We start from the raw sequence: 72,089 nt of genomic DNA, 5'->3' as shown, positions 1-72,089 counted from the left end.
AATCAACAAATAAACGTCACCAGAAGAAATTGTGTTTTCATCTTAAAATTGGCCATTTTAGTTTATTCACTCTTACCGTCATCATCATCCAACTCCCAGAACCCTTCAAAGTCCAAACCCTTATCGCTGTCATCATTGAAATATCTCAGAGCTGCCTGCAGATGCTCTTCTTTGACTTCTGAACTGATGTCCTCATCATCACTGCCTTCAGCATCTTCATCTTCATCATTGGTTTTCTGTTGGTACACATTCCAGCCTTTCTGAAGCCTTTGCAGATGGTTTCTGGGGTTATTTTCCCCCAAGCAGAATCCACCCACTTGCAGACCTCCTCAGATGTCAACTGCTTCATTCATCCTGATGGTGTGAATTCATGAATCCCAGACTGCATCATTCATTCTGTCTCTTCTCACGAAAGTCTTAAACGGTGGTTGACCACTATATCTAGCAGTTGTAGCTTGCAGGTAAGGCCACCAGCTATGACTGCTACATGGGCACCAGTTGAGTTAATATAATTTTGGACTTTTTTTTTTTGTGAGCAGCCGTGGCTTCAGATATTAGTAACAATTCTCCAAAAAAAAAAAAAATCCCCCCTACCTGGCCCTATAACAGTTCTCTACCCATACTTTCATAACTTCACAGTCCATCCATCCGTTGTTACAATGAACAACCACTCTGGTGGACAATTTTTTCACGGGGCATGGTAACTCTCTTGAAAATCACCACTGGCTTTAATTTCATCCCTCTCGCAGTGCAACAAAAGGACTACAGTGAAGCAAGCCATCTTGTGCCCAGTGGTTGTAACGGCCACAGTTTTCGTACCTGAAGCAGCTACAGTTCTGGTGGCCGGAATGTCAGAAGACATTAGAACCTTGTCCGTATTAATTATGTCCATTGCAGAGATACCAAATGCAGAGATTTCTTTGGTGATAAATTTGTGAAAGTTGACCAGTCATCCAAAATTTGCTGGCCTGTAGTGGTTCTCATCCTCATGGAAAGGCCATTCCTTTCGATGAATTTTGAAATATGGGTGAAACCTGCCTTGAAATGTGGAATTCCTGTTTCGTTTGCCAGAAGGTTTGTTTTGATCTGAATTGCAACAGTAGAGACAGCTTGATTGTGTTCCCTTCGAGAAATAATCTACTCTTTCAAGTTGTACTCCAACTCAGACCATTTTGTTTTGGGCCCACAATGTGCTTGTTTTCACGGATTCATTTTCTCCAGCTCCTGATTCTCCTTTCTCCATTCACAAATGGACAACTCTCCAACCTCGAACTCTCGCTTCTGCGTTTAATTCCTGCCATGATCCTAAAGGGTTCTAAGATTTAGATTTATAAACTGAAAAAAATGTGCACAATATGATCGATAACTGGCTGATTGTAGTAAAAAGATTGCAGATTTCAAATGTGAGGCGTACAAGAAGCAAGTGTCCTTTAATATTCTCGAAAGCAAATGACTAAGGTGACTTAAGATCATTGATCAAAGAAAGGTATTGATGCTAATAAGACCTAATTCTCAAAAACCAAACCCACTGCTGCTGAATTGATTCCAACTCATAGTGACCTTGTAGGACAGAGTAGAACTGCTCCATAGTGTTTCCTAGGCTGTAAATCTTTCAGAAAGCAGACTGCCACATCTTTCTCCAGCAGAGTGGCTGATGGGCTCAAACCAATGACCATTCAGTTAGCAGCTGAGCACTTAACCACTGTGCCAACAGGGCTCCTCTAAGACATGATTAGGCTATGAAGTAAACAGACCTAACATGGTTTAATGGTTTCACATAAGATGATCTGATAAGGTTTCCGCATTCAGCTGTTGAGCCAAGAGCTATCACGTATCAGTTTTGCTGTGTTTCCTCTTCTAATTAAAAGCCAGAGTCAGAAGACGACTGTGGTAATTATGTCAATGCAGATTGAATCGAGATTCCTACTGATAGCTACTTGAGGCCATTTATGCCAGTGCAGGCTTTGCTTTGTTTACACTTCTAGTAGATACCATGTGATTTATGGACAGGCTTCAGTAGGTTCAACATTCTGACTGATGACTCAAAAGTGACAGCGATATAATTATCAAATTAATAGAAAGAAATGCACAGTTTCAATTGTTTATTTTCTGATTACCAGGGTACTAGTAAATTCAATCCATGACTTCTTGACCATGGCTTGTACTTTTATTATACAAATATGATCGAAAAATAACATTTTCAGACTATTGAATGAGCGTGGATGAGGCTGAAACTCACTTGTGGAAATGTCATGAGACATGCACAGTATTTGTGTGAGCGCACTATGCCAGAGCTTTTTTGTATATAATTTTGTTATATCTGTTGTGTTTTATGTGTGTGCACATTTATTCACGAGAGTGTGCTATTTGCAAAAATAATACAGTAGAGGAAATTGTATAAACAATAATAAAATCCTGGATTTCCAGTCAGGAAAATGGCTAAGCACATATTTATTAGATAAGACCTAACTTGGTGATGGTTTAAGTCAAAGATCTGGGGGTTTTAGTTCATCCCAAGTTCAATATAAGCCACTATTTGGTATGCTCATCTCTTAAAAAAAAGAGAAAGAAAAGTATTTCTTTCACATATGTTACATCACTTCTGGGCTCCCCATATTAAGAGAATAAGTGATAAGCCCGAACAGGTCCCTCAGACAATAGACAGGAAAAAGAGAGGACTGTAGGGCTGCTAGGGGTCTTCGCCCTGCTGAGAAACTATTATATAGAAGGTAAATAGAACTGAAATATCTTAGGTGTCCTCACCTGAGCCCAAGATTCTGGAACAATCTTCTCCTGAAGGCACTAGAAGACAAGAGAAGGAAGTAAAAAACGGAGCATTTTTTCATTAGTTTGATAACAGTGATGAATGTCTGATTCCTTTCAAAGCCCTACAATGTTCAAATGTTTCCATTTAAGAAAAATGTTTATGAACATTTGAAACATCATGTGAGAGAATTGCCAAAATGTCCTGTTCAGCTTAAATCTAAGGGGACGCTACTACTTGCTAAAAGCTGGAAAGCAATAAGAAAAACTGCAGTTTTATCAGGTTTGTGAAATTTATCCACAAGGTAGATTGTAGTCATGAATAAATTCTGGGAGAACAAGATAGAAAGCTTTGATATGTTATTTTTCACTTATTCAGTCTGGGTTTCTCACGCCCTTTGATAGTTTGCAGTGCAGAAGAAATCCTTGTGAAAATACCCAGGCCTGTGCATCTTTAATGTGGGGGACGTGTTGGATCTGTTTTCTGAGAGTTCATTCAGAAAAGCGTTCCAAGGCTTTAATTGGGAGCATTTGTTTTTGACTTGCAGTCTCAGATGACTTGGAATTTACAGAAACACTTTAATTACTGGCCCCTTTTCTCCATACTTTCTAATGCTTCTCAGCTTGTCCTTCCCAGAGGGAGATTGGTAAGCAGTGTTAAATGATGTCCACAGAGTGCAAAGCTCTGTTCTGCACCAGGCGCACACAGCTTTCCTGTAGTAGACTTCGTGTTCTGTTGGGTTTAAATTGGTGATGAACTCTTGGCCAGCCCTCTTGGAGTGGAGCGCAGATGCTTTCAGCGGGTATGGGGTGGGGTACAGGTGGCAGCCCTTACCCCATCACCCCTCCAGGCAGAGGAGATTGCCAGCGTTGTCAGATTGTAATCTGGAAGTGTCTGTACTTCTTTACCTCCCTCTCCACCTTACCTTCACCAACAATTGAAGAGCTATTCTGCTGTTTTTTGGTCTTCTGTGACGTCCCACTGCCCTTTCTAATGGCACTGCTTCTTCACTGTGCTGATCTTCTCTCTTTTGGTTTTTCAACTTTCCCAGAAAACAGTTGGCTCCAATCAAAAATCTCCTTTTTCTCTGCATTGCAGTTAGAGTGTTATGAAAAACCAGTTCTTCTCTCCTCTGTTTGGTTTTATTAAATCCCTAGCCGCTAGTTCTGGAGGGGGCTTGGGAAGCAGATCTTAAAACAGCTAAAGTTTACTCTGGGTAGTATACAGATATAATGTACCAAATAATTCCAAGACCATTTCCAAAAATAATGTGTTCCAGAAAACCATCTATTGGGCATTTTCAAAAGATGGGAAAACCTGAAAGACTTCTTTATTTCATGAAATACTGTAGTGGAATCTGTACTTAAATTCCATAGATAATACTCTTTCTATATATATATTTACATGATATAAATTTAGTATAAATAGGAGTTTGTCGTAAGCTTTAATTATTTTAATCTGAGTATATAGCCATTAAATTTAAAGTTACAATATTATGAAACAATGAGAAAATTACTCATGTTTATTTATCATATGATTTTGGCAAAAATAACAAAGGCATGGTTTCTCTTCTGGTAGCATTAAAACCACAGGTTACATCCTTTAGTGTAAATATTCGAAAGTTTCTCCTTTAGTGGAAAATTTTGTTGGCTTTAACCCCTTGAAACTTCTTCCTCCTACCACTAATCTGTCTTGATTGTTTGAAAGCTGTGGTCTAATTAAGCCCTTGTATAGGCTTTTTTAAAAAACCGGAAACCCTGGTGGTGTAGCGATTAAGTGCTACGGCTGCCAACCAAAGGGTCGGCAGTTTGAATCCGCCAGGCGCTCCTTGGAAACTCTATGGGGCAGTTCTACTCTGTCCTATAGGGTCGCTATGAGTCGGAATTGACTCGACGGCGCTGGGTTTGGTTTTTGGTTTTATAGGCTAACCATGTGTGATGGTTAAGATTGTGTGTCAGCTTGACTGGGCCATGATTCTCGGTGTTTATATGTGATCACTTCCATGATTGAATCTGCTGTAAGTAGCCCATCTGTTAAAAGGGAGTGTGGCCTGCATCCAAATATAAGGAAATGTTCTGGCTTCTTTGCTCACTCTGGATCCTGCAGCGCCTCCTGTTCATCTGACCTCTGGCTGTTGGGACTGGAGCTTTCAGCTTATCTGCAGATCTTGGAATTTGTCGATCTTCACAGCCTGAGAGCGGGAACCTCACTTTCTGACCTGCCAATCTTGGGTTCGCCAGCCCCTGATACGGACTTGGGATGTTTCAGTCTGTACAATCACATGAGCCATTTCCTTGATACAAATCTCTCTCTATATATATGTTTATAAGCTTTACTGGTTTTGCTTTTCTAGAGAACCCAGCCTAAGACACCATGTCAGGCTTTTACTTAAATTATGGGACAGATGGTTTGAATCACATTGAAAACTAATGCTGCACAAGTCACTGTTGTTTGTAGTTTTATAATACATGATTTGGTAACCCCTTCCTAAGTACATAGGTACTTTATTTGATAATCTGGTGTGTAGATTGTCTTCTATATGCCTTTTCCTCTAATACAGGTATTTCAGATTGAGTATGTACAGTTATCTAGTCATTTCTTTTGGGAATAATTAGAAAGAGGAGCTTAAAATAAAGAATTTGTAGTTAGTGAAAACTGGAGGAAGAGGGATCTTTGTTCGTACTGACAGAAAGCTTAGCGACACTGTCACCTTCTGTCGTGGATTGAATTTTGTCCCCCAGAAAATATGTGTGGACTTGATTAGGCCATGATTCCCAGCATTGTGTGGTTGTCCTCCATTATGTGATTGTAATTTTATGCTAAAGAAGATTAGTGTGGGATTGTAACACCACCCTCAACACAGGTCACCTTCCTGATAAAGGGAGTTTCCCTAGGGTGGGGCCTGCACCACCTTTTATCTCTCAAGAGATGAAAGGGAAGCAAGCAGAGAGTTGCGGACCTCATACCACCAAGAAAGCAGCACCAGGAGCAGAGCGTGTCCTTTGGACCCAGGGTCCCTGCACCTGAGAAGCTCCTTGACCAGAGAAAGATTGAGGACAAGAACCTTCTTCCAGAGCCGACAGAGAGAGAAAGCCTTCCCCTGGAGCTGACACCCTGAATTTGGACTTGTAACCTACTAGCTGTGAGAAAACAAATTTCTCTTTGTTAAGGCCATCCATTTGTGGTATTTATGTTATGGCAACACTAAATAACCAAGACACCTTCAGTGGAAGGTGATATGCCCATTGAACTACAGGGGATTTAGGTAAGATTTCCAAGCTAAGTGTTGAAGGTGCCCCTTTGTTTCTTCTTGCTTCTTACAGTAAAATGCTAGAGGAAAGAGATTAATTCAAGGACAGACCGTTAAAAAGAGACTAGGACTTACTGGTTTGAAAACTCAGCCTTTCCAGAGGCAAAAGATGCTAACATTAAGAAATGGCTTCTAAGGGAAGTTCAAATTCATTAGGAGCTTTCTCAGCACCTAGTACCTTTCTTTCTTACTTGGTTGCAAAATTATATTTGTATGTGTGATTTTTATTTGAAATTAGTGCTGAATTGAACCCAAGTGGAAAAAGTAGTTTTTATTTTTGTCTAAACTGTGGATTGTAAACTGCTTTAGACTAGGTTGTTTCACAGCCCCGTACATCTCAGAGAGCAAAATGTTGATGAAGCTGGAACGGTAGATGGTTCCTTTGGTCATTCTTTAGGTTTTCCCTGTGCCATACAAAAGATATTAAAGGTCTATGATAGTTGTGGGTGGAGTGTTGAATGGCCGGGTGGTATTTTAGAATGAAATTGGTTATCCTTGGTGTAGCTAGTTCTTCTCTAAACATTGAATAGGAACTGTGGTGTCAAATACCAAAAATTCCACTGATTAAATCAATGGAGGATTATTCTTACAGGCAGTAGTGCTCATTTATAAAGACTTAAAACGCGATGAGCATTTATTGCATCATTTTGTATTTGTGTTTATTTTTCCTTAAAATTAATTTTTTTATTGTACTTTAGATGAAGGTTTACAGGGCAAATTAGTTTCTCATTAAACAGTTAATACACATACTGTTTTGTGACATTGGTTGCCAACCCCACAACATGTCAACACTCTCCCCTTCTCGACCTTGGGGTTCCCCGTTACCAGCTTTCCTGTCCCCTCCTGCCCTCTCATCCTTGCCGTTGTGCTAGTGCCCCTTTTAGTCTCATTTTGTTTTATGGTCTGTCTAACCTTTGGCTGAAGGGTGAACCTCAGGAGTGACTTCATTACTGAGATAAAAGGGTATCCGGGGGCCATACTCTTAGGGTTCTCCAGTCTCTGCCAGACCAGTAGTAAGTCTGGTCTCTTTTTTAATGTGAGTTAGAATTTTTTTCAACATTTTTCTCCAGCTCTGTCCTGGACCCTCTATTGTGACCCCTGTCAGAGCAGTTCATGATGGTAGCCAGGCACCATCTAGTTGTGCTGGTCTCAGTCTGGTGGAGGCTGTGGTAGTTGTAGTCCACTAGGCCTTTGGACTAGTCTTCCCCTTGTGTCTTTGGTTTTCTTCATTCAGCATTGCTCCAGATGGGGTGGGGCCAGTGGAGTATCTTAGATGGCCACTCACAAGCTTTTAAGACCCTGGGTACTACTCACCAGTATAAAATTAATTTTTGTTTATTGTGTTTATTAATCTTTCAATAAAATTAATTTCTAAAATCTGTTCTAAATTTAAATAATTATTCTAGAGAATTCTACTTCAAGTATACATATTTTACTAACATGGATGTCTTATAATATTTTCTAATGTTAATTTTGGTTTCTTACTATTGTCCATTTTATCATTTTACTTTTATAATCTCTTGTTACAGTGCCTGTACCAGCCAATGTTAAAATTGAGTCCTATAATATGAGCCCTGTCCTTTATTGGAAGTATGGGGTCATGATGCCTACCCCTGTTTTCACTGTACAGGTAAAGAACTATGGGTAAGTATTACCGTTTTATCCTTGTCATTCTGTTTTTGTTTAGCTCCTTGCACATTCCGTTCTGCTTTCATCATCTGTTCTTTCCAGAAGGCACAACTTCCTGCTTATAGATCTCGGGAAGTGTTAAGGATACAAATTCATTCTCTTCAGAATACTGCATCCTATTTCTTCTTCCTGTCAATACTGAAATAGAGAAGTATCACATACTTCTAAGATTTTAAGACATGACAAATAAAGCTTATAGTTCAGTATAAAAAGTAATGGTGTCCTCTTAGCTCCTTTAATGTAATGTATTTTTGAGGAGAAAGGTAAAAATTTCAGTTTTTTTTTTGATAAGTTTTAGGAGTCTTTGTAGCACTTGATTTTACGATTAACTTAAAATTATCTGTGCTAATAGTTTTTAATGGAATCTAGAGTTGTTTAAGAATAAATTTTTAAAACTTAGGTATGTAATGTGGTTTGTACATGTCTTGTATTTTAAACTGAGCCTCTTTATTGTAGAGGAATTGGTAGTACTTCTAACCAAAAAGCTTCTCCATCCTATTCTAATTCAGCTCTTTCTTTCTGCATTATACTACAAATGAAAAGCAAAGCGCAGACAGAGAAGGTTCAAATTTATATGTTAACGATAGAGGTTACCTTTGTATTTTATTATCCCTCCTCATTTTAGGAATGGAAAATGGATTGATGCCTGTATGAATATTTCTCATCATGAGTGTAATATTTTTAATGAAATTAATGATCCATCAAGTCCTGTTTGGGCCAGAGTTAAAGCTAGGCTTGGACAAAAAGAATCTGCCTATGCAGAGTCAAAAGAATTCATTATGTGCCAACAAGGTGAGTAAAATGTACGCAAGTCTAAATTTTAGGTTTGGAAATACGTACATAGATCTTCTATATATGTTTACTTTTATTTTAACAGTTGCTACAAATTTTTTAAATGCCCAAGAAGCATTTGGAGGGTTAGTGTCTTCCCATTCTCCCAAGTTCCACAAAATAGGGCTGAGAGACAGCCGTTGCTTTGCCCCCTCTAAACTATTATGTTTCCACCCCGTGCAGAGATGGATCCAGTGCTATCCAGCTGAACGCCATCACCCTTTCCCTCCCTGTCTTCTCTGCCATTCACTTCTAAGTTATATTTGTTGAGGACTTCGGTGGCTGGCTCTCATTCTTCTTCTCTACCTTAGGCATCCTACCTTGGAGCTCTCAAACCCTGACTCCTGGGTAAAAGAAACCTCTAGTCACTTGACCCCCCTCTTCTGGTCCTTTAGTCCCTTGCCTTCTAGCTTCACTGCCCTCCTTATTCAGCTTTCATGCTTTGTCACTTAGACCACTGCTCTGATTCTCTTCCTGCTTTTCAGATTGTGCGTACTTGGTCTCTTCTATAGACCCATCCTCTACCTACCTTTTAAATATTTTTGTTCCACAGAGTCCATACCTCTGTCATCTGCTAACCATACTATCTGTATGTCAGGCCGTTTATTCTTCAACAAAGATTTATGAAGGGACTGCTGTGTACTGTGCGCCAGAAAGTATGCTAGGCCTTGAGGAAGCACGGATGATAAAAATGAACCTACCTGTACAACGTATAGAATAAGTCAAACAACAGAAAGAGCAAACAATTGAAAGAAATGAGAAAGTGAGACCATCTACGGGACTACTATCCCAGTCTTTTCAACAAGCCAATGTCATGAATAAAGGGCAGAGGTATAGGAAGGGAGACTATGGTAGATTAGAAGAGATTTTAGAGACGAAACAACCAGATGCACTATATATAACCCCTGAGTGAATCCTGGCTTGAACAAACCAGCTAAGAAAACTAGCTTTGGGACAATTAGGGAAAATATCTTTGCCACAGAAAAAAATGGATCGATGAAGCAAATAGGGTAAAATGTTTACTGTTTATTAAATCTTGGTTTTGATTATATGGTGTCATTATACCATCCCCTCTTCTTACCTGAATGTTTGAAATTTTTCATAGTAAAAATTTTTAAAGGGAAAACAAAAAAAAAAGAGAAAGGAAAAAAAGGGACTTGCCTGGCAGAAAGTACATGCTCAATAAATATGTGAAGAGTGGATTATTGTTCACCAACAGGGTCCCAGACATCACAGACATATAATAAATATTTTTTGGATGGATAAATAGCTAGTTCTGATTTTCACAATAACAATTTAATGATTTAACAAACTTTTTATATAGTCACCACACCAGACACCCATGGGTGTTGGAGATAACAAAATTTCAGTAAAGGCTCAAAGATAGCTAAAATGCTTTTTCTGTAACGTTTTTTAGAAACGAGGTTTCTTAATTCATAGAAGCAAAGATAAAGGAATAAGAAATTCGTACAGCTTTTATCATGTCAAATTTTTTTACCAAGGTTCATGGCCGACTGTTTTTTTCTAGGGCTTGAAATTAAACTCCTAAAGAAGAGTTTAGATTAGCTAAGAGTACTTCTTGTCTGAGATACAGTAAACATTTCCCTATCAAGGACACCTAGAATATCTTCTAGATCTTTGTGGGACGCTTTGAATGTGGTCCTGCCTTAGAACAGCAAGAAAAAAAAAAAAAGTAATTTTGCTAATTTTATGAAATGTACCATAAATACTTACGACAAACACTGGTATAATATCTTATTTTGTTTTGTTTTTCAGGAAAAGTTGGACCCCCTAAACTGGATATCAGTAAAAAGGAAAATGAAATCATTGTTGACATATTTCACCCATTAGTTATTATAAATGGAGAAGAGATGGGACCCATGTATGATTATGAAGATGATTGTTACAATTTCATATACATGGTGCATGTGAGAATTAATGGGAGTGAAGTATGTTTCTATTTCATCTTTTTAAAAATGGAAATTATTCTGTATATAAGTTATTTCTTAATGGAGTGTAATGAAAGTTTATGAATATTCAGGCAAAACTCATAGATTATAGATTTTTGTAAGAAAAAAGATGTGAATTCTATTGTGGGGAATTAGTATTAAGTTAATCATTAACACTTGCCAGATGAATACATTTAAGTCTTTTCTTCGCCAATTTTAGCTACATGGCCCTAGTTCAGCTTTTTAACCTGTATAGGTCCTTTTCTCTGCTGATAAGAAGAGGATCATTTAACCTTTTCTTCCTTATTGATGTTGATGTACAATAATGTGAGGGCATAATTTGAATCTGAATCAGTAAGAGGAGGAGTAGAGGAAATGAGATCAGAAAGGGATGAGTGGGGTGAGGTCAGATATGTAGGGTCCTTAGACCAATGTAAGGACTTTGGCTTTTACTAAGAGTAAAATGGAAGGACCATGGGAGTGGAAAGGACTTTGATCAGAGGAGTGATACAGTCTGACCTTTGTTTTAAGAGGATCAGGCTATGTTAAGAATAAGTCGTGCGTGTGAAGACCAGAGGCAGGAAGCCCAGGTATAAGCCCATGGTGATAGTCTAGGCCGAAGGAGATGGTGGCTCCAACCAGAGTGATAGGAGCCATGAAAAGAGGTCAGGCTGGATATGTTTTGATAGTAGATCCAGCAGTACTTGATGAATTGGCTGTAGGGTGTGAGAGAAAAACGAGGCAGGACTACCTCAACTTTCCTGAGCAACTGGACAGCAGTTCAGTTTCTCCAGTAACTAACTACGAAGACTGCTACCTCAGAAGATATCCAAGTGGAGACAGCAAGTAGGCAGTTGGATAGGGGCCAGGGATATAAATTTGTGAGTCATTGGCTTACATAAATGACATGTAAAGCTGTGAGCCTGGTTGAAACCCTCAGGTATGAAACTTAGAACTGAGCTCCCATTGGCTACTATCTACCTACTCACTCACGCCTAAAACTAGATTTTAAATAACTAGAGTCATCCTAGATTCCCTTTTTTGCACTGTCTTACACATTCTACTACTTAATTTTTTTTCCAGTTTATCATCATGTCTTCTCCATTCCCAACACAGGGCCTTTAATCAAGACTGAATATTTGCTGTTGTTGTTAGGTGTTGTTGAGTCGGTTCCAACTCATAGCAACCTCATGCACAACAGAATGAAACACTGCCCAGTCCTGCGCCACCCTTACAATCGTTATGCTTGACCCCATTGTTGCAGCCACTGTGTCAGCCCACCGCATTGAGGGTCTTCCTCTTTTCCGCTGACCCTCTGCTCTGCCAAGCATGATGTCCTTCTCCAGGGACTGATCTCTCCTGACAACATGTCCAAAGTATGTAAGATGTTGTCTTGCCATCCTTGCTGCTAAGAAGCATTCGGGTTGTACTTCTTCCAACACAGATTTGTTCGTTCTTTTGGCAGTCCATGGTATATTCAGTATTCTTCACCAACACCACAATTCAAAGGCATCAATTCTTAATTCTTACTTATTCATTGTCCAGCTTTCACATGCATATGATGCTATTGAAAATACCATGGCTTGGGTCAGGCGCACCTTAGTCTTCAAGGTGACTTCTTTGCTCTTCAACATTTTAAAGAGGTCCTTTGCAGCAGATTTGCCCAATGCAATGCCTCTTGATTTCTTGACTGCTGTTTCCATGGGCATAGATTTTGGATCCAAGTAAAATGAAATCCTTGACAACTTCAATCTTTTCTCCATTTATCATGATGTTGCTTATTGGTCTAGTTGTAAGGATTTTTATTTTCTTGATGTTGGGGTGTAATCCGTATTGAAGACTGTGGTCCTTGATCTTCAAGTCCTTTTCACTTTCGGCAAGCAAAGTTGGATCCTCTGCATATCACAGGTTGTTAATGACCCCTCCTCCAATCCTGATGCCCATTCTTCTTCAGATAGTCTAGTTTCTAGAATTATTTGCCCAGCATACAGATTGGATAAGTATGGTGAAAGGATACAACCCTGATGCACACCTTTCCTGACTTTAAACCACTGAGTATCCCCTTGTTCTGTCTGAACAGCTGCCTCTTGATCTGTGTACAGGTTCCTCATGAGCACAATTAAGTGTTCCAGAATTCCTGTTCTTTGCAATATTATCCATAATTTGTTATGATCCACACAGTTGAATGCCTTTGCATAGTCAATAAAACACAGGTAAACATCCTTCTGGTATTCTGTGCTTTCAGCCAGGATCCATCTGACGTCAGCAATGATATCCGTGGTTCCACGTTCTCTTCTGAAACCTGCCTGAATTTCTGGCAGTTCCCTGTCGATATACTGCTGCAGCCACTTTCGAATGATCTTCAGCAAAATTTTACTTGTGTGTGATATTAATGATATTGTTCGATACTTTCCATAGTCAGTTGGATCACCTTTCTTGGGAATAGGCAAAAATATGGATCTTTTCCAGTCAGTTGGCTAGGAAGCTGTCTTCCGTATTTCTTGGCATAGACGAGTGAGCGCTTCCAGCGCTGCATCCATTTGTTGAAACAGCCAACTGAAATTCTGTCAAATCCTGGAGCCTTGTTTTTCGCCAGTGCCTTCAGTGCAGCTTGGGCTTCTTCCTTCAGTACCATTGGTTCTTGATCATATGCTACCTCTTGAAATCGTTGAACGTCAGCTAATCCCTTTTCCTATAATGACTCTGTGTATTCCTTCCATCTTCTTTTGATGTTTCCTGTGTTGTTTAATATTTTCCCCGTAGAATCCTTCACTATTGCAACTTGAGGCTTGAAGGCTTGAATTTTTTCTTCAGTTTTTCAGCTTGAGAAACACCGAGCGTGTTCTTCCCTTTTGGTTTTCTATCTCCAGCTTTTTGCACATGTCAGTATAATACTTTACTTTGTCTTCTCGAGCCACCGTTTGATATCTTCTGTTCAGTTCTTTCACTTCATCATTTCTTCCTTTTGCTTTAGCTGCTTGATGTTCGAGAGGAAGTTTCAGAGTCTGCTCTGACATCCAACTTGGTCTTTTCTTTCTTTCCTGTCTTCAATGGCCTCTTGCTTTCTTTATGTATAATGTCCTCGATGTCATTCCACAACTCGTCTGGTCTTCAGTCATTAGTGTTCAACATGTCAAATCTATTCTTCAGATGGTCTCTAAATTTAGGTGTGATATACTCAAGGTCGTATTTTGGCTCTCATGGACTTGCTCTGATTTTCTTCAGTTTCAGCTTGAACTTGGATATGAGCAATTGATCGTCTATTCCACATTCGGGCCCTGGCCTTGTTCTGACTGATGATATTGAGCTTTTCCATCATCTCTTTCCACATATGTAGTCGATTTGATTCCTCTGTGTTCATCTTGCAAGGTCCGTGTGTATAGTTGCCTTGTATGTCGGTGAAAAAAGGTTTTTGCAATGAAGATGTCCTTGGTCTTGCAAAATTCTATCATTTGATCTCCAGCATTGTTTCTATCACCAAGGCCTTATTTTCCAACTACCGATCCTTCTTTGTTTCCAACTTTTGCATTCCAGTCACCAGTAACTATCAATGCATGCTGATTGCATGTTCGATTAATTTCAAACTGCAGAAGCTGATAAAAATCTTCAGTATCTTCGTCTTTGGCCTTAGTGGTTGGTGCATAAATTTGAATAATAGTCATTTTAACTGGTCTTCCTTGTAGGCGTATGGTATTATCCTGTCCCTGACAGCACTGTACTTCAGGATAGATCTTGAAATGTTCTTTTTGACAATGCAACAGCATTCCTCTTCAAGTTGTCATTCCCGGCATAGTAGGCTATATGATTGTCCGATTGAAAATGGCCAACACCAGTCCATTTCAGCTCATTAATGCCTAGGATATCAATGTTTATGCATTCCATTTCATTTTTGATGATTTCTAATTTTCCTAGATTTATACTTTGTACATTCCATGTTCCCATTATTAATGGATGTTTGCAGCTGTTTCTTCTCATTTTGAGTCATGCCACGTCAGCATATGAAGGTCCCGAAAGCTTTACTCCATCCACATCATTAAGGTCAGCTCTACTTTGAGGAGGCAGCTCTTCCCCAGTCATCTTCTGAGTGCCTTCCAACCTGGGAGCCTCATCTTTTGGCACTGTATCAGACAATGTTCTGCTGCTATTCATAAGGTTTTCACTGGCTAACTCTTTTCAGAAGTAGACTCCCAGGTCCTTCTTCCTATCCTGTCTTAGTCTGGAAGCTCAGCTGAAACCTGTCCACCATGGGTGACCCTGCTGGTATCTGAATAGCAGTGGCATAGCTTCCAGCATCACAGCAACGTGCAAGCCCCCACAGTACAACAAACTGACAGACACATGGGGGCCATTTCCTCTAGGTTCTCAAATTTGTTGGAATACAGGTTTTCATAATATTCTGCTATGATCCTTTTCATTTCAGTTGGGTTTGTTGTAATGTCCCTCATTTCTTATTTGAGTTATTTGCTTTCTCTCCTGTTTTTCTTTTGTCAGTTTTGCCCATGGTTTGTCTATTTTGTGGATCTTTTCACAGAACCAACTTTTGGCCTTGTTGATTCTTTCTCTATTTGTTCAAGTTGTAGGGCTGACGTTTTGATTTTGGCCTGTTCTTCTCTCTGACATATGCGTTTATTGCTATAAATTGACCTCTGAGCACTGCCTTTGCTGTGTCACAAAGGTTCGGTGTGGTGTGTTTTCATTCTCATTTGGTTCTAAGAATTTTTTGATTCCCTCTTTGGTTTCTTCTATTACCCAGTTTTAAAAATATATATATATATTTTATTTTATTTATTTATTTTTTTACAAGGTATGATTCATTTCCATGTATTTGGTTTTTTTTTTCCTTGTTCTTCCTGTTCCTGATTTCTACCTTTATGGCATTGTAATCAGAGTGGATGCTTTGTATTACTTCAGTGTTTTGGATTTTTTTTTCAGGGTTGCTTTGTGTCCTAAAAATGTGGTCTGTTCTGGAGAATGTGTGTGTTGGAAAAGAATGTATAATTTGCTGCTGTTGATTGGAGTGTTCTATACATGTTTATGAGGTCAAGGTGGTTGTGGCCTTTAGATATTCTGTATGTTTGCTGAGTCTCTTTCTAGATGTTCTGCCCTTTACTGAGAGTGATGCGTTGAAGTCTCCTGCTATTCTTATGGAGCTATCTGTTTCTTTTTTCATTGCTGTTAGAGTTTGTCTTATGTATTTTGGAGCTCTGTTGTTAGGTGCATAGATATTTATTAAGGTTGTGTTTTCTGGTGAATTGTCTCGTTAATCATTATATAATGTCCTTCCTTGTCTTTTATTGTGGATTTTGTCTTAAAGTCTCTTTTATCTGAGATTCATACTGCTACTCCTGGTCTTTTTTGGTTACTGTTTGCTTGATGTATTTTTTTCCATCCTTTGGTTTTTAATGTATTTATGTCTTTGTGTCTGATGTGTGTCTATTGTAGACAGCATATTGATGGGTTGTGTTTTTTTAATCTTTTCTGCCATTCTCTGTCTTTATGGATGCATTTAAGCCTTTTACATTCAGCATGATTGTCTATGAGTTTAATGCTGTCATATTGTGCTATTTTTTTGTGGTGTTGATGCTTTCTTTGTTACTCTTACTTTCCTGTGCTGAGTTCCCTCTGTTTGTGGATTTTCTTTTCATTTCTTTCCTTACTATATGTTTTATGTTTACTGAGTATGTTTTTCTTCTTTTTTATTTTGACAAGGAGGTTTGTTAACTTTCTCTGTGGTTACCTTGAAATTTACCTTATCTTCATAAGTTTGAAATACTGTTTCATTACTTGATATCACCTTGACCTCCTCTGCATTTGAAATTTCTATACCTATACCATTTAGCCCCCCTTTTATTGTTTTGACGTTGTCATCATTTACAGATTGATGTTTTTGTTTCCCTGATTTAAGTCTTTTAGCTTTGTTTTGTTTTATTATTGAAAGTCCTAGTTGGTATCTGGCTGATGTTGTCCTGTGTTAGGGTCTGATGGTTGTCTGATGTTGTTGGTTCTCTAACCGAAGGACTTCTGTTGATACTTCTTTTAAGTTTGGTTTGGTTGTTATGAATTCCCTTAATACCTGTTTATCTGGAAATGTCCTAATATCGCCATTGTATTTGAGGATCAGTTTTTGCAGGATACGTTGTTCTTGGTTGGCAGTTGTTTTCTTTCAAGGTTTTCTGTATGTCATTTATTGCCTTTTTGCCTGGATAGTTTCTGCTGAGTAATCAGAGCTTAGTCCTATCGTTTCCTCTTTGTGACTTTTCGTCTTTCTTGAGCTGCTGTCAGGATTCTTTCTTTGTCTTTGGTTATGGCAAGTGTGATTATGATTTGTTTGTCTTGGTGACTTTTGTATGGTGTCTGTCCTATATGGGGTTCATTGAGCTGATCGGATGGTCAGCTTTTGGTCTTTCATGATATTTGGGAAGTTTTTTTTTGCCAGCAAATCTTTAACAATCTTTTCTGTATTTTTTGTTTTCTCCCCATTCTGCAACTTCAGTCACATGCAAATTTTTGCTCTTGATTATTTGCCACATTCTTAGCTTTTCTTAATTTTTCTCCATTCTTTTTTCTGATTTTTTCTTAAAGTAGCATCAATGGATTTGTTCTCAATCTCACTGATACTGTCTTCCATTTCAAAATTGCTTCTAAAACCTTCTATTGAATTGTTTATTTCTGAAATTTTGTTTGTCTTTGGATATCTAGTTGCTGTTTTTGTATGATTTCTAATTATTTATTTTGATGTTTTGTTCTTGTATTATTTTCCTGAATTTGTCTCTTGCTTCATCTGTGTTTTCCTTGATTTTGATTATGTTTTCATTGGTTTTGTCTGTGTTTTCCATGATCTTGTCTGTTTTCCTTGATCTCTTTCCTAATCTCATGGACAGCCCTAAATATTAGTTTTTTGAGTTCCGCATCAGGTAGTTCCGATGCCTTCTACCGAAAGGTCATCTGATTCCTTATTTTGGTCACTTGTTGGAGCCCTCATGTGCTGCTTTTTTATGTTTTGATATTGTCTGCTGTCTCTGAGACATTAAAGTATTGGTTTCTTTATTTATTGATTGTTCTCTCTTTTTTTTGTCCTGCTTTTTTTTTGGTTTTAATATGTTGGGGCAGGTGAGCCAAGTATGATCTGCTGCTTGCTCATCTGTCAGCATTATAGCACTCACCACCTTATCTGGGTGGGCAGGGCAGCAGCAGGCAGGCGAGCTCAGTTTGCTGTACACTGTTTTGGTGAAATGGCTGAGAGCAGACTGGCAGGTGATGTCTGCTTCCTGATGTCAGTCCAGCAGTGTGGGAGTTTTCACATCCCCTCTCCAGATTCTCCAGGATGTTGGACTGGGAGTGGTAAGGACTTGCTTACCACTGTTCAGCCGCTGCATACAAGTGGCAGGAGGGGAGGGGTGGTGCAGGCCCATTAAGGTGGTATGACCTGAATGCCGGGAGCACTCTAGCCGTGGTGGTGTGATGGGTTCAGAAGGAAGAGATGGAGGTGGTGTATAGGGCTAGGTGAAAAGGAAAAAGAAAAAAAGGGGCATCACAGTGGGAGCTAGAGGGTGGGGACAGGGCAGACCCAGGGACTGGCAGGCAAGGGGGGAGCTGGCGTACAGGGCTAGGTTGGAGGAAGAAAGGAAAGAACAACAACAACAACAAAAAAAGGCAGTGCACTGGGGACTGGCAGGTGGCCCAGGGTGGACCAGGGGTAGCTGCAGGCTGGTGGCACTCCATCTGCAGGTACACATCAGGGGCCAGTAGGAAGGGAGAGGAGGTGGCGTGTAGGGTAGATTGGAGGGCAAAAGAAAGGGAAGGAAATAAGAGAAGAAACAAGAAAAATTGGCCATGCAGTGAGGGCCAGTGTGTGAGGACAGCGTGGATCTGGGGGCTGGTGGGGAAGGGAAGTGGCATACAGGGCTAGGTGGCAGGGAGAAAGAAAAGAAAGAAAAAACAGGAAAAAAAAAAAGGTAATGTGGCAGGAGCCGGTGGGTGGGGGTGGGACAGACCCTGAGTGGCAGCAAGCCAGTGACTTTCTACCCACAGCTGTGTGGCAGGGCTGGTGGGAAGGAGAGGGAGGTGGTGTACGGAGCTAGGTGGGAGGGAGAAAGAAAAGCAGGAAAAGAAAGAAAAAAGTCATGGCACGGTGGGAGTCAGCACGTGTGGTGGGTAGGACCTGGGACAGCAGCAGGCCAGTGGCTCTCTAGGCGTGGTGGGGGCTGGCGGGAAGGAGAGGGAGGCGGCATATTGGGGCTAGGTGGGAGAAGGAAAAAGAAATGATGGCACAGTGGGGGTCGGCAAGTGGAGGCAGAGCAGACTCAGGGGCCAGTGGGGATGGGAGGTGGCATACAGGGGTAGGTGAAAGAGTGAGAAAAAAATGGAGGCACAGCAGAATCTGGCAGGAAGTGGATGGGTGGCTTATAGGGCTAAGTGGAAGAGAGAAGGACAAGGAAGAAAGAAAGGGAAAAAAAAAAAGTAGAAAAAAGCTGCAGGACATCTGGGTGGGGGACTCATTGTCGACCTCGGCGATGGAGGCTACCAGGATAGGGGGAGTTCTCGTTTCTACGTACCAGAAAGGTGAGGGGTGGAAAAGCCTGTTTCTCTGGTCATCAGGTGCTCTGTCTCCTGTTGGGAGCTCCGTGAAGTTGCCTTCCTGTATTCCCTGTCTGGGGTCATTGTTGGCTGTGTTCCAAAATGGTGATGCTGTGCCATGATAGTTGGCAGGGGACCTTCACTCCGTACTTCTCTTCATTCTCTGTTTTCTATCAGTTTCTTCTTCCATTCAGTGTTTGATCTAGTTCTTTATCCCTTCATTTCATGCTCAAGTTTCCAGGATTGACGTCTGTATCTGTTTTACTTAGTTTTTTGGATCTTTGCTGCAGAGGGGACAGCATGGTGCACCTGTCTAGGGCACCATGTGTTGGCTCTGCCTCTCTTTTCCACCTTTTTCATTTGGCAAATTTCTACTCATTCTTCAGTATTAAACTGGGTCATCACTGTCCCTTTGAATTCTTTTCTGACACAGTGGACGATTTCCTGTTCCGTGATTGGCTAATCCTAGTTACATGCAAAGAATCCCTAGTGGCTCAGTGGTTAAGTGCACTGCAGCTAACTGAAAGGTCAACAGTTCAAACTCATCAGTGGCTCCACAGGAGAAAAGACCTAGCAATCTGCTCACATAAAGATTACAACCTAGAAAAGCTTTTGGGGCAGTTCTGCTCTATCGTACAGGCACACTGTGAGTTGGAATCAACTCGACAGCACACGACAACTGTTATATGCAGTATGCATCTTGCATTACTCATTACTCTCTGTGACATTCTTTCTTATCTCCCTTCTGCACTACATTGTAAGTTACGTGAAGTCAGGTACTGCTGTCATACCTTTGTGTCTCTGGGATCTAGCACAGGGGTAAATATAATGCCTGGCACTATGGGTGACCCAGGCACCTTGGCCAGTTGAGTGAATGATCTGTTACCAGGGATTGCCTCAACCCCTCCTGTGTATTAATGCCAAGAGATCCTACCGCCTTTCCATAATGCTTTTATTATTCTTCATATGAAATATTTTTCTCTTTTACCAGCTAAGTTTTTAGCACTACAGGCATAGGACAAGTGAACATTTGTTGGTTTAACAGTGAACTTTGATATTCAAGCTTTTATAACCTTTTTTCAAACATGTTCATCATAAATCAGTGGTGATGAAAAACACCATAAATATGTTTTCTTCAGTTTTCACAAGATGAAAATGGTGGTACTTCTTAAAAGGAGCCATGCATTTTTATTGTTTTTTATGCAGACACCACCTCAGCAGGCCGATAATTGCAACGAGACTCAGTGTAGGTTAAGTATTCCAGTGTCCTCACTGAATGCTGAGTACTGTGTTTCAGCAGTAGGCGTCGCAGATAGATGGGATGTTACAACAGAAAAGTCCGAAGAATATTGTGTTACTGTTTCAGATAACAACACAGCATGTAAGTTCCTGCCATTTTTTCTTTCTTTACTCTTGTAGTTCTGCATATGGAAGTGATTACTAAAATAGGATAGTATGAAAAGAGGCAAATCCTTTTGTAATTTCAGTAAATTTCCTTTCTCTTTTAAAAATATTCAGTAATTCCATCTATTAAAAAAGGAAATTAAAAATAAGACAATTCCTTAGCCATTAAAAGACACAAAAACAATTTGGAAAGTGGTATAGTGACCTTTTGACCAAGGAAAGAAAGAATATAAACAAATATATAAAACTATGTACATAAAGGTCAGCATTTCAAAGTATGCATAATAATGTAATAGTTCGTTACTTCAGGATGACATGATGCTGTGTATCCATTAAAATGTTCTTTATGAGGACTGTAGGTTTAAAAAATGTTCATTGAAATGTTCATTGATTACAGCTGTGTGACATGTTAACTAGACAAGGACTAGAAATGAATACAAAAAAATAGATCCATTTATATCATGATTATGGGTCATTTTTCTAATAATTAAAAGTAATTATTAATTTTATTTCATCATCTTTTCCATGTGTTGGGGAAACTTAGCAGAACTTTAGAACTGGCATTATAAAGTAGCATAATGCAAATAAAATCTTACTGAATGCACAAAATAGGAAATAATGCAAATGCCCCCAAGTTAACAGTTTTTTAAGTCTGAATTATACAGTGGGATATTATGACCACATGGTGGCGCCACTGTAGCCCATAAGCAGAAACCCCTGCCTGCCTGTGTCAGTGCTGCAAACTGTACTGTTCGCAGAACATGGAACTTCGAACATGGTGCTCATTATGTAATTGTTTTACCTTTTGGAATAGAAATTAGAGGTAATAGAATTCTACACAGACAGCCAAACACCACCATGATACATAGAGTGCTGTTAATTTGGAAGAGGACTGTGAAAAGTGCCGAAGATTGTGCTGAGAAAGTAAAAAGAAGCATTAAAGCAAAATACACAATAGTGATTATGAATGTATCATCCCTATTTTATGTTATTCTTTTTAGCTGATTTGCATTCAAGGTGCCTTCCTACCTGTGCTCTGTGCGTGTGTGTGTGCATCTTTATAAGTATCTGCAATCTTGAAATAAATAAAATGTAACAGAAGATTCTGAGGAGTGGAGCTACATTATTTTAAGAATTATAAATGGTGCCAGAATTTTATTTCTGAAGATATATTTTTAAAATTCTTCCTTTGCCTTTTTAAACGAGAGAAAAGCTTAAGTGGAAAACCTCTTATATGGGGCTACAAAGAAAGTGTTATGAAAAACCTATTTTTACCACACTGTTTTCATGGCATTGTAGCTACAGAAGACTTAGAATTAAAGAGCTGGAAAGAATTGTTTTGGTATTTAGGACAGATACCTAATTTTTTACTCAGATCACTTGTGTTTCAGTGTTCTTTAAAATTCTGACTGTATTGATTACCTGATGGGTAAATCTATTAAAGAACAGCACTAAGACTTTATAACTCTTTGATGGATATACAGTCAATCCTCATAATTCACAGATCCTATATTTTCAAATTCACCTACTTGCTAAACTTAATTTTTAATTCTAAAGTCAGTACATAAGCGCTTTCACAGTTATTCACGGACGTGCACAGAACAGCAAAACTCTTAAGTCACCCAACGTACATGTTCCCAGCTCAGGCTAAACAGGTTGACACTGCCTTCTCATTTTAGCTGTCAGACTGTAAACAAGTATCCTTTATAGTCTATTTAGTGCCATGTGTTTCACATTTTTGTGCTTTCTATTGACTTCACTGTTTAAAATGGCCCTCAAGCATAGTGCTGAAGGGCTGTTTATTGTTCCTTAAGCACAAAAGGCTGTAATGTGCTCTACAGGAAAAATACATGTGTTAGATAAGCTTTATTCAGGCATAAATTATAGTGCTGTTGGCTCTGAGTTCAGTGTTAATAAGTTAATCAAGTATATTAAATAGGTGTTTTTCAAGAGAAACACACATAAAGCAAGGTTAAGTATCAGTTGATGAAAATGTGACCAGAGGCTTTCAGGAACCTAACCCTGTATTGCTCTGAGGAGCAGTTGTTCAGTATTTGCTAATTTGGTGTTCACAGCAACTTTATAGACCGCAACTACCGTGAATAATGAGAATCAACTGTAGCAGTAGCCCATCTTAATCCTAATTTGTGATTTTTTTTTTTTTTAGATCCCATTTGGATTCCAGTTGTTTCTGCTGTTGTATTCTTTCTAATACTTATCATCGTATTCGTATGCTGTCAGATTAAGAAGATAAATCCTTTTAAGAGAAAAAGCATCACATTACCCAAGTCTTTGGTAACTTATTTAAGTATTTTCCTTTAATTACACCAATTTGTTATACTGAATTTTTTGAGTTTCTTAAATTTTGTAGACTAATGTACAGTTAAAGTAGACTAATATACCACAGCATGTCACCTAACATAAAGCACTTAGAGTACCCCAGAGCCACACTTTTTTTTTCTACATACCAGGTACTTTTTTTTGCACAGGCAGAAGCACAGACAGATACATCTATTAAGGAGCTTAAAGTCTAGTAAGAGAGGAAGTTAAGTGTATACTGTGATAAGTTCAAAGACAGAGGTTTACACATGTGCCAGTGAGTGCCTCATCCAGCCTTGAGGGTTATGGGTTACTAATGGCTTCTCCAGAGGCAACAATGCCCAAGCAGTCTGGAGGGACAGATAGCAGTTTATCCAGGTACTAAGGGACAGTGTGTGCTAAGGCCCAGAGTCAAGAAAGCATGGTTTTTGAAGGTCTGCAAATACAGAAACACTTCTTTGTGGTTGGAGTATAAAGGAAAGATGGCAAGAAATGAGACTAAAATAGTAGTTTGTCATTTTAATGTCTTCTTATTTAGAAGCCTTTGTATGATGAAAAGAACATTGAAAGGTAACGGAATGGTAGCTGTTTGCATCAAATATGACAGGGGAATAATATCTGTAATTTGCAAAGGGCACATTTAAATTCATTATAAAAACACTATATTCTAAGTACAGTGGAAAAAAACTATCAACAATTAATGTGATACTCATCCTTACTGGTAATTAAATACAAAACAACCTTGTAGTATGCCATTTTACAACCATTTGAGAAGGAAAAATAAACCCAAATATTCAGTAGGACAAATGGCAATAAAATTGATACATGCTGGTGAAAAGTAATATAGCCATGTGTCTTAGTTATCTAGTGCTGCTATAACAAATACCACAAGCGGGTGACTTCAACAAACAAATGTCTTTTCTCACAGATAAGGAGGTTAGAAGTCCGAATTCAGGGTGCCAGCTGTAGGGAAAGCTTACTGCCTCTTTCCGCTCTGGAGGAAGCCCCCTGTATCATTTGAGCTTCTGCTTCTGGGCGATCTTCATGCGTGTGACTTGGCATCTCTCTTCCCCATTTCTGCTTATCGCTTGCTTGTCTTACCCCTTTTTATCCCAAAAGAGATTAATTTAAGACACACCCTATACTAATCCTGCCTCACTAATATAACAAAGTCAGCCCATTCCCAAATGGGATTATAACCACAGGCATAGAGGTTAAGATGTACAGTGCAGACTTTGGGGGGACACAATTCAATCTGTAACACCCTGCTAGGAAGAGCCACAAATACACCCTATCCTTTGCCTCAGTAATTTCACTCTTTAGGAATTTATTCTAAGAAATAATTTTATAAATGAAAAGATGCATGGTGTTCCGTAGTAGTGAAAATTGGAAATATTTTAGTATCTGCTATTAAAGAAATTACCATCAGCAGCCTAAAGAAATAATATGAACCACTGAAAATTATAAAAATGAAGGCAAATAGTGAAAAGATTTTAAAATAAGGTGTATTCCTGTTACAAATATAACATGGATACATGTGAAAGGTAATTACAAAAAGCAACATGTATATTGGTGAGATATTCAGTGACTTTTTAAAAAATCCTTTAAAAAACATTTCCTAATGTAGTATCTTTTTCATTAAAAAGAAAGAAAGCGAAGAGGAGGCAACCACCTTACTCTATTTTAATGGTATACTAAATATGCCATTTAGTGGTATATTTAGTGGTCTGTTACCCGTATGTCACTTTTTTTGAGGACAGGCCCTTAAGTTTACTAATATACTATTTTTTTAATCATTAATTTCTCTTCCCTTAGCTCTCTGTTGTAAAAAGTGCCACTTCAGAGACAAAACCTGAATCAAAATATGTATCGTTGATCACGTCATACCAACCTATTGCCCTAGAAAATGAGGTGACCAGTGGAGAGCAGCTGTCTCCAGCAACAATTTCAAGCATGCATACAGAAGGCAGTCCAGGAAAGGTAGAGCACGTAGAAGAAGTTTCTAGTGAAATAGAAGTGGTGAGTACTGAAGAAAATATTTCTAATGTGGTCCCAGGGAGCCCCGAGACGCCAGTAAGAAAGAATTCTTTGCGTTCAAGTAGCAACCAGTCTGAACCCTGCAGTGTCACCTTAAACTTGTATCACTCCAGAGATGGTTCTGATAGTAGCCTCGTGCAGTCGAACAGCTTATCTGACTCTGACTCTCCCCCAAGTAATAAAACGGAAATAAAGGCAGAAGGACAAGACTCCATAATGCCGAGAAACACTACCACTTCGTTTGGTTACGATAAACCGCACGTGTTGGTAGACCTGCTTGTGGATGGTGGTGGTAAAGAGTCCTTGATTGGTTATAGACTTACAGCAGATTCCAAAGACTGTTCATAAAGCCAACTGAGATGCACCAGCTTCAAAGCATCTGATTTCCTGACAGTTTTTCCACTTTGATTTTATAAAAAGATGATGAATTGAGAAATAGAATCTTAGTTGACAGTAACCAGACAGAGTGTTTTGTTGTAGATAAAAGTGTAAAGAGCCTGTTTGGCACTGTTACCTTGAATCTGAAAACTACAAGAACTCGTTTTATTTTTTCAAAAACAAAGAACATTGTGTTATGAGAAGCCTTCCATCTAGATGTGTTAGTAGTAACCATGGACATTCTGTAATACTCGTGCTTCCTGTGATGATAGATGTTAACGTCTTTCTAGCCATTTAAAGAGCTGTAATGCATTATTCTTTCCTGTGCCTAGATATGGCGTTTGTTTTTGATAGTTTATGTATATAGCACTTTTAAAAGCTTAATTTCAAAAGAAATGCTGAAAGCTTTTCAAATTGTGGAATGAATAATAGAATGAATAAAGGGTGTGTAAATAGGAACATTTTTTACAGAACATTGCCTTTCAAGATTTTTAAATAAAATACTTTTAAAACTTATTTTTGTGTTCATTTATTGAAGCACTTAGGCAGTCTTTCATAGTTAGAATATTTTTTATCCTTTCGCTTGTTTCCATGCATGAAAGCTATATACTTATTTTCTAAATGTTAGTATCTAATCTTTAAAATAATCCTAAAAATATTTTCCTCTTTAAGAATGGTCCTTTTATGTCTATATTTCTATATTTAGTACCCAGTGTGCAGAACACAGTTCTGAGTGATTCAGAAAGAACAGATTTAGCTATAGAGCTTTAGGAACCTTTAGCATAAAAGTAGGGGGTCAAAGTCATGGGAGTGACCAAGGGAGCCCAGAGAAGCATGCGGAGTGAAGAGAGAATCACCAAGGAGAGGCCAAAACCCATTGCCATTGAGGCGATTTTGACTCAGCAACCCTGCAGGACAGAGTGGAACTGCCCACAGAATTTGCAAGGAGTGGCTAGTGGATTTGAACTGTCGACTTTTTGGTTAGCAGGCATAGCTGTCAACTACTCTGCCACTAGGGCTTCCAGGAGAGACCAACAAACAGTTCATATCTATGTTATACAAGTAACTTTTGGGAATTGCTAAGAGAATAGAAATTTTAAGACCCAAATGAATTAATGGTACAAAAAAAATTTTAATGCAATTTACATAAGTGTCTCAGTTTCCTAGAGCTGCCATAACAGAAATATCACAAGTGAATGGCTTTCACAAACAGAAATTTATTCTCTCACGGTTTAGGAGGCTAGAAGTCTGAATTCAGGGCTCCAGCCCTAGGGGAAGGCTTGCTTTCTCTGTCAGCTCTGGAGGAAGGTTCTTGTCTCCTTTCAACATCTGTTGGCCTGGCTTTCTTTGGAAATCTCCATGTGCCTCGGCATCGGTCCTCCCCCTGGATCTAGGAGGTGCTCAGCACAGGAACCCCAGGTGCAAATAACATGCTTCGTTCCCAGCTCTTCTTTCTTGGTTGTAATAGGTCCCTCCTTGCTCACTTCTCTTTCCTTTTATCTCTTGTAAGGTAAAAGGTGATGCAGGGATTTCCCAGCGAAATTCCCCTTACATCTTCTAGGGCTGTGCCCTGAGTAAGGGTGTTGCCTCCCACCCTAATCCTGCCTCATTAACATAACAGACATAACCTAATCTTCAACATGACCTAATCCTAATCAGGAGCCCTGGTGGCTCAGTGGTTAAGACCTACGGCTACTAACCAAAACGGTCACCAGTCTGAATCCACCAGCTGCTCCTTAGAAACTCTATGGGGCAGTTCTACTCTGTCCTATAGGGTCACTATGAGTCAAAATCAACTCAACAGCAAAGGTTTTTTTTGTTTGTTTTAAATCCTTCATAATTAACATAGTGGACAGCTCACTCCCAAATGAGACCATAACCCATAGGCATAAATGCTAGGATTTACAACACATTGCAAAATGGAGGACAACCACACAATACTAGGAATCGTGGCTTAGCCAAGTTGATACATATCTTGTGGGGACACAATTCAAGACAATAAATAAACTGGCAAATAAACCACAGGAAAGTATTTCTCCTTAATGGTGCAAATTAAAATGAAGTGCTACTTTTTTCTATTTGTGAAAAATGAAGTAGTGGTAGATACTGATGAGATTGCAGTGAACCTAGCATGCTCACTTATTTTGGAGGCAATGCATATTGTGAATTGCTTTTCAAACTGAAAATGGCAAAAATAGTGCTTTTTTAGCCCTATTCTTAAAAAACCTTTCTCCTTTTCCAAGAAGGTACACATTTTCACCCATGTTTTCTTTTGGTATTTTGGGGTCATTGTTTCATTTCTACATTTAATTCTTTGATCCATCTAGATTTTTTTTTTTTTTTTTTTTCTAATGAGTAAGGTTAGGATCCAGGTTTATTATTTTTTCCCCTGGTAAAGACAATTGTCCCAATATCATTTATTAAATCATCTTATTCTGTGCTGATTTTAAATGTCCCATTTATCATATACGAGTATCTCAGCTCTCCTGGGACTGTTTCATTGTTCCTTTTCCTGCATTTTTAATAGCTTTATACCGAGATATATTTTGACTTTTGAGGCCCTCTCTAGTATTGTCAGTCAATGTTCATTTTTTCATGTTTCTTAGCAATGATTGTTCTTTCAGGTGAACTATAGAAATTTTTTACCAAGTTTCCCCCCCCAAAATCTTCAAATTCTTTTGGAATTTGTATTAACATAAATAGCATACAGTATTTAGAGATAACATTTTCCAAAGCTGAATCTTTTATAAAAATGAGGAATATTTCTCTTCAAGTCGTATGTTCCTCATTAGAGCCTTATACTTCATACAGATACAGGGCATCTTTACTATTTATTTCTTGATGTTTTATATTTTGTGTTGATGGGGATGTAATCTTGCATTATGGTTTCTTAATGGCTGCTTGTAAGACAGCTATTACATAGTGAAATTACATACTATCTTTTAATTCAACCAACATCTAAACTCCATTTTTTTCCTGTGAGGTTTTCAGTTCATTGTGGTTTTCCCGTGTACAACTGCATCATCTTTGAATAAGAATGATCTTACCTTCTCATTGCCAATATTATACTTTGTATTTTACTCCCTTGTCTTCAGTCTACGATGAATTGGTATAGTTTATTTCCCTGGAGTGAAAAAAAAAAAAGAGAGATCTCCTAAATCTATTAAAAGCAGTGACCATGGGTAAATCACTTCACCTCATGGGAGTTGGATTGAATTCTATCTACCTTTCTCTCTAAGAGTCAGTGTTTCTTTCTACTTGTGTTAACCAATAAGGGCATCCTCTTCCCCATACAGGTCTTTTTCTTAATTTCCACCCCAAAATTATTACTGGTTGCCAGAAACTCATTTAATCATCATTTCACACCAAGTTGAATTGTCTAAGATTACTGCTTGTGCCACATTTAAGGTACTGGTTCTTACACCTAATTGGAATATAAATGGGCACAGGAGAATAAGAGGAACAATGAAAATGTCAACACCACACAAAAAAGCACTACAAAATGGCAGTAATAAACTCACCCATCAATAATCACGCTGAATATAAATGGCTTAAATGCACTCATAAAGAGAGAGTGACAGAATGGATTAAAAAAACAGATCAATATGCTATCCACAAGAGATACACTTTAGAAACAAAGACATAACTATATTAAAAATCAAAGGTTGGAAAAAAATTATATCAAGCCAACAGCAACCAAAAAAGAGCAGGAGTAGAATACAAATCTCAAATAAAATAGGCTTTAAAACAAAATCCACCATAAAAGACAAAGACATTATATAATGATTAAACAACAATCCACCAATAGGACATAACAATAATAAATATCTATGCACCCAATGACAGGGCTCTGAAATACATAAAACAAACTCCAATAGCACTGAAAAGAGAAAATCACACTTCCACAATAATAGTAGGAGACTTCAATACACCACTCTCGGTAAAGGACAGAACATCTAGAAAGAAACTCAACAAAGATACAGAAGATCTAAAGGTCATAATCAACCAACTTGACCTCATAGATATGAATAGACCACATACATCTTAGGCCACAAAGCAACCCTCAACAAAATTCAAAACGTTGAGGTAATACAAAGTGTCTTCTCTCATCCCAACACCATCAAAATAGAAATTAATAACAGGAAGAACAAGGAAAAAAATCGAATACATGGAAACTGAATAACATCCTGCTTAAAACGACTGTAGGGTTACTATGAGTCAGAATCAACTCGACGGCAGTGGGTTTGTTTTTTTTTTAAAACCACTGGGTAATAGAAGAAATCAAAGATGGAATAAAGGAATTCCAAGAATCAAACAAGCATGAAAACACATCATACAAAAACCTGTGAGACACAGCAAAGGCAGTGCTCAGAGGTCAATTTATAGCAATGGATGCACACATCAAAAAAGACGGGACAAAATCAAAACATTAGCTCCACAAATCAAATAGAAAGAAACAGCAAAAGAAGCCCACAGCCACCAGAAGAAAGGAAATGAATATCAGAGCAGAAATAAATGAAATAGAGAATAGGAAGACAACAGAAAGAATGAACAAAACCAGATGTCGATTCTTCGAAAGGATCAACAAAATTGACAAACCATTGGCCAAACTGACAAAAGAAAAACAGGAGAGGACACAACTGGAATAAGACATAAAAATGGGGAACATTATGACCCAACTGAAATAAAAAAGATCATAACGGAGTATTATGAAAAACTATAACAAATTTGAAAACCTAGAGGAAATGAACAAATTTCTAGAAACACACAACCTGCACCCATTGCCATCGAGTCAATTCTGACTCATGGCGACCCTATAGGACAGAGTAGAACTGCCCCATAGGGTTTCCAAGGAGTGCCTGGTGGATTCGAACTGCCAACCTTTTGGATAGCAGCCATAGTTCTTAACCACTGCACCACCAGGGTATGTAGAAACACACTACATACCCAAACTAACACAAACTGAAGTTGAAAATCTGAACAGACCTATAACAAGAAAAGAGATTGAAACCCAAGGTAATAATAATTAAAGAAAAAAAAAAGCCCACTCCTAGGAATATACCCTAGAGAAATAAGAGCCATCACACAAATAGACATATACACACCTATGTTCATTTGTTCATTGCAGCATTATTCACGATAGCAAAAAGATGGAAACAATGTAAGTGCTAACAGATGAATGGATAAACAAGCTATGGTACATACACACAATGGAATACTATGCAAAGATAAAGAACAACAATGAATCTGAGAAACATCTCACAACATGGATGAACCTGGAGGGCGCTATGCTGAGTGAAGTAAGTCAAACAAAAGCACAAACACCGTATGAGACCACTATTATAAAAAACTCATGAAAAGGTTTACACACAAAAAGAAATAATCTTTGATGGTTACAAGGGAGGGGAGAAGTGGAGAGGGAAAAACACTAAACAGACAACAGACAAGTGGTAACTCTGGCGAAGGGTAAGACAGTATACGGTACTGGGGAAGCCAGCACAACTTGACCAAGGTAAGATCATGGAAGCTCCATAGACACATCCAAACTCCCTAAAGGACCAAATTACTGGGCTGAGGGTTAGGGACCATGACCTCAGAGAACATCTATCTCAGTTGGCATAACATAGTTTATAAAGAAAATGTCCTACATCCTACTTTGGTGAGTAACATCTGGGGTCTTAAAAGCTTGTGAGCAGCTATCCAAGATACTCCACTTGTCTCACCCCATCTGGAACAAGTAAGAATGAAGAAAATGAAAGACACACGGGAAAGATTAGTCCAAAGGACTAATGGACCACAACTACCACAGCCTACACCAGACTGAGTCCAGCACAACTAAGTGGTGCCCAGCTACTACCACGGACTGCTCTACAGGGATCACAATAGACAGTCCAAGACAGAACTGGAGAAAAATGTAGAACAAAATTCTAACTCACAAAAAAAGACCAGACTTACTGGTCTGACAGAGACTGGAGAAACCCTGAGAGTATGGCCCCCAGACACCTTTTTAGCTCAGTACTGAAGTCGCTCCTGAGGTTTACCCTAGCCAAAGATTAGACAGGCCCATAAAACAAAATGAGACTAAAAGGGCACACCAGCCTAGGGGCAAGGACAATAAGACAGGAGGGGACAGGAAAGCTGATAACGGGGAACCCAACGTCAAGAAGGGGAGAGTGTTGACATGTCATGGGCTTGGCAACCAATATCACAAAACAATATGTGTATTCATTGTTTCATGAGAAACTAATTTACCCTGTAAACCTTTGGTAAGTAAAATATATATATATATATATATATATATATAAATGGATGGCTTAGATAATAAATTTCAGTTTTGTACAGTGATTAGTTAACTTCACTTATGAAGTATAATCTTGGCTGTACATTTTGCCTCCACTGTGCCTCTACATTCTAAAGCTGGGATTCTTCTGGCCACTTTCTACAAGAGCTACCAATCATGAATGGATGAATTAATGACCAGAGGAACAATTGTATAATTATTGACATGTCAGTCATTGGATTGCTTTCAAATACTTCATCTGTCTTAGTTATCTAGTTCTGCTATAACGGAAATACCACAAGCAGATGGCTTTCGCAAACAGAAATTTATTCTTTCACAGTTTAGGAGGCTATAAGTCTGAATCAGGGCTTTAGGGGAGGGCTTTCTCTCTTTGTCGGCTCTGAAGGAAGGTCCTTGTCAATCTTCCCCTGGCCTAGGAGCTTCTCAGTGCAGGAACACTGGGTCCAAAGGACTTCACTCCTGGCTCTTCTTGCTTCGTGGTAATGAGGTCCCTCTCCTCTCTGCTCACTTCTCTCTTTTATATTGCAAAAGAGATTGACTCAAGATACAACCTATTCATGTAGATGGTGCTCTGTCTTATTAACATAACTACCTCTCTCCTGCCTCATTAACATCACAGAGGGTAGGATAACCACACAGTACTGCACATCATGGCCTAGCCAAGTTGACAGACATTTTGGGGGGACACAATTCAATCCATAACACCATCTTATTTAATCTTCACAACATCCTGTGGGGAGAAATTGCTATCTCCAGTTGGAGATAGGGAAATCATGACTCAGCAAGCTAAGTAACTTACCCAGAAAATGGCAGAATTTGGATTCTGCTTCCCATGCACTGGCCAGTAAACTGTAGTCACCTGCTAGTGGTTATTCTCATGTTTGGTAGATCTTACAGTAAAGAATGTTTTCTGCAATGCTTGAAGCTGTGATAGGAGACTGTTGTTGTGTGCTGTCGAGTCGATTCTGACTCATAGCGACTCTGTAGGACAGAGTAGAACTGCCCCATAGGGTTTCCTAGGCAATAATCTTTACGGAAGCAGATCACTAGGTGGGCTCAAATTGCAGACCTTTCAGTTAGCAGCCAAGCCCTTTAACCATTGTGCCCTGGGCTCTTTGATAGGAAACTACCAAAGAATAAATATTTTAGAGATAGTTAAAAAACTAAACCTTTTGTCGTCGAGTCGATTCCAACTCATAGGGACCCTATAGGGCAGAATAGAACTGTTCAATAGGGTTTTCAACAATGAAATCTTTATGGAAGCTGACTGCCACATCTTTCTCCCACGAAGTAGCTGGTGGGTTTGAACCACCAACCTTTAGGTAAGCAGTTGAGCGTCTAACCACTGCTACAGAGTCGCTATGAGTCAGAATCATCCCAATGGCAATGGGGTGAGGAAAAACTAAAAAGGGCAGAGAGAGGAAGATAAAGCCAGGGGTAGATATCAGATGATTGTATATACCAAAAGGAGATGGTAAAAAGTTGTTGGATTGCATTTCATTCCCCATTAAAGATTAATGCTTAGGTTTGGGGAATACTTTAAGATTCTCCAGAAAGCTCTGTAAAATGAAAGCTGAGAAGAAAATAACAGCTTTTATAGAGTCCTTACTTATGTGCCAGGCACCATGCTGAGTTCTTCACTTGTGCTGCTTCATTGATTACTCATCACAACCACGTATTACCTGCATTTATATCAGTGAGGAGAGTCCCTGGGTGGCACAGAGTTTAGAGCTCAGCTGCTAACCAAACGGTTGGAGGGTCAAGTCCACCCAGATGTGCCTCTGAAGAAAGACCTACCAACCTACTTCCAAAAACTCAGCCATTGAAAACCCTATGGAGCACAGCCTACTCTGACGCACATGGGTTGCCACAGATCAGAACTGACGCAACACCAAGTGGTTTTTTTATTTTAGAAATGAGGAAACTAAGGTTTGGAGAGCAAGAATAACTTCTACCTTGTCACAGAATTGGCTCCATGGTGATGGGTTTTGGTGTCACATAGTCAGTTCAAAGCTATTTTTCAAAATGAGAAGAGTGATCAGGTCATTGCCACTATGTCAGTTCATCTCATTGAGTGTCTTCCATTTTTTCAGTGACCCTCTACTTCATCAAGCATGATGTTCTTCTCTAGGGACTGGTCTTTCCTAACAACATCTCCAAAGTATGTGAAATGATGTTTCACCGTCCTTGCTTCTAAGGAGCATTCTGGCTGTACTTCTTCCAAGACGGATTTGTTTGTTTTTCTGCCAGTCCATGGTATATTCAATATTCTTTGGTAACACCATAATTCAAATGCATGCATTCTTCTTGGGTCTTCCCATAAAAATTACAGCCTAGAAAGAAAACCTTACGGGGCAGTTCTACTCTGTCCTGTAGGGTTGCTGTAAGTCGGAATCAACTTGACAGCAACAGGTTTCCTATGCTTCACTAAATCAAATTGATATAATCCCTGCCAGTCAATAAACAGGGTGAAATACATTTGTTTACAATTTTTTTCTTGTTTTTAATATTTGTGTGTGTGTGTGTGTGTTAGGTGAAAATTTACAGCTCGAGTTAATTTCCCATACAAAAATATATACACATTTTTAAGTAATACTAGTTGCAGTCCCTATAATGTGACAGCACACGCCCCCTTTCCACCCCAGGTTTCCCGTGTCCATCCAACTAGCTCCTGTCCCTTCCTGCCTTCTCATCCTGCCTCCAGACAGGAGCCGCCCGTTTGGTCTCCTGTGTCTGCTTAAACTAAGACGCATACTCTCCAAGAGTAATATTTTATGTTTTACTGTCCAGTCTAATCTTTGTCTGAAGAGCGGGCTTCAGAAATGGTTTTAGTTCTGGGTTAAAACAGCATCTGGGGGCGTGGCTTCGGGGGTTACTTCAGTCTCAGTCAGACCATTAAGTCTCGTCTTTTTATGAGAATTTGAGTTCTGCTCCACATTTTCTCCTGCTCTGACAGGGACCCTCTGTTGCATTTTTATTCTCATATTTTAAATGTACATGAGGCTATTATTTTTACTTTCGGTCCTTTCTCTTCATTTCAGACGGTCCTGTCATCCTCACAGTTCATCAGCCAAGACTTACCCCAGAAAGTGTTGCCACTTAAAGGCAAAAGATAAACGGCTTTGCTTTGCACTGACTGTGACAAGGAACTGCCTAAACAGAGGAGTTATAGCTCCTGCAGTGTATGCCCTCAATCCTACTACCTTAATATTTACATTTCATCATTACTCTTATTTCAGATATCCTCTGCTTAAAGACTTCCAGTGGCTTCCTCCTCCCTCAGGATGCAATGCAAAATCCATACTATGGTGTCCAAGGCCTCTGGCTCAGGTCCCTGGCTGCCACAGACCTCATGGCCAACACTTGCCCCCTTGTTCACTCCTTCCATCCATGCGGCCTCTTGTTCCTTCTCAAGGCCTCAGAGCCTTTCCTGTTTCCTCTGCCTAGATTATACTTCCTCCTGATGTCTGCACCTCCCAGCCTCACTTCATTCAGGCCTCTGCTCATGTGCCTTCTGGTCAGCAAGGCCTTCCCTGGCCTCTAACTACAGTACAATCTTCTGATCACTCTCTCTCCCCATACCCTGTTTTGTTTCCATAGCACTGACCATTACCTGACCAAACAGTGATGCTAGGATGTCAGCTTCTTTGAAACAAGAACTTACCTAACCCACTGTCATATATCCAGCATTAGGATGGTGCCTGACACGGAGCAAGTGCTCAATAAATATTTATTGACTAAATGAGTTGTCTACAGAACAATCTCTATTTGGCTTATCATTATGTCCATGTCATTAAAAGTTTTACTCCTTTATAGTAGTTTTACAGTTTATGAACATAGAAAGAAAAAAAGATAGGTACATAAATAGATAGATGGATAGATACATAAAAAAAAATAGATAAAATCTCTGTATATCTGTCTCTTATCTATCTATGTTTATGAACTGTAAGATAGAGGTAGGTTATCTCTCTGTATAACTCTGTCAGAAGAATGAACAAATCCACCTAGGAGGAAGTACAGCCAGCCTTAGAAGCAAGGATGGTGAGATTTCAACTTGCTGACTTTGGACATGTCATCATCAAAGATCAATTGCTAGAAAAGGAAATTCTGTTTGGAAAAGTGGAGGTCAGCGAAAATAAGGGAAATCCTCCATGAGATGGATTGACACAATGGCTGCAACAGTGAACATACCCACCACTGTGAGGATAACACAAGACCAGGTAATGTTTCATTCTGTTATTCATAAGTTGCTGTGAGTTGGAGTCAACTCAATGGCAGCTAACAACAAAATCTATGTAGATTTATAAACTGAAAAGCCACATCTATATATAGCTATAGAGAGGAATAGTTAAGTATGTTGTTGTTAGTTGCCACTGAGTCAGTTCCCACTCATGGTAACCCCATGTGTTACAGAGAAGAGCTGCTCCATAGGGTTTTGTTTTATTTAGTTTACTGTAACCTTAATGGGAGCAGATCGTCAGGCCTTTTCTTCCGCAGTCCTGCTGGATGAGTTCAAACTGCCAACCTTTAGGTTAGTAGTCTAGAGAAAATTGTTAGTGCCACCTAGAGACCTGCATAAATATCTATATCTATAGCTATAGATATATCTATATCTAATCTATATCACCTATATCTCTATTTCTATCTCTCTCTCTATATCTATCTCTATATCTATATCTATCTATCATCTATATCATCTATATCTATATCATCTATATATCTATATCTATATATCTATATCTACCTCTCTATAGCTATGTATCTATATATGAAGAAAAGAGAGAAAAAGAAGCACAGTATGTGGTTTTCTGTGATTACAGAAAATTTGAAAATTTCTGCAGAAGAATTGCAGAAATTTTAGCAAGCCAGAACTGACTGAAAGTTGATAATATTTATGGAACAAAGGTGTGGGATTATGGTCAGATGGCAAAAAGCTAGACGAGTTGTGGTTTCAGAAACCCTGGTGACATAGTGATTAAGAGTTACAGCTGCTAATCAAAAAATGCTTAGCAGTTTGAACCTACCAGGCACTCCTTGGAAACTCTATCCGGCACTTCTACTCTGTCCTATAGGGTCACTACGAGTTGGAATTGACTCCACAGCATGGGGTTCTGTTTAGCTTGGGTTTATTTTTAAAAGTACAGACCTCTGAGGCGGGGCCAAGACAGTGGAGCAGTCAGATGCTTCCTGTGGTCCCTCTGACAACAAAGACTAGAAAAAAACAGTGAATCAACTATATATGACAATCTAGGAGCCCTGAATACCAAAGGCAAAGTTGAAGAATTGGACTGAGCCACAGGGAGGGAGAGACGGTTCAGAAGCAGCAAGGAGTTGCCAGACCTGACACGGCAGAAACCAGCACCCTGAAGGTCAGATTGGCTTGCAGTGAGGCAGGTAATGGTGCTTGGGACACGCTTTCCACATCGAGAGAGATCAAGCAGCAGAGAGTCTACCTGAGCCTTCAGAACCAGTGAAAAGTGGTGCTCAATCGGCAAAAGTTTAGTACATGCGTATAACCTACCACACAGATCAAAAAACACAACTTTGGGAAAAACCTCTCTTCTATTTACCTGCCCCTTCCAACTCTGCACTGGATCCTGGACCAACTTCAGAGATTGCTGTGTCCCCTGGGACAGAAGTAAGACCTCTCATGCACCGTGAACCATTCTCTTGCCCTCGGAGAGGGAACAAATTAACAAACAGGAAAGAATAATCTGCCAGTTCCGCTAAGAAGTGAACTCAGGACAGCCACAGCTCCTTTGCCTAGGCACAGGTATAAGAGGTCCATGGACTTTGAATGCCTTTCACCCCTCCATAGACCTGTGTGGGTCCATTTCAACAGCGTAGGCCCTCGTTAGCACAGTAAAACAGGGTATATACCTGAAGCCTAACTTCAACTGTAATCAGCTATACGGTGGAGTGGCAGGTTCATGACAAATGACATCACTGTGCCTATTAAGCAGGGTCCTCACCTACCCACATAAGGGGCCTGAGGTCTGGTGGCTCTACCCATGACACCTAGCCACCCATGACAGGGGTCCAAGAATAAGTGGTGCCTTCCAGTCTTTACAGTTTCCACTGGGTGGTTGGGTTTTCCAGTCTTTACAGCAAACAGCACTGGGTGCCCATAGTCCAGCCACAAAACCCACCCACCTATGCACTCTAGGGAAGAGGGACATGCTCAGACACTCAGAGGCAGCTGTCGGTCCCCTGCCTTGATCAGCACGTGGCCACCTACTGCAGCCAGACACTTTGCCTCCACCAATCACTCCTGCCCATCTAGGACTGTAGGTCAGAGCCTACATCACACACTTGCTGGCTGACTACCTGAACACCTGAGCTGAATCCATACAAGAAAAGCAAATGGATTCCTGGGCTCACATATCTAGTAAGAGATCTAATCACCTGGTGACAGGACATTAGAGATTCAAAGGTGCCAATAATCAAACTAGTTCACATGAGCAGGCTATTTGGGCATATCAAAACAAAACAAAACAAGAAACTGGGACACGGTAAGCAATCATAAAATAAATAAATATAATAACTTATTGATGGCTCGGAGACAAGGGGAAATATTGAATCACATAAAGATGCAGACCATAATAGCTTCAACAAGCTCCCAAAACAAAAACATCAAGAAATCTTCCAGAGGAAGATAATTTCCTGGAATTACTGGAGGTAAAATACAAAAGATTAAGATTAATATACAGAACTCTTCAAGAAATCAGGAAGATCAGGCAAATCTTAGAACGAGGCAAGGAACACACATACAAAGCAATAGAGAAACTTAAGATCACAGAAGAGTACAATGACAAATTTAACAGGCTGCAAGAATCCATGTAGAGACAGCAAACAGAAATCCAGAAAATTAACTATAAAACTTCAGAATTAGACAACTCAATAGAAAGTCATAGGAGTAGAATTGAGGCAACAGAAGTCAGAATTAGTGAGATTGAAGATAAAACACTTGACATCAACTTATTTGAGGAGAAATCAGACAGAAGAATTTTAAAAAATGAAGAATTATATGGGACTCTATCAAGACAAAAAGACCTATGAGTGTTTGGACTATCGCATGGGGGGATAACAGAAAATACAGAGAGAATTGAAGATTTGTTGGCAGAAAACTTCCCTGATATCATGAAAAATGAGAAGGTATCTATCCAAGATGCTCATGGAACCCCACACAAGGTAGATCCTAAAAGAAAGCCACCAAGATATATTATAACCAAACCTGCCAAAACAAAAGATGAAGAGAAAATTTTTAAGAGTAGCTAGGGATAAACAAAAAAGTAATCTACAAAGGAGAGTCAAGAAGACTAAGCTCTGACTACTCAGAAGTAACCGCACAGGCAAGAAGGCAATGGGATGACATACATAAAGCTTTGAAGGAAAAAAACTGGCAAGAATTATATATTCAGCAAAACTGTCTCTCAAATATGTTGGAGAAATTAGGGCACTTGCAGACAAACAGGAGTTCAGAGAATTTGCAAAAAAAAAAAAAAAAAATTACATGAAATACTAAAGGGTGTCCTCTGGTTAGAAAATCAATAACATCAGATAACAACCCAAGACTAGAACACAAGGCAGAGCAACCAGATATCAAACCAGATACGGAAGTCACAAAAATAAATCAAAGACAAAACACTGAAAATAGGGAAACAGAGACATCAATACGTAAAAGATGACAACATTAAAACAAAAAAAGGGGAACTAAAAAATGTAGTCATAGACCTTTCATGTGGAGAAGAAGTCAAGATGATGTAAAGAAATAAAAGACTGGTTTAAATTAAAAAAAAAAAATAGGGGTAAATAATGAGGTAATGACAAAGGAAACTAACAACCCTACACATCAAAATGAAAAACATAAAGACTCAGCAAACACAAAATCAACAACAATGAAAAAGATGAAAAGGAAATACATAAAGAAAAATGACTCAGCACAGAAAATTAAGTGGAACAAAGAAACTGTCAACAATGCAAACACAAAAGACATCAAAAGACAGCACTAAACTCGTACCTATTCCATAATTATGCTGAATGTAAATGGACCGATAAAGAGACAGAGAGTGGCAGAATGGATAAAAATACAGGATTCATCTATAGGCTGCCTATAAGAGACATACCTTAGACTTAAAGACACAAACAAACCAAAACACAAAGGATGGAAAAAAACATACCAAACAAATAAAAAAAAAAATAGAAGCAGTGGCAATATTAATTTCTGACAAAATAGGCTTTAAAGTAAAATCCACCGTAAAGGATAAGGAAGGACACTATATAATGATTAAAGGGTCAATGCACCAGGAGGACATAGCCATAATATTTGCACGTCCAATGACAGCACTCCAAAATACATAAAACAAACTCTAACAGTATTAAAAGACAGATAGACAACTCCACAATAATAGTAGGAAACTTCAACACACCACTTTCGGTTAAAGACAGAACATCCAGAAAGAAGCTCAATAAAAGCACAGAAGATCTAAACACCACAATCAACCAACCTGACCTCACAGACACATATAGAACACTTCACCCGATAGCAGCCAAGTACATTTTCTTTTCCAATGCACATGGAACATTCTCCAGAATAGACCACGTATTAGGCCATAATGCAAGCCTTAATAGAATCCAAAACATTGAAATATTACAAAGCATCTTTTCTGACCATAAAGCCATAAAAGTAGAAATCAATAACAGAAAAAGCAAGGAAAAAAATTAGACACATGGAAACCAAACAACACCTTGCTCAAAAACTACTGGGTTATAGAAGAAATTAAGGACGTAATAAAGAAATTCACAGAATCAAATGAGAATGAAAACACATCCTACAAGAACCTTTGGGACGCAGCAAAAGCAATGCTCAGAGGTCAATTTATAGCAATAAATGCACACATCCAAAAAGAAGAAAGGGCCAAAATCAAAACATTAGCCCTACAACTCAAACAAATAGAAAGAAAACAGCAAAAGAAGCCCTTGGGCACCAGAAGAAAGAAAACAATAAAAATTAGGGCAGAATTAAATGAAATACAGAATAGAAAACAATTGAAAGAGTTAACAAGACCAAAATCTGGATCTTTGAAAAGATCAACAAAATCAATAAACCATTGGCCAAACTGACAAAAGACAAACAGGAAAGGAAGCAAATAACCCAAATAAGAAATGAGATGGGGGATATCACAACAGACCCAACCGGAATTAAAAAAATCATAGAAGAATATTATGAAAAATTGTACTCTAACAAATTTGAAAACCTAGAGGAAATGAACAAATTTCTAGAAATACACTACCTACCTAAACTAACACAAACAGAGGTAGAACAACTAAATAAACCTATAACAAAAGAAGAGATCGAAAAGGTGATTTAAAAACTCCCAACAAAAAAAAGCCCTGGCCCTGATGGCTTCACTGGAGAATTCTACCAAACTTTCAGAGAAGAGTTAACACGACTATTGCTAAAGGTATTTCAGATCACCGAGGAGGATGGGATACTCCCAAACTAATTCTATGAAGCTAGCATATCCATTTTACCAAAACCAGGTAAAGACACCACAAAAAAAGAAAATTACAGACCAATATCCCTCATGAACATGGATGTGAAAATACTCAATAAAATTCTGACTAATAGAATTCAAAAACATATCAAAAAAATAATTCACCAAGATCAAGTGGGACTCACAACAGGTATGCAGGGATGTTTCAACATTACAAAAACAATCAAGGTAATCCATCACATAAATAAAAGACAAGAACAATATGATCTTATCAACTGATGCAGAAAAGGCATTTGACAAAGTCCAACACCCATTCATGATAAAAACTCAGCAAAATAGGATTAGAAGGGAAATTCCTCAACATAATAAAGGACATTTATACAAAGCCAACATTCGACATCATCCTAAATGGAGAGTCTGAAACCATTCCCCTCGAGAATGGGAACCAGATAAGGATACCCTTTATCACCACTCTTATTCAACAGTGTGCTGGAGATCCTAGTAAGAGCAATTAGGCTAGAAAAGGAAATAAAACCCACTGTAGTCGAGTTGATTAAAACTCATAGCAACCCTATAGAACAGAGTAGAACCACCCCATAGAGTTTCCAAGGAGTGGCTGGCGGATTCGAACTGCTGACTTCTTGGTTAGCAGCCATAGCACTTAACCACTACACCACCAGGGCGTCTATAGAAAAAGAAATAAAGGGCACATAAATTGGTAAGGAAGAAGTAAAAATATCTCTATTTGCAGCCGATATGATCTCATACACAGAAAACCCCAAAGAATCCACAAGAAAACTACTGGAACTAATAGAATATTTCAGCAAAGTATCAGGATAAAAGATAAACATACAAAAACCAGTTGGAATCCTCTACACCAGCAAAGAGAATGTCAAAGAGGAAATCACCAAATCGATACCATTTACAATAGCCCCCAAGAAGATAAAATACTTAGGAATAAATCTAACTAGAGATATAAAAGTACTATACAAAGAAAGCTACGAGACACAAGAAAGCAAGAAACCAAAAGAAACCTACATAAGTGGAAAAACATACCTTGCTCATGGATGGGAAGACTCAACATTGTGAAAATGTCTATTCTACCCAAAGGGATCTATAGATACCATGCAATCCCAATCCAAATTCCAATGGCATTTTTCAATGAGATGGAGAAAAACAAATCACCAACTTTATACGGCAAGAGAAGAGGCCCCAGGTAAGTAAAACATTACTGAAGAAGAACAAACTGGGAGACCTCATGCTACCTAATTTTAGAACCTATTATACCACTGGGCTAGTCAAAACATGCTGGTACTCGTACAACAACAGATGCATAGACCAATGGAACAGAATTGAGAATCCAGATGTAAATTCATCTACCTATGAGCAAAGGCTTGACAAAGGCCCAAAGTCCATTAATTAGGGAAAAGATAGTCTCTTTAACAAATGGTGCTGGCATAACTAGATATCCACCTGCGAAAAAATGAAACAAGACCCTTACCTCACACCATACACAAAAACCAACTCAAAATGGATCAAAGACCTGAATACAAAATCTAAAACAATAAAGATCATGGAAGAAAAAATAGGGACAAAGCTAGGAACCCTAATACATGGCATAAATAGAATACAAAACAATGAAGAAGAGAAACTAGATAACTGAGAGCTCCTAAAAATCAAACAATTAGGCTCATCCAAAGATTTCACCAAAAGAGTAAAAAGACAACCTACAGACCGGGAAAAAAAATTTGGCTACGACAAACCCAATCTGCATCTAGTCTCTAAAATCTACAAGATATTGCAAAACCTCAATAACGAAAAGACAACCCAATTAAAAAATGGGCAAAGGCTATGAATTTCATCACTTCATCAAAGAAAACATTCAGGTGGCTAATAGATACATGAGGAAATGCTCATGATCATTAGCCAGTAGAGAAATGCAAATGAAAACTACAATGAGATACCATATCACCCCAACAAGGCTAGCATTAATCCAAAAATTACAAAATAATAAACGTTGGAGAGGCTGTGGAGAGACTGGAACACTTATACAGTGCTGGTGGGAATGTAAAATGGTACAACCACTTTGGAAATCGATTTGGCGCTTCCTTAAAAAGCTAGAAATAGAACTACTGGATGATCCAGCAATCCCACTCCTTGGAATATCCTAGAGAAATAAGAGCCCTCACACACATAGACATATGTATACCCATGTTCATTGCAGCACTGTTCACAATAGCAAAAAGATGAGCAAACTAGGTGCTCAGCAATGGATGAATGGATAAACAAATTATCGTATATTCACACAATGTAATACTACTGGATGATAAGCAATAGGGAACAATGATGAACCCATGAAACATCATGTAACATAGATGAATCTGGAAGGCATTATGCTGAGTAAAATTAGTCAGTCGCAAAAGGACAAATATTGTATAAAACCACTATTATAAGAACTCAAGAAAAGGTTTAAACACAGAAGAAAACACTCTTTGATGCTTACAAGGGTGGGGAGGAAGGAGAGGGGTATTCACTAGATGGCAGACAAGAATTATCTTAGGAGAAGGGAATGACAACACACAATACAGGGGAAGTCAGCACAACTGGACTAAACCCAAAGCAAATAAGTTTCCTGAATACCACCTAAGATTTCAAGGGACAGAGTAGCAGGGGCAGGGGTCTGGGGACCATGGTTTTGGGGGACATCTAGGTCAACTGGCATAACAAAGTTTATTAAGAAAATGTTTTGCATCCCACTTTGGTGAGTGGCGTCTGAGGTCTTAAAAGCTAGAAGTAGCCATCTAAGTTGCATCAATTTGTGCCAATCTACCTGGAGCAAAGGAGAATGAAGAACAGCAAAGACTCAAGGAAAATAGTAGCCCAAGAGACTACATAAACCAGAGACTCTGCCGGCCTGAAACTAGAAGGTCTGACAGTCTCCAACTATCCCCAGTGACCACCCTAACAAGGATCACAACAGTCTCTGATGGAGCAGGAGAAAAATGGAGTGCAGAACTCGAATTCTAGTATAAAGACCAGACTTAAATGACCTGACTTAGAGTGGAGGGGGCCCCAGAAGACAGAGTCCCCGGACTCTCTGTTAACCCAAAACTAAAACCATTCCCAAAGCCAACTCTTCAGACAAAGATTAGACTGGACTAAAAGACATAAAATGTTACTTACAAAGAGTGTGCTTCTTAGTTGAAGTCGATACATGAGACTAAATAGGCAGCTCCTGTCCAGAGGTGAGATAAGAAGGCAGAAAGGGACAGGAGCTGGTTGAATGGACAAAGTAGAAAGGAGGAGTGTGCTGTCACGTTATAGGGAAAGCAACTAGGGTCACATAACAATGTGTATAAATTTTTGTATAAGAAACTGACTTGAAATGTAAACTTTCACTTAAAGCACAATTTTAAAAAAACAGCCTGGTACTGGTACAATGACAGACATATAGACCAATGGAATAGAATTGAGAACCCAGAAGTAAATCTATCCAGCTATGGAAAAAAGAAAAATGTGCAGACCTCCATGCCGTGTAACAGCTTGCCAAATTCAGTAAATTAACTTTACCTCAAAAATCCTACCTGCATAGAGGAATCCCGGCGGTCATGGTCCCCAAACCTTCTGTTGGCCCAGGACAGGAACCCTTCCTGAAGACAACTGATCAGACATGGACGGGACTGGACAATGGGTTGGAGAGAGATGCTGATGAAGAGTGAGCTACTTGTATCAGGTGGACACTTGAGACTGTGTTGGCATCTCCTGTCTGGAGGGGAGATAGGAGGGTAGAGAGGGTTAGAAACTGGCAAAATTGTCACGAAAGGAGAGACTGGAAGGGCTGACTCATTAGGGGGAGAGTAAGTGGGAGTATGGAGTAAGGTGTATATAAGCTTATATGTGACTGACTTGATTTGTAAACGTTCACTTAAAGCTCAATAAAAATTATTAAAAAAAAAAATCCTACCTACAGTATGCCATCTATAGAATTTCTCATTTCCCATCATTTCAACTTTCCTCATGCAGGGCTAGGATGGAACAAGATAAGACTCACTCTCCAGAGCTTTGATGACTTCTCTGTTCCCATACAAGCAGGATTCCTGCTTGAAGTCCACCCTTTTGGGAAACCTTATGGCAATAGTAAGTCACCATAGCCTGGGGGACAATTGCTTCCCTCTAGCAGATCCAAGGGGAAATGGGAAGGAAAACTGGTGTTTACCAAGTCTCTGCTATGGTCAAATGCTTGGCAAAAGTTCTCTTCTTAATCTTACTAGCTACCTGGTGATGCTGATAGTATTGTACATTTGTCCAAGTGAGGAAATTGGGACATAGAAAATTTAAAAACCAGTTGCCGTCAAGTCAATTAATTCCAACTCATAGTGACCCCGTATGTATCAGAGGAGAACTGTATGGGTTTTCAGTGGCTGATTTTTTAGAAGTAGATCACCAGATCTGTCTTCTGCTCCTTGGTGGACTCAGACCATTTGGTTAGCTGCTGAGCTCATTGACTATTTGTACCACACAGGGACTCCACAGGAAAATTAGATGATTTTTAGGTAAGTTGGAGACCAAAGAGATTTATCTTGGGTATACAATATAGTAGAATTCAGAACGCAAATAAAACATTGAGGATTGGCAGGAGCAGGGCCTTGGGGAGCCAGGGATGGCCACAGGAACTCGGCTGAGTGCAGCTCAAAGGCATAAGGAGTCAGCTAGGAGCTGGGGCATGGGAGCCTCAAGCCCAGGAAGGACAGGAGCCTCTGCTGGAGTCTGTCAGGCAGACAGAGGGGCTTGGGGTGGGAGAGAAGGTATAGTCCTCCACAGTGTTGAATATAGAATGTTTAAATGGGTTCAGTTAAAGAGTCCGGAAACCTCAGAAATCAAATGAACTTAGTGAGTGCCCTAGCTTTGTGTGGGCATTTGAGGGGGATAAGAAGTAGCATCCTATAGGCCTTTGAGGACCATGATGGGGGCTCCACTGTGAGTGGATAAAACTCAAAGAAGTGTCTTGTGATGGATTCCAACTCTGGTTTCACCCCTGTCCAAAGCCCAGGCTTATCCCACGTGGTCTCATGTTTCTAGCTGCATATATAAAAAGGGGCATTAAAGCTGCCACTTCTCTTTGAATACATGTCATGCTTGTCATGAACTTTGACAGTTGGGCAGTCGCATCCAGAGATAGCCTTAGGTGAAGCTGGAAATACACTCTACTAGGTTACTTACAGTGACTCCTCATAATGTGGCAATAAAATCATATAAGAAAACCCTATTTTAAAATGCAAAAGATGTTTTTCTTACTCTGAGGTTGATGAAGATTTTTTGTTTTGTTTAAAACCAAAAACAAACAAAAACTAAACAAGTTGCCAATGACTCGATTCTGTTTCATGGCAAACCCAATATGCACAGAGTAGAACTGCTCCACAGGGCTTCCAAGGTTGTGACCTTTCAGAAGCAGATTGAAAGGTCTTTCTTCCCAAGAGCTACTGAGTGGATTTGAACCACCAACCTTTCCCAGTATTCATTTTGTTAGACTGGTATTACAACTGAGCAGTTGTCTGGCCATATTTTATCTTTGTATTTAAATAATAAAGAAACACTAATCCATCTCTCTGCCCACAACTCCCAGCAAGCAAAACAATATGAGAGGGGATTTCCATACTGAACATGGTTTCATATCAGCATTTTTTCTTCTTCTCTGGAAATCGTGAGAATTAAAATTTTAAAGTTCTTCCACTTGGAAATTGTATTTATAATTCTCTTTTGAAAAACCCATGGATCAGAATAAGAAACCTAAATTGCAGAATTTCTAAAGAAAGCAAATAATAAAAAACATCACATTTCATATCCCATAGGGAACCCTATGGGACACATATCAAAGTAAATTCCTGGTGTAAATGCTCCTAATGTTATAAAAGAAAAAATAAAGCAAATGAAATAAGTATCTGTCTAAATGAGTTTTTACTTTTTAAAAAGATTGAATAGAAGAACAGAAGGAAGCAATTCAAAAAGATAAAAGGAGACATGAATGATTCATGATTTTTTTATTTTTTAAAAAAGTAGAATACATAACTAATTATAAAATCTGGTTCCCTGAAAAAAAGATAAGTAACCAGCTAACTTATTTAAAATAAGAACACAGAGAGAAAATATCTTTACTCAGAATAGAAAATTATAAAAGGGAAACCACAGAAACGGAAGATTGAATAAACCATGATGGAATGATTTACTCTAAGTGAATGAATTTAAAAGTGGGAATGAGATGGGTCATCTTCTGAAGAAAATACAATTTGCAGAAACTGAACCCAGAAGATATAGAAAAACCTAAACAGACTAATTCCCACAGAAAAATTAGAATGAGAAAATTGACAAAGAAATACCATCCCTATATGTCATCCACTTCCCCACACAGAAAAGTACCCAGATACTTTCTCAGGGAAACCTAGCCAACCCTAGCAGATAATTCCCACAGCACTCATGAGACAGGCAGCCTCAGAGCCCAACCCTTCTAAGAGACACCTGCTCTGGCTTATCCTCCTACACCAAACAGAATAAGCTGCACTTTCTCATGAAATTGTCCTTGACAAGCTAACCACAGAACAGGTCATAGATGGCCTTAACTCACTTCTAGGTGGAAACTTAACATGCTAATAGAGAAAACCAACCTTTTCTTCCATCCTGGAGAATCAAACCCTTGTCTAAAGAAAATGCCTAGTTATCCCCAAGGTCTGAGACCCTGCATGGAGGTCTATCCCGAATATTCACGATGAATTTGCATTTCCTTATCGGCTCTCTGTAAAAGCCCACCTCCCCAAGCTGCCTGAAAGCAGTCTTAGAGGCAGCAGCCCCAATTGCTTCTTCCCTTGTACAACAAAATAAAGGTGTCTTTCTGATCTCCCACTTCAACCTCTTGTTTATTGGCTGTAACAAGTCATGTTGAGTAAAACCTAGGGTTTTCACCCGGCAACACACAGATTGATTTGTCCAGCTGAAAAGCTGGCAGTTTTTTGCAAAATTTTTTACTGTTTTGCTAATGCCAGAGTTGCCAATGTGTGTCTAGATGTAGTGGCCTTATGGACCAAAGAATCTCAGCCCTCTCCCCTTGGGGCTCCCAACCCATCTCGTACAAAGTTAGAGAAGCACCTTCTTGATCTTTTAGCTTAAATCTTGTAAATTTATGTCAGCTGTTAATATCACTGTTAACAGAACCGAATCATGTTCCCCCAAAATTTATGTTGAAGTCCTAATTCCTGGTACCTCTTGTCTTAGGCTGGGTGACCTAGAGAAGCAAAGCCAGTAAAGCATATAAGTATATATAGAGAGATTTATGTCAAGAAAATGGCTTACAAAGTTGTAGAAGCTGGAACATCCCAAGTTCACAGACCAGGATAGAGGCTTCTCCTGATTCACGAAGGCCCAGGGGCTGGCGAACCCAAGATCAGCAGGTCAGAGAGCAGGGCTCTTGCTCAGAGGCTGTGAAGATGGATGAATCCCAAGATTAGCACGCAAGATTGCAGGTAAGTTGCTAGCTCAAGTCCCAAGAACGGAAGGTCAGATGAACAGAAGCCAGCTGCAGGATCCAGAGAGAGCAAAAGCCCATTAACCTTGCCAGAATATCCACTTGTATTCCATGCAGGCCACACACCCAAGAAAACTCCCTTTCATCTGATTGGCTACTCACAGCAGACCCCATCATGGAGGTGATCACATTATATCAAATCTCATCATGGAAGTGATCACATTATGTGACTGTCAAACTACATCATAACTGCCAAACCACTGAGAATCATGGCCCAGCCAAGTTAACACACAACCTTAACCATCACACCTCTGAATGTGGTTTTGTTTGGAAATAGGGTCTTTGAAGGTGTTACCATTTAATCTGAGTGGGCTGGGTCCTAATCCAGTCTGAGTGGTGTCCTATAAAAGAGGAGAAGAGGCAAAGAGAGACAGACGAGGGAAGGCCGCCATGTGACTGCAGAATAATGCCACAGCTGCAAACCAAGGAACGCCTGGGGCTACCAAAAATTGAGAGAGACAAGAAAGGTCCTCCCCTAGAGCCTTCTGAAAGCATAGCCCTGCCAACATCCCCAATTCAGACTTCTAGCCTCTAGAACTGTGAGACAATAAATGTCTCTCCTTATAAGCCACCCAACTTGGGGTACTTTGTCATGGTAGCCCTAGGAAACTAATACAGTCACATTACTTTCCATTGCCTGGCTAAATGTGTCTTAAGTGCTTATTATGTACACACCACTGTTCTAAGTGGTGGGGATAAAACATACAACATCCCTGCCCTCATGGAGTTTATATTCTAGTGGGGGAGAAAAATAAAACACACACACAGTATACCAAATAATGATATGTGTCATGGAGAAAAATTAAGCAGATAAGGGGACAGGCACAGCTAGTAGACAGAGATGTTGCTATTTCAGATAGTCTTGGGGGAATTACAGGAGCCCTGATGATGCAGTGGTTAAACGCTTGGCTGCTAACCAAAAGGTCAACAGTTTGAACCCACCAGCCACCCCTCAGGAGCAAGATGTGGCAATCTGCTTCCATAAAGAGTACAGCCAAGAAAACGCTGCGGGGCAGGTCTGCTCTGTCCTATTAGATACCTTTGAGTCAGAATCTACTTGATGACAATGGATTAAATGGGCTATGGAGGAATTAACTGATAATATTTGACCACAGCCAGAAAGGTGGTGAGGGAGAAAGCCATATGAATATCTCAGGAATAACGTTCAAGCAGAGAGAAAACCAGTACAAGGTCACAAAATGGGAATGTGCCTGGCATGTTCAAGAAACAACAAACAGCCACCCAGGAAGAAGCACTGAGGGTTAGAAGGAGCATTGTAGGAGATGAATTTAGAGGTAATGGGGTCAGATCATACAGGACATTGTAGGTGACTCTGAAAACTGTGCCTTTCATCCTGAGTGATATAGGAAGACATTGGAAGGTTCTAAGCAAAGGTTCTAATATGGCACTTAAGAGGAATGTCATGGATTGAATTATGCCTCCCCAAAAATGTGTGTAGCAATTTGGCTGGGCCATGATTCCTGGTATTGTGTGATTTTCCTACAAGTTGTAAATCCTGCCTCTATGATGTTAATGAGGAAGGATGGGCGGCAGTTGTGTTAGTGAGGTAGGACTCATTCGACACAATTGGATTGTGTCTTGAGGCAATCTCTTTTAAGATATAAAAGAAAGAAGCAAGCATAGAGACAAAAGGACTTCATACCACCAAGAAAGCAGTGCTGGGAGCAGAGCATGTTGTTTGGACCTGGGATTCCTGCACGGAGAAGCTCCTAGTCCAGGAGATTGATGAGAAGGCCCACAGAGAGAGAAAGCCTTCCCCTGGAGCTGGCTGCCTGAATTTGGTTAGTCTACTTTGCTGTGAGGAAATAAATTTCTCTTTGATAAAGCCATCCACTTATAGTATTTCTGTTAGCAGCACTAGATGACTAAGACAAGGAACATTTTGCCTGACACAAGGGCAGTGGCAAAGGTAGGCAGGCCAATAAGGAGGCTATGGCCTCAACCCAGGCAAGAGATGGTGGTGGCAGGGACCTAAGTGGTTGCAGTGGAAGGAGTGACCACTGATTGGATTCTGGTTACACAATAAAAGTCTTCTCAGCATCAAAACAATGTTCAAAAATATGCTAGTGTGTAGGCATAATAATTGATTATACCTAGCAAAGCTGTCAAAGTGAGTGAAAGACCTTGGCCAAGAACAGTCAAAGCAAAATCAATAGTGTCTTTTATTCAGAATAATGAGTGAAGAACAGAAAAAGCCACCTTAATGTAGCCCTAAGTCCTAGGATAAAAAAAAAAAGTTGCCATTGAGTTGATTCTGACTCATAGTGACCCTATGGGACACAGTAGAACTGCCCCACAGGGTTTCCAAGGCTGTAATCTTTACAAAAGCAGACGGCCACATTTTTCTCCTTCAGAGCTTCTGGTGGCTTCGAACTGCCGACCTTTCGGTTAGCAGCTGGGTGCTTAACCACTGCACCAAAAGAGCTCCTTAGGATATATAAGTGGAAATTCTAAATAATGTATTAGTGTTCATAATCCAAAATTTAATCAAAATTGAACCTGGTCAGATTAGTCATAGGAATTTATTGCCTGTGTCTGAAAAATGAATTTCCTTTTCTCCGAATTCAAGTCTATAAACTATTTTGAAAAGCATGACAATTGTTTCCAGAACTCAGAACTGCTTAAAGGCCATCATTATTACTCATCTGAGTTACTGAGGACCTAGTAGATAAGAAAGAAAAAATAGTTTCACCGTTATTGGTATTACAAGTGTGTGATCCTTCGTAGGTCTGAGGGGGTAGTGTTCAAGTTAAAATTCTCCACAGAACTTTTGTAAGACGCCCAGATGCTTACCAAGTCCATTGAATGAGGGAAAGGGCCTGGAGCAGAGACCTAGTTAATCTGATCTCTCTTGAATGCACATCACTGAAGTAACTCTGGACACCAGTTTTTAAAAACTTTTCTGAAGGAGGATAAGGAACATGTAGCCTTTCAGTACCAAGACTTGGCTTAAGAAATTATGTTAGTTCCACGAAAGTTGGCTTTGCTGCCTCACCATTACTGTATCCCTGATGCCTAGTGCAGTGCCTGGCATACAGCAGGTGCTCAATAAACATTTGTTTGAGTAAATAAACAATTAGAGGAATGAATGGGCAAGTCTTCTTTGACATCATTGTAGCTTTTAATGGAATAAATATTACAAGTGAAGAAAAATGCGTAGTGTTATTACGATGTTCCTCAGACCCTGAGATCAGCTCACTTTGTCACTACTTGCTAGAGACTGCTCACATTCTCTTAGCCTCTCTATGCCTCAGTTTCTTCATCTGTAATACCCGGATAATAATACTGACCTCATGGACTTCTGAGGATTAACTAAGATAACGCACGGAAAGCAATAACATAAATAAAAATACAAACATAAAAAAAAATATAGATCACCATAATTATTAGATTAATATTTAGCTCTTATTATTGACCAAAAAACTAAACCCACTGCCGCCGAGTCAATCCTGATTCATAACGACTCTATAGACAGAGTAGAACTGCCCCCATAGGGTTTCCAAAGCCATAAATCTTTATGGAAGCAGACTGCCACATCTTTCTCCCGTGGAGCAGTTGGTGGGTTCAAACCACCGGCCTTTTGGTTAGCAGCCCAGTAACCAACGGTGCCACCAGTGCTCCACTGATACCACAAAGGCATTAAAGTTACCAAAAGGGGTTTTAAAAAGATGAGAGCTTGTAGATAAACTTCCAAAATCTTTTGTTCTGAAAATTTTTAAATATATATACAGAATTATAGCATATAATGAACTCAATACCCAACACCCAATTTCAACAACTATTAACTCATGATCAACCAGCCCCTTCAGCAAATCTCAGATATCAAGTCATTTCAGCTGTAAATACTTCAAAACATTTCTCTTAAAAATAATAATAATAAAAATAACCAAAATTTCGTATCACACATAAATAATAACGATTCCTTAGTTAGATGAGTCATTGGTTTGCTGGAAGCCACAAGGAGAAAGAAGAAAAGTCTGTCCAAGGCAGGGGCTTAGGCGAAGTCTCTTCAGACCCAACAGGTCAGAGCAATAGAAGCACCCACTTTTACCGCTATCCACTATCACTGGGCTCCCACCAAGCTGAACTCTTATTGTAGGGGATGAATCTGAAGCCAGCATTTCATGCCTGCAGCATGGTAGAGCAGGGATCCCCCATTAACTATAATTTTATTTCTCAAACCCAATATTATTTCATTTTAAATAATTCCATACAAAGTTTTCTGCTTCCAAATTGGTAAGACATTTGACTTTAATTTTACCTTTTAACCCTACCTTGAGGCGTTGTTGGCGATATTGACTTTTACACAGGTTATAATATCACACAACTAAAAAGCTTGTTGAACGTGGACAGGACTGGTTTGGTTTCTGAAATTTAACATAGCACAGAAGTACACATCTTTGGGAGAACTCAGTTCTTAACATGTCCTATGCTTTCCCCCACCATTCTCACCCAATTTGCCTCTTATTTATTCCACAAAATCAGTAAAGTGGCCCAGTGGAAACCCCAGCTTCAATCTCTACTACTAGACTTATAAAACCTTTAGTTAAAATGCTATCCTTTTTTTGGTTTTGTTTTGTTTTTAGCAGGAATTTGAAAAAAAAAAATCACCATTTCCAAAGAAGAGGTTTGGTGTAGAAAATATTGAACATCAATCGTTCAAACCCAGATTATCATCCCCATTTAAAAATGAAAGTTTACGTAAAATCTAGAGTTCAGTGGACAACACCAGTGTCTTAGTCACTGTTCTCTATTCAGAGGAACGAGAAAGTGAGAGAAAGGAAGATTTAGTTCAAAGGGTTAAAATCCATAGGTCTGGTGGCAGGCTGTTGACTTTTGCAGCCTTGCAGCCCAAGATTCACCGGTCAGGTGTAGGAAAGAGTGCAGAATGAAGACAGAGAGTGAGTTCTGCCAAAATATCTTATAGTCTTGAAGCAGAACACACCATAAAGAAACTCCCTTTTCAACTGATTGACTGCATTACAGTAGATTACATTATGGAGTGTAATTACATTACATTAATTATTACATTGCTTTATACTACATTATGGAATAGCAGCTAGACTAGGTTTGGTCACAACACTGAGAGCCATAGCCTAGCCAAGTTGACACATAAAATTAACCATTACAGTTAGTAAGTAAATGAAGTAGGATGCTGAGGGGACTGGAAGGAAAGAAGCACCAAGAAGGTGAAAGGGGAGCATAAGAGATTTTTGTTCCTTCTTTGAAACCACAAATTAGCCTGTAAGTAATGTAACTTCCCTGGAAGGAGTTAGGAGTCTGAATTCTGAAGTTTAACAAGCCTGGAGGCATTGGAAAACCTGGTGCTATCTTCACAAACCTCTCCAAACCACTCTGCCTTCAGAAAGCATGTATCACAATTGTCCTCAAATAGCTGGAATTTATTAAGTGACAAGGATAGTGAGTCCACACTGCCCTGGTCCATGAGGAAATTCCTAATGGGCTCTGTATCAAGACACTTTAACCAGGGATGAGGCTTTCCTGCATGCCCCCAACCCAACTCAAGGCTTCACCATCCCAGGCATGTAAGTAATCTACAACACCCAGCACAGATGCTGGGTGGTGGGGGTGGAGGGTGGGTTCTGGATTCAAGAATAATTTCCCTGTGTTCCTTTCTTCACACAGAAGGCCACCCTTCCCTCTACCTGTGCGGGAACTCTTTTCCTGCTCCACATCAGTGCTGCTTATCTTTGTCCTTCTTAGCTCTTCCCTTTCTTCTCTTCCTACAGCCCTAGTCTTGGCTAGTCTTGGGGCATGGAAAAGTGGCTGTGCAAGGAGGCTTCTGAAACTTTTTGTCTCACATTTCAGAAGGAGGAGGAAGAGAAGGAAAGACTAATAGAAGTTACAACCTGCCACAGGTTTTTACTGTCGATTTCTTCCTTAAAACATCAGTTTCTAGACAGCAGGCGCAAGGTCCTTCTTTGTTGCTGCATTCCTGGTGCTGAGAACAATGGTAGCTCATGTAGGGCAACAAATATCTGTTAAATGTTATTGAATGAATGGATGAGTGAGTGAATGAATGAGGACCGCTCAGGACCCATCACTATTCCTTACTAAAAGGGTTATTCTACCAAGAACTTAAAAGAGACTATACAAGGGAAAACAAGAAGGCTGAATATATTCCTCTTCTGACTTAAAAGTCTCTTTAAGAAAAAATATCCATTGTGACTTTCTTGTGCTTTAAGGTATAATTTTAGTGCCTCTAAAAACGATATAATGAATCATGGGCAAAGAAGAGATGATCTGATTTGATCAGATTCCAAAGAAGATACGAAAAAGACCTAAGGTAGAGTTATTGTTGTTGTTAGGTGCTGTTGAGTCAGTCCTGACTCATAGGGATCCTATGTACAACAGAACAAAATACTGCCTGGACATGCGCCATCCTCATGATCGTTGCTACATTTGAGACCGCTGTTCCTAGTAAGGTAGGGTACCAGCTCAAAAAGATCGTCCTCTGCATACAACCTTTCTTTAAAAAATTGTGATATGTATGTATGTGTGTGTATATATATGTGTGTGTATGTTGTATATATATATATATATAACATATATATATATATAAGCATTAGTGACTTCAACATTTTTTACATGTACAATTCAGGGACCTTAATTCTGTTCACCATGTTGTACAGCAATTACCTATTCTTTTCTAAAACTTTCTATCACACTTAACAGAAGCTCAGTGCCCCTTAAGCAATGATTCCCCCTTTCTTCCTCCCTCCCACCCCTGATAACCACTAACAAGCTTTGGTCTCTATGCATTTGTGTATTCAAGATGCTTCATGTAAGTGGGATCACACAATATTTGTCTTTTTCACATACCTCCTTTCGAGGAATCATTTGGTTTGACAGACTTGAAATCTTTGGCCAGATTGCTGCTGAGATGTGGAAACTGAGGGTGGGAATGGAGAAGGAAGATGGATGAGTGAGTGGGGCCACCATGGACTGGGGAAGGCTGAGGAGCATCATAGGGTGGCCCCTTTGGATACCCAGAGCATGGCAGGAGGGTATGAGGTACTCCATGGAGGCTAGACAGGGAGCTACTACCCAGGGAGGAAAAGGCAGAAACAGAACGAGAGACCCCACCTGCTGTGAATCCCTTCCAAGGGCCCTGACAGCTGCAACTGTCAAGGGCATTACTCAAAATCATCCTGTCAGCCAAGGGCTGGTTCTTGGCAGCCTCTCTGCCTCCTGGGGGTATCTTACACAATCTCCTGCCCTCCCCACCAGATCTGCCAAAAGTGTTTTACCTTTTCATCACCAATGAATACCTTTCTTAACAAAACGAGGTGCCACATGGAAGTGACATACGGTAAATGATTTTTGAAGAGAGATACTTATAATTTTTTTTTTTAATTTCCCTTAAATAATGAAATAAAATGAAGTAGGAACAAGAAAAAATTGTACTTACTTCAAGGAACCATTTGCTTTGGTTAAACTTTTGCGGTTTCAAAATTTTGTAGTTTCCTGTTCACCCTGAGCTCTCCTGTCACTGAAGGGAACACTGGTCGTCCAGCCATTCACACTTGCGACCATGAAGTCTAAACATTGCTTTCTAGGCTTCCTCATAAATTTCCTCCTGACTGATGTAGTAGGTAAGTGCTTGATTTCTTTTTAACCATTCACAGCTTTGTCATCTGGGTCTGATCAAGGGATTGTTAGAAAGGGCATTGGCTCTTTTGTGGGCTTTGTAAAAAGTTAGCTTTCTTTGGTCACTAAATGATCAAAACAAGGGGTCAGTTTCTATCTGCACTCTGATTAATGCCACATGTATTTAATGGGTACTTACTAAAGGACACACACTCTAGTGGGTGCAAAAAACTTTACACAGGACAAACATACCTCCAACTCTCTCCTTAGAATTTCATTTGTCTTAGAGATTCACTATAACAATGGTTATAAGCACAGACTCCTAAGCCAGATTGCCTGAATCTGAATTTCAATTTTGCCACTTTAACTGCCTAGGTAACCTTGAGAATTTACTTAACCTCCACTTGCTTCCATTTCCTCATCTGTAAAATGGGGATTGTAGGTCATTGTGAAGAGTAAATGAGTTAATATATGCCAAGTGCTCAGAGCAGAGCTTGGCACAGAGTAGGGACCATAAACATCTGGGAGAATCTGCTGTTGGTATTCACAGAGAACTCCTCAAGAGCAGAGAGCATCTTATCGCCATAGCAGCCTTCTGAGCAAGGCCCTTAGAGCCCTGTTTACAGATGGGCACCTGTCAATGTAAGAGACTCAAGTCACTTTCCAAGACTATACACTTGTTCAGAGACTGATGTGTAAAAACAATTCAGGCCTCCTCAGCAGAATTCAAGTGCTGCCAAAATGATCCTGGCTCTACATCTTACCATCCTGTAACCTTGGGCAAGATAGGCAACTTCTTTAACCCTCCACTTTCCGGTCTTTAAAATGTAATAATGGTGGAGCCCTGGTGGTGCAGTGGTTAAGAGCTTGGCTACTAACCAAAAGGTTGGCAGTTCGAATCCACCAGCCACTCTTTGGAAACCCTATGGGCAGTTCCATGCTATAGGGTCACTACGAATCAGAATCAATATGACAGCAACGGGGTTTTTTTTAGTTATTTGGTTGTTTTGAGAATTAAATAAGATGTAAAGCTTTGAGTACAGTGCCTGATATATAAGGAATGTTCAATGAACGCCAATTGGGAGGAAGAGGGAGAAGAAGAAAGAATATCCTCGGCCTCTAATTGGTGTTTCCCCCACTAGCTCCTCTCTGATGATGAAGCTCTGTCCCATCAAAAACGAGCTGCCACAGAGAAGTGATTTATATAGCAAATATTTTTTGACGTGATTCTTATAATCTTTTAATTTCCCTAAAATAATGAAATAATATGATGTAGCAACAAGATGAAATTGTAGTTGCTTTGAGGAACCATTTGCCAAGGAGATGATGTTATGGTGGTAGGAAAGGCTTTGCTCTTGGTTTTCGGTGCTAGGAAAGAGGCAGACTCTGGAGTCAGCTTTGCCATTTGCTGCTGGGCAAGTTTCCTAACCTCTTCAAGCCTTAGTTTTCTAGTCTGTAAGAGGGAGACAGCAATAGTTCCTTTCTCATAGAAGAGCCAAGCAGATTAAATGAGCTAATGCAGGTAAAGGCCCTCACAGTGCCTGGCACAGAGTTACGACTATTGTTGTCTGTGGTATTGTTGTTACAAAAATGAAAAAAGAAATCTGTATACAGTAGAGATAAAGGACATGGAACCATCTATTGACAGGTTAGCAAGTCATCTCTAGGCAGGTCGTCAGGAAATTGTGCCTGTCTTCTCCTGAAAATTTTTTGAATTTTTATGTAATAAATATGATTATGTAATACATATGATTGCTCAGGTAACGATTTTGGTGAATGAAATCAATTCTTTCCAAGTGCATACCATCACTGAAGGAGGTCCAAAGAACAAAGTAAAACTGTTAACACTATTTGGTTCGTTAAAAAAAATAAATACCCAAGGAAACAGCCTTGTTAATTGCTGTTGTTAGGTGCCGCCAAGTTGGTTCTAACTCACAGCGACCCTATATACAACAAAGAGAAACACTGCCTGGTCCTGTGCCATCCTCATGATCATTGTTATGCTTGAGCTCATTGTTGCAGCCATTGTGTCAGCCCATCTCGAGGGTGTTCCTCTTTTTTGCTGACCCTCTACTCTACTGGGCATGATGTCCTTCTCCAGGGGCTGATCCCTCCTCATAACGTGTCCAAAATACTTGAGACGAAGTCTCACCATTCTTGCTTCTAAAGAGCATTTTGGCTAGACTTCTTCCAAGACAGATTTGTTCATTCTTCTGGCAGTCCATGGTATATTCAATATTCTTCACCAACACCATACTTCAAAGGCATCAATTCTTTTTTGGTCTTCCTTATTTATTTCACATGCATACGAGGCAATTGGAAAACCATGGCTTGGGTCAGGTGCACCTTAGTCGTTACGTGACATCTTTGCTTTTTAACACTTTAAAGAGATTGTTTGCAGCATATTTGCCCAATGCAATGAGCCCTTTGATTTCTTAACTGCTGTTTCCATGGGCATTGATTGCTTATCTGAGTAAAATGAAATTCTTGACAACTTCAACCTTTTCTCCATTTATCATGATGTTGTTTATTGGTCCAGTTGTGATGATTTTAGTTTTCCTTATGTTGAGGTGTAATCCATACTGCAGGAGTCTCATTTACTAGAAAAGAAAAAAAAAAGTCTTAAAAGGTCAGAGCTGAGATCACTGGCTTAGAGTATTTTCCTCCATCTTAATAAGGTGATATTTGCACAAGACTTGAAGGAGGTAAAGAAATGAGCCATGTGAAAATCCAGAGAGAGAAAAAAGAACAGTTGCCATCAGGTTGACTACAACTCATGGTGATCTCATGTGCATCAGAGTAGAGCTGTGCACCACAGGATATTCAATGGCTTATTTTTTGGGTGCAGATTGCCAAGCCTTTCTTCTGAGATCCCTCTAAGATGGACTCAAAACTCCAACCTTTTGGTTAGCAGCAAAGCACATTAACTCTTTACATCACCCAGAGAGAGAACATTCCAGGAAAAGGAAAGAGCCAAGACACAGACGTTAAGATGGGGCAAGGGCAAGGATGCCAGCATGGAGAAGCAACAGGGAGGGTGATGGAAGATCAGGTCAGGAAAGACAAAGAGGCAGGATCTAGAGACGGAAAAAGAACTTGAGAAAGGGGAACTGCAACCTATACTGAAGCCCTGCAGCTAAAATTGATCGCAGGCAAAATTTTGTCCCAGAGTATTGGTAATATAGTCGCTCTGAAGAAGGTGGGTGAGTCATCTTGGTGTAAGCTTTTATCTCGGTCATTATATTCCATTACCATACTGGAAGGGACAAAGGTCAATATTTTTTTTCCACTGCTATTAACTTCCTCTACAGCTTTAGAAAATGGGCTGGGAGGATTTCACTTGTGTTTTTACAGTTTAGAAGACAGTTGTTCTGAAACTTCAGTATGCATCGAAATCATTTCATTGAAAATTCAAAATATTGATTTCTGGGCCCCATCTCTACCATCTGCACTTGGCAGCAAACACTTCAGGGAATTCTGATGCAGGTATTACACTGAAAACTACTGCTAATAACAATAGTGCTTATATCAATGTTTAATGTCTTTCCTTTTCTTGTTATTTTAGAAACACAGCCAGCCCAGGAATCTCTGAAGCCCCAGAGGGTACATTTTCAATCCCGGAATTTTCACAATATTTTGCGCTGGCAGCCTGGAAAGGTGCTTACAGGCAACCACAATATCTATTTTGTGCAGTACAAAATGTAAGTAAATTGGGCTTCTTCTAGTTGACAGAGATGGTCCCTGGAATAATGTGTTCTAGAATGCAATGGAATGTTAGGATCTGCACTTTTTTCAGTTTCAGAGGGGTTGAGAAGCAGCAGAGGTAGGAATAGAAGTGACCAATCTCCCCTGAAGGCTACCTGATGACTCAGAACTCTTGATGTCACAGCCTGTTGGGGAGGTACTTCATCCCTGGGAGACTCAATATCTAAGACCTTACAGACTCATCCTATGGCTTCACAGCGGTGCCTGGTACATGCTCTGCTCTCAATAAATATTTGTTGAATGAATGTTGGAAGTCATTGTTTAGCACCCAGCAGGTACTCAATTAAGTTGAAACTATTGATCATTGAAAGAGGAGTGGTAGAAAACATAAAGAGAAGTGTGTACAATAGATGCTTTTCCTCTTAATGTCATTTTTAGTGTAAGTTTACTATTTAGAACACTTTTTTCAAAAATTAATGACTTCTGTAAGCATGACCACAAATTGCAACTTGCTGCTGCATGTTCTTCTCATATGGATCTTTAGGCTAATTCTGCTGGACTGTTGCCAAAACTCAGAGACAATCTACTCTTTTCTTGGATCAAGTACTGGAAACAGAAAGCTCCTGATCTACAAATGACATTTTTCCACTCACTCATTTCCTGTTTTTTTTTTTTTTTTTTGGGGGGCTCTTCCTCCTCTGACATAGTTTGACATGCTAGCCAAGCATTAGACAGGAGATGTTATGGTTCAGCTTCCATGATTTTTTCATTGGTAATTAAGAAAAATCAGATGCAGATATAGACCAAAATAACAATTTTTGTTCAAAAACTTTATCCATATGGCAATGTAGGTAAAATGTCTCTCCAGCATAAGGTAGGTCCTAGGTTAAAGTTTCCTATCAATTAACCTCTCTCTGGAGTCCCTAGCTGAAAATTTGGCAGTTCAAACCTACCCAGAGACTCCTCGGAAGGCAGGCCCAGTGATTTGCTTCCAAAAGGTCACAGCCTTGAAAACCCTGTGGAGCAGTGCTACTTGGCAACTAAAAACAACCACTTCTCTCTCACTTCAGAGGGGGATATCTCCAGAAGTTTCTCAGTCTTTATCTGTTGCTGCTTTTCTCTACATATCTTGTGTAACAACCGTAAACTTTATAAATTTTTACAATACAGATTTCTCCATTCCAAGAATAGATTTGTGCATAGATGGGGATACTTCCAGCATATATGAATTAGGGCTTATTGTTCTTCACCTCAGGCAGTAAAATTAGGTCCAAAATTCAGTAGTAAGTGGATTAGTGGATGTTTGACCATGAAGCTTAAATGTCAGGGACCCATGTAATTTTATATTTGTAATTCTTTTTCTTAGAGAGCTCTCAAAACTTGTATAAACTTCAGACCCCAGAATACTTGGATCTATCTCTGTCTATACGGTATTTTCAACAGCTCAGTGCAAACGTATATTTTTGAAGTCTTGCACTGAGGTTCTATCCAGTTCATGTGGGTCTACTGTTAATATCTGTCCCATTAGGGGTAGGACAAAAAAATGAAGTATCACATTGTAAGAGAAGCCAGACATTATAGCTAAATTCAGCTAGCAAAGGCAATGGCTCATTAATAAGTGACAACGAAAAAGTATCAAATTATGCTCAATAAATGTTGTTGGTTTTGCTTTAATGTTATCTTCTGATACAATGAAATAGCTGTCAGCATGTGATTTACAGACTGCAGACACCAACGATATTCTTCATTATATTGTTAGAAAGTTAGATTTCAAGCCGTCCAACAAATATTTTGAGAAGCCTTTCTCCACAGCCTCCAATTCCTGATCTCTTCCTTCCCCACCATCTTGTTGTATTTGCTCTGATTTTTGGCTGGTAAGGAAGTAAAGCACTAATTTTCTCTTTTGCTGTTGCGTCATCCCATAGTCTAGGCTGAAGTCAATCTATCTACCTCTTTGCTTTGCTCCCTTCTTTCATGAGTTTCTGTCACTCTCTCCCAGCCCCAAGTTACAGAGAATTTCCTCTAAAGCACTCACTAGAATCCTTGCTCTACTTTCAGTAAAGAGATCAACAGTATGTGTATGGGTAAGCATCACTTGAGGTGAAAAGTGACAGCAACTTCTCAGAATCAGCCACATTACTCAACAGCAAGCTAATGGGAAGGAAAGAAAGCCACAAAGAGTTGAAACGTCAGAAGCATTAAGGTCATGGACAGCCAGTATTCAAAAATGGAAGTTGGTTGGTATACCAGAAGAGAAATTCTCCTTTAAAAAAAAAAAAACAAAACTCTTATGTTAGTGATATAGAAGATGTCAGGGTTGAGTTCATCTTTCAGCAAGGTAGCATTTTGGTTAACAAGAAGGAATTTGAAAAAAAACATTTTTTTTTAGAGTAGCCAAAAGTCTTCACAGTGGTACTGATTTTAGAAGACAGGATTCAACCAGCCTAAAACATTAATATAGACTGAAAAAAATTGAAGACTCCTTCAAAGGAAAAAAGAAACTCAGATCTTCCTCTTTCTCCTTCTGTAGGTATGGACAGAGACAATGGACAAATAAAGAGGACTGCTGGGGTATTCAAGAACTCTCTTGTGACCTTACCAATGAAACCTTGGACATACAAGAACCTTATTACGGGAGGGTGAGAGCAGCCGTGGCTGAGATCCACTCCAGCTGGAGCATGACCCCGCGGTTCACTCCGTGGTTGGAAAGTGAGTTCCATGGAGCTTCCTTGCACTTGCTCTTCCTGCACTTGAAAAGCCCTCATAAAGCATGGCCTTTGGCTCCCTCTACTAACTTAAAGATTGGCAGTCAAACCCACCCAGCAGCACTGTGGAAGAAAGGCCTGGCAACCTTCTTCCATAAAGATTACAGCCAAGAAAACCCTATGGAGTGGTTCTATTCTGTAACGCTAGGGTTGCCGTGAGTCAGAATGGACTCGAAGGGCACCAGTTTGGTTTTTTGTTAGGAGCGGGGGAGGGCTGTGATAAATGCATTGCAATAGGGAAGACAAATCTATAAACAGAAAAGTGTCTATTCCAGTGTCTCTTTCACCTCTTGCTTGGAAGAGACCCCCAAAAATCCATAAGACCCCCGTGAGTATGGCACAGTACTAGGGGCTCAGCATTGGATGTCCTTACTGGGAAGCTGGATGCTCAGCAGTGACAGTGGTCAGTCCAGCACTAGTAAGGGGAAGACCATATTTTTGAGCCTCCATCCTTTTCATTGTCACTTTCTTCATGAGCCATCAAGCAACTATGAGATATTGGGGTAAGAGGCTATCACTGTGTGCACCTAGGTTTTTAAGAACTTCCTTAGTAGATATGGACACAGAAATATTTACATTCTAGATCTCAGCATTTAGGAGTCCATCCAGACCTCCTACCACCGTGAGTGATATATAATGCTACAGCAGTCCACTACTCGCTGATGCCAGCTTCTGGGAATCAGACTCACTAACTGGTCTTAGGGAACTCCTCAAGAGACTGTAACTACAGGGGAGGAAGAGGTGGTAAGATCTCAAGTATATGTGCATCCGGGCGTATGAGCCACCTACTTTTGCAACTTACTTTCATGTTGAGACTGGCTAGAGACTGAGCTCATATAATCCTCTACCACTTAGTGCTGTTATGTTGCTATCCATTTTATGACTTGGTGTTATCAGAGGACACCCAGTTCATGATGGGAAGCTCAGGTTACATGTTTCCTTGATATCCCAAGGTCAGCTGTCTAGTTTTTACCAGGGCCCAGTAGTGAAAAAGTCTGGTGCTATTTCTCAAAATAAGAATATTTATTTGCTAAAGAGGGGATGACTTTGCTCCAAAAATCCAGAGGCCTGTGATCTGGGATTGCCACAGTCTTTATATAGCATTTTGATCTGCCACAGACATTTTGAGAATCATTATATCAGCATGGTGGGTCATAAATGGCAAGTGACAGATCTACTTGATTGTCATCTGGATAAGTTGGGAAGTATGTCTCTTTACTCTTGGTTCCACTCAAAACCTTATGGAAATGGGTAGTAAAACTAAATGTGGTGTGCGTTCCCAACAAGCTCAGTTACTCTTCTTAGCGATAGAAAGTGAAAACTGAAGCAACTTGTCTTCCACGTTAGAGGAAATGTCCCAGCAAACCTCACTTAAGTGGACCCTCTAAAGTTTTATGATATATTTAAGTCCACCTTATGTTTACATGTACCTTACTAAAGCATCTACAATACCTAGTGCTTTAGACGCATCCGGTGCAATCAACACCATGTGATCAATTCAGTTGACCAACTTGATATTTTGTGATGAAAGAGCCAAGGACTCTGGAGACTATATCTAGTAGAGAGCCAGGATGAAAATGAAAGTCAAGTGAAAGAAAACTGCTCGGATGATTTCTAATTACAGGATGCAGGATACAGGAAGGAAAAAAATCATTCTTCAAATCGATAGTTATATATCAGAGGTTATGCTGACTGGCTCCAGAAAAGAGACAATATGTTGAAGAGCACTTACAACCAGTCACCACCCAAATATATTTACATTAATCCTTTTTATTATCCAAGACCCTTTTTTTTTTTTTGTATAGTTCCAACCCAGAAACCCAGTACCCAGTGCCGTCGATGAGTTAAATGAGACAGTATCTCTCTACCTCTGTATCTTTCAAGATGTTTTTGATTCACTAATCTCTGCAGTTACCCTAGGGATATGGCATTCCTTCTGATTTTCTATTTTATTCAAAGAAGAAATTTCATGGGGTTCTACTTGCCTTTCATCCCATAATAATATCCATGCTGCTGATCAGGAAAACAAAATGGGAATGGATTCTGTCAGTTGTGCATATCTCATTGAGAAAGGGGCTCAAGCCATAATTGCTTTTATTAGTTGACCTCCGTAAGATCCCACAGTAGCATTCTCAGTCTTCAAGGATTATCACCAACTCAGAATCAGGATCCATTATTATCCAAAGGTCTGTACTTACCATTCTCCTATTTGCAGTGACACTGTGGCGAAGGATAAAAGGAAAATTTATAGCACAAACCTGTAACGCTGTTATCTCACTTGCCATAAAAAGGGCATGGGGGCGGAATCTGACCTCCTCTAAAGAGGATGAACTGGTTTCCACAGAATGCACCATCCTATCCACTTGTTTGTTAAAATTCTCCTCTGCTGAGGCCATCCATTGGTGAGCATTCACATGAGGCACAAATATCTTCACTTCTTTGGTCCATTCAGAGAGGTCTATCCACACACCTCTTCCCCATACCTCCTTGTCTCTAATTTTCCAATCATGTTCCTTCCAAGTCCATGACTATCCAGCCAAACCATTGGTCGTAGCCCATGGATCAGTATACAATCACACATCTGGCCATTTCTCCTTCCAAGCAAAGTGAACAACCAAGTGCACTGCTTGAAGTTCTCTCCATTGAAAGGACTTCCCTTCGCCACTGTCCTTTAAGGAGGTCCCAGAAAGGGACTATAGTGCCACTACTGTCCACTTTCCAGTGGTGCCTGCATATCATGCAGAACCTTCTGTAAACCAGGCATGAGTTTTCTCTTCTTGAGTCAACTGATCATAAGGAACTCCACATAGGGCCATAAGTGCAGACTGGGAGATGGAAAGTAATGTGACAGGAGTGGAGACCATAGGCATTTATTTGGGCCACTTCTCTAGGCAACTTACTTGTACCTTCTTGTCATAGTTGGGCCCGATCTTGAATATGCCACTTTCATTTAATGATGGGGTGCTGCTACACATATCAGACTTTATGGCTCTGTGGATTAGACAACACCCAGTTCATGATGAGCAGCTCAGGTCACATGGTGACTTGGTAGCCCATGGTTAAGCATTCAGTCTCTACTAAGGCCCAGTAACATACTGAAAGTTGTTTCTCAAAAGGAGGGTAGTTATGTGCAGAGAATGGCAGCGCTTTGCTCCAAAACCCTAAAGGTCTGTGCTGTGATTCACCAATAAGGGCCTGCCAAAGACTCCAAAGAGCATCTATATCTGCCACAGGTGCTTCAAGCACCATTGGATCAGCTGGATCATATGGCCCAAGTGGCAGAGCGGCTTGCACGGCAGCCTGAACCTGTTGTAGAACCTTCTTCTGTTCTGGGCCCCACTCAAAACCAGCAGCTTTTCAAGTTACTTGATAAATACACTGCAGTAGCACATCCGAATAAGGGGTATGTTGCCTCCAAAATCCAAAGAGGCCCACTAGGTGTCGTGCCTCCTTTTTAGTTGTGGGAGGGGACAGATGCAATTACTTATCCTTTACTTTAGAAGGAATATCTTGACATGTACCACATCAGTGAACTCCTGGAAATTTCACTGAGGGGGAAGGGACCTGAATTTTTGTTAAATTAATTTCCCATCTTCTAGCACACAAATATTTTAAAATAAGTCCAGAGTCATTCAGAATTCTTCCTTACTAGGGCCAATCAGCATAAAGTCATCAGTGTAACAGACCAATGTGACATCTTGTGGAAGGTAAAGGTCATCAAGTTCCCTGTATATTAAATTATGATACAGGGCTGGAGAGTTGATGTAGCTCTGAGACAGGGCACTGAAGGCGTATTGCTGGCCTTCCCAGCTGAAGGCAAACTGCTTATGGTAGTTTCTTAGAAACATATGGAGAAAAAGGCATTAGCCAGGTCAATAGCTGCATACCAGGTATCAGGAGATGTATTAATTTGTTCAAGCAATGAAACCACATCTGGAACAGCAGCTGCAGTTGGAGTCACCACCTGGTAAAGTTTTTGATAATCTACTGTCATTATCCAAGATCCATCTGTTTTTTCCATAGGCTAGACAGTTGAGTTGAATGGAGATGTAGTGGGAATCACCACCCCTGATTTCTTCAAGTCCTTCATGATGGCAGTAACCTCTACAATCCCTCCAGGAATGCAGTATTGATTTTGGTCTACTATTTTCCTAGATAGGGGCAGTTCTAATGGCTTCCACTTGGCTTTTCCTACTTGTTTTTAATAGCCCTTACTCCACTTGTCAGAGATCCAATGTAGGTGTTCTGCTAGTTGCTGAGTGTATCTATTCCAATTACGCATTCTAGAACTGGGGAAATCACCACAGAATGAATTTGAGGACCTACTGGGCCTACTGTGAGCTGGTTGTGAGTTAAGACTCCATTAATAACCTGACCTCCATATGCCCCACTCTGACAGGTGGACCACAATGACCCTGGGTCTCCTAGAATTAGTGTCAGTTCAAAGCCAGTATCCAGTAATCCTTGAAAAGTATGATAATTTATTTTTCCCCAATGAACAGTCACTCTTGTAAAAGGCTGTAAATCCCTTTGGGGAAGGCTGGGAGAAAGATTAACGGTATAAATTTTTGACAGTGTGGTGGGATCCTTCCTCAAAGTTAGCTGGCCTCCCTTTCATTCAAGGGGTTGTGGACCTGTAAACTCACTCAAGTCTGGAATTGATTGAGGGGCCCTGACTCTCTATTCTGGTGATTAGAGTTAGACTACTGTTCATTTGACCTAGAATCCTCCTGCTTCTACAGATCACGTAAATATTTAGTAGATTTCTTATTTCACTCCTGGGAACACCATGACTAAATAGTCAAGACCATAAGTGCCGTAAGAGTCAGACTATTTTGATTACTTCTTTGACTCCACTGTCCATTACCGTAACCACTCCCACCTTGTCTTTGTTGATGAGTGCTACCACTTGGCCCCCACCACTATGGGGTCCGTTGTAGTTAGGTTTCTTAATCGACAGTAATTCCCAAAATAATTCCCAGATTTTATGCAATCTGACTTGCATAAAATAGCAATCACAGCAGCCATCAAGGATGCTGGGGCTTCCTTCACAAATTGATTTCTCACCATCGTGGTAATAGATGTGTTTCTCTAGGCACTCCATGTGTGGGTCTGTGAGTCTAACCTGATAAATCCACTCTAGCATGCCAATTTCCCTAGCCTTTGGATACTTTCTTCTACAGTATACCAAGGGAGTTCTAGTACTTCAACTTGATTTAGTGTACACCACCGCTTGGTCCACGCTTCAGCAACCCAACTAAATAAACTATTAGACCCTTTCCTAACTTTTTGAGCTGAAATGTTGAATGAAGGATTTGTGCTTAGTGGACCCATATCAATAAACTCAGACTGACCCATCTTTATGTTCCTTGCATGATTATCCCACACCATCCCACACATATTTCCCAGATTTCTGTTTGTACGTATTAGAAAAGTCAAGCAGTTCTTTTGGAGTGTACCATACCTCCTTCTGGGTCACACTTTGTACTTCACCGTTTGGGGCTTACGGGGACTTAAGTGTAACTATAGGTCTAGAAGCCATAATGGGTGTTGGGGATGTGCTTTGAAAACATTCAGCATTGTCTTGTAAGGCATCTGCCTCAAGTGATGCCCCAGCAGTGACTCAGCTGCCTCCCCAGGGGATGAACAGACACTGCCCTAGAAGATATCTCAGACAAAGGCTCTTCAGAAACAGCTGGGTTTGTCTCATCAGATAAATTGCTTCTGCCAATAAAACCATTACCGCCACCCCCATCTGATGAGCTTCCAGATGAAGGCAGTGTCAGGACTGAATTATGTCCCCCCAAAAAAGTGTATTTTAACTTGGTTAGGGCATGATTCCCAGTATTCTGTGGTTGTCCTCCATTTTGTGATTGTAATTTTATGTTACAGAGGATTAGGGTGAGATTGTAACACCCTTACCAGGTCACATCCCTGATCCAATGTAAAGGGAGTTTCCCTGGGGTGTGGCCTGCACCACGTTTTATCTCTCAAGAGATAAAAGGAAACGGAAGCTAGCAGAGAATGGGGACCTCATACCACCAAGGAAGCAGCACCAGGAGCAGAGTGCATCCTTTGGACCTGAGGTTCCTGTGCTGAGATGCTCCCAGACCAAAGTAGGAAGGTTGGATCATAAGGACCTTCCTTCAGAGCTGACAGGGAGAGAAAGCCTTCCTCTGGAGCCAATGCCTTGAATTTGGACTTGTAGTGTACTCAACTTTGAGAGAATAAACTCTTTGTTAAAGCCATCCAACTGTAGTATTTCTGTTATAGTAGCACTAGATGACTAAGACAGGCAAACAGGAAGAAAGGCCTGGAGATCTACTTCCAAAAAATCAGCCAATGATCATATCCCCAATCAATCATGGGATGACCTAGGACCCAACAGCATTTCACCTACTGTGCATGGAGTTCCCACAAATTGACTCAAGGACAGCTAATAACAACATAGTGAAGAAAAGTGGGTGGGAGGGGGTATGAATAGAAGTAGGACTGGAAAGGTAGGCCAGGGATGAGAATTTCATGTTAAAGAATTTTGACTTCCTCCAAGGAAAAAAAAGTATCAATCCTGGTGAATATAAAATTATCTTCAAAGAAACTTCTCAGATATCTGTCCATTCGTGTTGTTAGTTGTCAGAGATATCTCTGCATAATGATTTTTGCCAAGTATCTGAATTTAATAATGACTTGTCGTTGTGCATAATGTAGCCATGTGAAATAATTACACATTTTAAATTTGTCAAAATTTCCTATTCTTTCTCCAGCTAAAATAGATCCTCCGGTCTTGAATATAACACAAGTTGATAGATCTTTGTTGGTGAGTCTTCGTGCTCCGAATTTACCATACAGAGACCAAAAAGGGAAAAATACATCTATGGAAAATTACTATGAATTAGTATATCGAGTGTTTATAATTAACAATTCACTAGAAAAGGTGAGTTCAGATGCACAGATAAGTTTGATTTTTTCTTTCCTTTTGTTTATTTAACTAACATTTTGGCCATACAGTATTTCTCTTGATTGCTACTTTATCTGTTCTTTTTTAAATCTTTTTTTTCAAACCCTTCTTTCATTCTCATTTATTGAACATTTATCAGTGTGAGGCATCGCCATCAGAATTTGTTTGTCTACGTATGTGTGGTTGAGAGCCAGGTTGCTAATCAAAAGGTCAGCAGTTGGAATCCACCAGCCACTCCTTGGAAACCCTATGGGACAGTTCTACTCTGTCCTATAGGGTTGCTATGAGTCAGAATTGATTCCATACCAATGGGTTTGGTTTGGGTTTTTATGTATGTGTGTAGGAGTCCCTAGGTGGTGAAGTCAGCTAAGTGCTAAACTTCTAACCTAAAGATTGGCAGTTTGAACCTACCCAGGGGCACCTCAGAAAAAAGGTCTGGTGTTCTGCTCCTGAAAGGTCACAGCCTTGAAAACCCTAAAGAGCACAGTTCTATTCTGACTCACATGGGATTGCCATGAGTTAGAATCAACTCTATGGCAAATAGTTTGATTTTTTCCTTGGCATATATGTGTATGCATGCTTTCTGTGAGTGATCTTGCCTGGATATACAAAGATTGGTATTAATAACATTTAATTCCATAAGACTACCACAAATATTCATTTTCATGGACTTCATGAATCTTATTTTAAAGTAACTTTTGGGTCACAGCATTATATTGTGCCATTTTCACTCTGATATTGTAGTGCCTTTATCTTGGCATGATGGTTAATTGAATGTTCCCTTTTTGGTGCCCAAGTAAGAAAGGGTTCCTGTGGTTTTAAGGAACAGAAATCCATTCAAATGAGTTCAAATAAAAAGAGGAGAGGAGGAGAGGGGTTTTATAAGGAGAAGCAGGAAATGAAGCCAGGCTTTGTAGTGACTGGAAAGGGGAATGAAGAAGTATCCAAGGGTCCCTCTCTGTCTCTCTGACTTTCTCTCTGTGGCCACATGCTGCACCTCCACGGTTATCTCCATGATTCTACTCTGTTCTGCTCTCTGCACAGTTCAAATTCTTGAAAAACACACTGATAGGCCACTGGGTCAATCAACAGCGATCAGGGAGAAGGGGAAATAGTGTTGTCTTAGTTATCTAGTGCTGCTGTAACAGAAATACCACAGGTGGGCAGCTTAAATGAATAGAAATTTATTTTCTAACACTTTAGGAGGCTGGAAGTCTGAATTCAGGGCACCGGCTCTAGGGAAATTTTTTCTCTCTGTCTGCTCTGGGGAAAGGTCCTTGTTTCTTTTAGCTTCTCTTCCTTGGTTCCTTGGTGATCTCCAGGCGGCATCAGTTTTTCTCCATTTATGCTTCCTTGCTTCTATGCTTAAACTGCTCTTTTTAAAACTCACAAGAGATTGGTTTAAGACATGCCCTATACTGCTATGGCTTCATTAACATAGCAAGGAAATTCTATTTCCAAATGGGATTGCATCCTCAAATACAGGGGTTAAGATTTGCAACACATATTTGGAGGGGACACTATTCAGTCCCTAACACGTGCCTACATAGCCCCTTGACCTGTCACCTTACCAGACTATGGCCTAGGGCTCAGGAACAAGGAGGTATGTCTGAGAGGTAAAAAAAAAAACACTACACCTAGAATGATGAATACCCATGTACAACTACTAGAATATCCATGTACAACTTGTTAATTTTATCAAAAATAGAGCAAACCAATGACTTATTGAAAACATTTATCATCTGATTTTTATTCCTTGTATACAGGAGCAAAAGATATATGAAGGAGCTCACAGAGTTGTTGAAATTGAAGCCCTAAAACCTCGCTCTGGGTACTGCATAATAGCTGAAATATATCAGCCCATGTTAGACAGAGGAAGTCCGAGAAGTCAAGAAATATGCGTGGAAATTCTGTGAAGTGGTATTAAGTGCTCCCCAACGTGTCAACCGAGAGCTGTCTGAGAACTGGAGGGCTTTTTTTCTGAAGGGTCTTATTTGAAGTTGTTTTTGTTTTTTGATAAAACATTGTTTACTGTTACATGTAGGGGACTTCTTTGTTTATCCATCCTTTCTTCCTTTATCTTTCATTTGTAAATTCTATTTAAACAAACCCCCCCCAAAAGCATTAGAATTTAAAGAAGAGTTAGAGAATAAATACACAGAACTCTCTAACATACAAAACTTTATTCCTGAATCCCTAACAATAATCTTTCTTCTAAAACAGTAAAATAAAAATGTAAGAACAAGGAATAGTAGGCATTTAATAAAATGTTGTTGAATTAATGAAAAACAAATATATATATATAAAAAATAGCATTGCATATTGAAACTACCCAGAAGCAATCTTTTTCTACTCTTTATTGAACCAGCTAATTTGACATAGATATACCCATTTAAATAG

At 39.7% G+C, this 72,089-nt stretch overlaps 2 protein-coding genes across 3 annotated transcripts in view; both read left to right on the top strand.

Annotated features, from left to right (window-relative positions):
- IFNGR1 (interferon gamma receptor 1) overlaps positions 1-25,774 on the top strand; it is a 31,161-nt gene extending 5,387 nt beyond the window's left edge. For both annotated transcript variants that reach the window (XM_049901872.1, XM_049901880.1), the window contains exons 2-7: positions 7,604-7,718; positions 8,389-8,555; positions 10,371-10,543; positions 20,327-20,501; positions 22,692-22,819; positions 24,659-25,774. In XM_049901872.1, coding sequence (XP_049757829.1) covers positions 7,604-7,718; positions 8,389-8,555; positions 10,371-10,543; positions 20,327-20,501; positions 22,692-22,819; positions 24,659-25,228 — 1,328 coding nt within the window. In that variant the 3' untranslated portion in view covers positions 25,229-25,774. The remainder of the gene's footprint in view (positions 1-7,603; positions 7,719-8,388; positions 8,556-10,370; positions 10,544-20,326; positions 20,502-22,691; positions 22,820-24,658) is intronic.
- A 29,297-nt stretch (positions 25,775-55,071) lies between these two features.
- Positions 55,072-71,852, top strand: IL22RA2 (interleukin 22 receptor subunit alpha 2). The gene is made up of 6 exons (XM_049901912.1): positions 55,072-55,096; positions 56,135-56,266; positions 59,827-59,962; positions 62,497-62,675; positions 69,496-69,665; positions 71,456-71,852. The coding sequence occupies exons 2-6, from the start codon at positions 56,206-56,208 to the stop codon at positions 71,603-71,605; spliced, it is 696 nt and encodes a 231-aa protein (XP_049757869.1). The 5' UTR covers positions 55,072-55,096; positions 56,135-56,205; the 3' UTR covers positions 71,606-71,852.
- The last annotated feature ends 237 nt before the right edge of the window (positions 71,853-72,089 follow it).

Source organism: Elephas maximus, chromosome 1 (genome assembly GCF_024166365.1).
Source record: "Elephas maximus indicus isolate mEleMax1 chromosome 1, mEleMax1 primary haplotype, whole genome shotgun sequence".
NCBI classification, from domain to species: Eukaryota; Metazoa; Chordata; class Mammalia; order Proboscidea; family Elephantidae; genus Elephas; species Elephas maximus.
This window is presented reverse-complemented; position numbering and strand designations above follow the sequence as displayed.

Coding starts and splice junctions, on each gene's coding strand:
- IL22RA2 (XM_049901912.1), top strand. CDS start 56,206: ATGAAGTCTAAACATTGCTTTCTAGGCTTCCTCATAAATTTCCTCCTG. Junction 56,267..59,826: donor CCTCCTGACTGATGTAGTAG/GTAAGTGCTTGA, acceptor TTGTTATTTTAG/AAACACAGCCAGCCCAGGAA. Junction 62,676..69,495: donor GTTCACTCCGTGGTTGGAAA/GTGAGTTCCATG, acceptor TTCTTTCTCCAG/CTAAAATAGATCCTCCGGTC.